Below are 68,957 nucleotides of genomic sequence, written 5' to 3' on the forward strand. Positions count from 1 at the left end.
GCCAGAGGGTAAGGGGGGTGGGGGGTGGGGGGTGGGAGATGAGGGTAAGGGGGATCGAATATATGGTGATGGAAGGAGAACCGACTCTGGGTGATGAACACACAATGGGATTTATAGATGATGTAATACAGAGTTGTACACCTGAAATCTATGTAATTTTACTAACAATTGTCACCCCAATAAATTTAATAAAATAAAATTAAATATATAAAAAAAAGTATTTTAAGTTTGGGGAGACATATACACATGCCTCCAGTTTACTTTTTAAACTTTAAGTCTATTCCTTATAACTTCAGGGAAGTTTTACTAGATCTGGAAGGAGCAGGGGTAGAAATCCAAGAGAAAGGTGACAGAGAATATTCAAGACCTCACTGACTTAATCTTGAGGGTTTGTAAATTGCATAAAACATTCCCTCCACACCCCACTCACCTGCTCAGTTCTTAGAGCAGCAAGACCGCGATCAGGGCTTCGTTTTGCCTCTGACCTTCACTAATTCACCTATGAGCTCGTAACGAGGCCAGCTCCCCTACTTCCCAGCTGGGGGACCTTGGACACGTTACCTAAACTCCCTGTGCCTCAGTTTCTTCACTTGTAAAGAAGAAATAATAGTACGTACTCATAGTGTTGTTGAGGGTATATGCTGCGATCGTAGGAAATCCTTGTGACTTTACAAGTAAAAGCTCATTTATTGCCCACATAAATTACAGTATAGGTCATCCCTGACACTATAATACAGTATTATAGTGATTTTATACTGTATAAAGTTATACTGTAAGATAGGATACTACAGCTAGCATTCTTGATGCCTATATTGACTAGTCCCAGACAGCTTTGAAAATAGGGCTTGAGCTTGAGTGTGGGCTTGATGGCATTGTTCAAATCCTTAAAAGCTCCCACTCGACAACCTCTTTCCTCAACACACATAATACCTCGACTCAGAGTTGGCACCTGCCATTCAAAATGCTTAGGATGGCATGTCAACTCAGCCCTTGTATACACAGAAATGGCTCTGATTATTGGTCCAAAGATACATTACAGGGGATGACCTGTTAGCTCAGTTGGTTAGAGTGTGGTGCTAATAACACCAAGGTCGCTGGTTTTATCCCCACATGTGAGCTGCACCCTCCTTAAACAAACAAAAAATGTACTGTGTCAAAGATACATTAGACAAACACTTCTGCAAAGACAAAGAGCAGGGATGTGTCATTTCCCTGGAAATCCTTAATTGAGTAACCTTAACTCTTGTTCCCATTGGTGATGGCAATAGAAGTTTAAAAATGCCAACATCACATCTTAGATGGCCCTGACATTCAGTCAAGAGTGAGCTTCACCATCTTACATCTCTGTTCTATAATAATTGAGACAGCAAAAGTAACACATGCTGGATTGACCAACCAAGGTCATTTGGGTGCAGTCCCCACTTCTGTAAAACCTAAACATATGACTCCAAGAAAGATTGTGCTAAGAACCAACACAGGCAGGGACTATCTGAGCATCACTCTCAGAGCACCAGTCCCTGAATTCCCTTTCTTGCTTGGATTTCAAGCATTGGGTCTCAGAGCCATCGCTCACTGCACTGAAATGTATAAGAATAGGTGTAAGTCAAGTCACTTATAGGTGGCCAAAATATCCATGAGCTGGGATTCATCTCTGATGTTGAGTTGGAATTTTTGCAGTAAAAATTTTCTTGTTTAAGATGAAATGTATAATCCAACCACTCCTCCTGTTTAAGTGATGGGGATTGCTATGTTTGTTTCTTACAAATCCACAAGAGAAAAAGTGAGCCTGGGGGGAGGAAGGGAGATGGTCACAGAATGTTTTGCGTTACATGGACTGCAAACGAAAGAAAGGTCTTAGCTGTAAGGGAGAGTCCTTGGATCAACCCAACACACCCCATGATGTCTTCTTCTCTTTGATCTGAAGCCAGTTCTCCCAAGGACCTTGACCAAAGCCACTCGAACTTCTCGGTTCCTCAGGCTATAAATGAGGGGATTGAGTGTGGGGGTGACGAGACTGTAAAAGAGGGAGACCACATTGTCCTGCTGTGGGCTGTGGTATGTTCCTGGCACCATGTACATGAACACAGCAGCCCCATAAAAGAGCCCCACTACAGTGATATGCGAGGAGCAGGTGGTGAAGGCCTTGTACCGGGCCTCAGCCGAGCGCATGCGGAGAACGGCCCCCAACACGTGGCTATAAGAGGTGACAATGAGGGACAGGGGCAGCAACAAGATCAGCACCCCCGAGATGGACAGCGCCAACTCATAGCCGGAGGTGTCCACACAAGACAGCTTCAGCAGAGCTGGCAGCTCACAGAAGAAGTGGTCCACAGTGTGTGAGGCACAGTAGGGGAAGTGCAGGGTGATGGAGGTCTGGATGGAGGCCACCAGCACACCTGACAACCAGGAAATACCCACCATGAACAGGCACACCTGGTGTCTCATGAGCACAGGATAATGCAGGGGGTGGCACACAGCAACGTAGCGGTCATAAGACATGAGGGATAGCAGGACACCCTCAGAGACACCCAACAGCATCAGGAAGAACATCTGAGCTGCACAACCTCCAAAGGAAATGGAACCTTCTCCCTGCAGGAAGTTGGCTGCCATCTTGGGGATGGTGACCAGTGGAAAGCCAACATCCAACAGGGAGAGTTGTCTGAGAAGAAAGTACATGGGTGTGTGGAGCCTGGAGTCTATGCAGATCAGGAAGAGCAGGATGGCATTGCCCAGAAGGCCTGTGGTGAATACGGCTGCCACAAGGGAGAATAGGACCAGATGTGGCCCTGAGTGGCTGAAGAGATCCATGAGAGTGAAGTCCAAGGTCATTGACTGATTTGAGTCCCCCATCCTCTGGGGGGTATCATTCATCTGCAGGAAGAAGATACTTGGCAAGGAGTCTCATTGGGGGTAGTTTCACCTTACATGACAACTGCAATTATTTGAGAGTGACTGCTGGAGTCTCCTGAGAAGCATGAAGAGCACATTCAGTCTCAGTAGGAAAAAAAAAAAATACCATGCTTGATTCAGTCTTCTCTGGCCAGAGGATGGGGAACAGCAATATAATGCCCTGATTTTGCTATTTCTGTGTAAAAGTCTTGCCTTCAGCCTCCAGGCAGGCACTACCCACCAACATTTGCAGTTAAATTGTCTGTCTCCAAGCTAGAGAGTGTAAGCCAGCCACAGTGGAATACACCCCATTCCAGGTGCCCTAGGGGACAAAGCAGAGGTGGCATTTTGAAGAGACTAGAAAATGAAGTAAGGCGAATTTGCCAAAGTTGATATATGGTGATGAGGATGGATCAAAAATTAAGTCCAAAACCATGAGGAAAGTCTTGTTTCTAAACTCACGGGGAAGAGTCAGAGGTGAGATAACATTTAGAATGTGAATCCAAAGCATCTATCTGTAAAGAGACATGTAAGTGACAGGGGTTGGAACCAAATGGTCTGGGGTTGTGGGTGATGAGTTGTTTGGAATATCACCCATCTTTTTGAGGTTTAATTCCATAGGGTGGGAGTGCAGAACATTGTGTTTAGTGTGTATTAAGTACTCAACAAAACTTTGCTGCATGAATGCGGTGGAGAAGGAAGATGAAGGATTAGGAGGGACCGCCTGCACCTAACTAAGAATACTCATACTTGACCTTCTTACCTTCAATATCACCTCTCAGGAAAACTCAGATTGTCCTGGGATACTGTTCATACACATCATCTCCAACATTGAGAACTTCTGGGCCAAAGTAGCATCTGTTGCCATCATCAAAGGGGAAATACAAAGACATATATAGCGACGTACAGAGAAGCCAGCATTTTAAGACCATGAGGGTTCAGCCTTGCATAGATCTTTGCAGAGGTTTGTTTTACCAGGTGTCATAAGGAGGTGGGCTGCTTAGCGACCAAGAAAGGTCAGTGTTGTGTGGGTGTCTACTGAAGACTGCCTGGTTCCCAAATCATTGATGACACTTACCTTAGACATCTTTCATCTTCTCTGACTTGATTCCCTCTAATCATGAAACATGGTCAAGGGTTTTCCCCTTGCCTAACTGCTGACTGTCCCTTTCTATCGTTATGTTTCTGTTTCACCCACATCAATGCCACACTAAGGCTGACATGTAAGCCCTTCTTAAATTACTGTCTATTCTGATTTTACATCATATTAAGGCCCTTCATTATCCTGCCCCCAACTATTCATTCATTCATTTAATGAAAATTAATTCAGCTCCTCCAAACTTCTAATCACTGAAGGAGTCATAAGTTACACAGTGGTGGAAAAGGTGGACAAGGTCCCTGCTCTCGTGAGAGACATAAGAAACAAAGAAACAAGCAAACCATATATTTTTAAGTAGAAATAAGTGTAAAATATATAAACAGAGTGATCTTGTAGGAACTTACTAGAGAAAACATCTTTGAATGATGTGGTTGAGGTGAGAGCTGCCCTCAAAATCTAACTTATAAGAAGCAAGACCTAACTACCTGATTCTACCTGTGGGTGGAAACCAAACAGGCCAGCTATGGTTCTGACTAACAAGAAATACCCCAAAATGGAATGGAGAGCTTCATGAGGTAGTGTCTGTCTAACTCAATCCATGATGTATGAGCTGGAAATAAAAAGACCTCTTAGCACTGTCCTCAAAGAACTTAGAGTTTGATAAGGGGTGCAAATAGGTAAGCAAATCACCTTGGGACAGTATGAAAAAGGATGCGATAAAGACATACGTATTGTGTTGGGGGCTCCCAGGGGTCTAGTGCCCAGCTCTGCCTAGGGAGAAGAAGAGACCGTTGAGCTGAATTTTGAAAGTTGGGTAGGGTTATTTTTTAGGCAGATCGAGAAAGGAAGATCATCCCAAAGAGAGGGAATATGGTGTGTGTGGCTTGTTTGGTGTATCACTAAGAGAATAAAGTCTGGGCTGAGAGCAAGATTTGAATGCTAGCTCAGCTTCATCATAATTTTTTGACTTTGTGACTTTGTAACCTTGGGCGTGTTATTTAACCTTGCTGGGACTCAGTATCCCCGTCTGTCTATGGGGATAAATCATACCTTCTTTGTGGGAGGAGCTATGAGCATTAAATGAAAAAAATGAATTAAAGAGCTTAACACAATGACAGGCATATGGTAATTTCTTGATTTAAGTTCACAACTATGACTCATATTGTAGAGGAAATGTAAACATCAAAAAAGATCAGCTGGGTGACTTCTAAAGCCTTCTTAGGGTAGGATAACATATCCCTGGTGCTTAGCTCAGGGTCTAGAATATAGTAAGACTGCTCAATACACATTAGCTTTTTTATTGACATTATTCAACACTGTAACACTTGTCCAGTCACATGGCAAAAACCCATCAATTCAAATTCATTCTCAGTCATGCTCTTTGGAAATGACAATTCCCCTGTTATTAGTCTTACTCAGTGATTCTCAACCAGAGGTGACTTTCTCCTCTTCCCTGCCCAGGGGACATTTGCAATGTCTGGAGACATTTTTGGTTGTCATGACTGGAAGTGTTACTGGTACCTAATGGGCAGAGGCCAGGGACACTGCTAAGCATCCTACAGTGCACAGGGCGGCCCCACCACAATCAATGATCTGGTACCAAATTTCAACAGGTGCCAAGGTTGAGAGACCCTTCAACTGAAATCCATCACCCTTCTCTGGCCTTGGATGGAGCCTCTGGGAAGTCTGCTGAGTCCATTGACTTAGTTTTTCAGCAGAGATGAGCTTCATGTCCCATGCATGCCTAGAGATTTTCAGATACACTTAAAAGGAAGTATTAATAAAACTAGTCCCAATCTAAATCCTTGGAGAATTGCATTGTTTCCACATCTCTGTATAGAGAAGTGTTTGTTCTTTAAGCATTATCTTTTGGGGCCAACTCATAGCCAAACAGTTCCACTGGACCTTGTCAAAGGATTTTCATGTGGACAATGTACTTGGTTCTTTTCTTTTTACCGATATCGAGGAATTGACTTTTATTAAGCATTTACTATGCACTGGGCACCAAGCTAAGGTCAGAGAATGGCTGATAGGTTTCTTAGCACTATTGACATTTTGGGTTGGATAATTTGAAGTATTTTATAGGCATATTTTTTCCACTTGATTCTTACCAGTAGGTGTTATTATCTGCCTTGTATGGGAGAGGGAACAAAAATGAAAGAAGTGCAGTAATTGACTATACTGGATTGAATGAATAATGTCATCTCCAATTTCAAATCTACCTTGTGCCTGTGACTGTGACCTTATTTGGAAAGAGGGTCTTTGCAGATGTAATTAGTTAAGGATCTCAAAATAAAATCATCCTGGATTTAGGGTGTACCCTAAATCCAATGACTAGTATCCTTATAGAAGAGGAAAGGACATACAGAAACACAGAGAAGATGGCCATGTGAAGATGAAGGCAGAGATTGAAGTGACCCAGCTACAAGGCAGGGAATACCAAGGATTGTCAGAGCCACCAGACTCTGAAAGAGAAGCATAAAACAGATTTTCCCTCAGAGACTCCAGAAGGAATTGATCCCATGAACACCTTGATTTTGGAGTTCTGTCCTCCAGAACCATAGGACAATAAATTTCTATTGTTTTAGGCTGCCCAGTTTGTGGTACTTTGTTACAACCACTACAGGAAACTCGCACATCAACCTAAGATCACCCAGCGGACAAGTGGCAAGATCAATTTTTAAACAACAGCTGGTGTAAGCTCAGAGTTCCTGTATTTCCCTTTATATCTTACTTTCCAACAAAAAGTAATGGATTGTTTGGATCCTGCTTCCACAAGTAAACCTTTGGCTTTTCTGCTCCCATCATGTTATGTGTACCTCATCGATTTGATGATTGTCCCACTGCCTGGCCTGGGACAGAAGCCACCTCACCAGCTGTAGGATCCAGGGTCCTCTTAGATGTACTTGCGCTGATGCTTCCCCAGGTCACTCACCCAGCTCTGAAATGGTGGTCATTTCAGCTGATTGGTCAATGGCCACTCAGTGTCTGCCTTGAGAAGATACCATGTAGCTCAACTCTGGTTTACATCCAAGAAGTGTCGATTGGCCTGAAACACGATGTGAACTTAATATCACTGGCCCTGGTACTTCAGATCCTCTACCTCTGAAGAATATATGGCAGCCCCCAATGTCTTACCCATGAGGGCCCCTTCCTTCTCACACACACTCAACACTGTGTTTCCCTGACCTCACCTTCCCTTCCAGAATTACCAGGGGGTCCCTTTGCTAATGAGGAATCCACTGAGCAGCATTTCCCCTCTCTGGTTTTTGGATCCCCTGCAAATAGCTTCTCTAATAGCACTGCGATCCCCTTGTCATGGTTTGCTCTGGGTTTTGGGCACATTCTTCCTTCAGGGCATTTTAGTGAAAAGACCAGTCCCTCCACTAACCCACCTTCCCCAGTCAGGCAGGCAGGGCTGTATAGAGACAAATCTTGGCTTGGGGTTTGTTGTGTCTTTGTCCTAAATCAGCTCTTCCACACTTTGGGTTGCAGAACACTTCCAGCCAGTTTTTTGAGATGACTTTTAAAATCCTTCCTTTTCACATTTTCCTCGTTGCTGCTTATACTTCAGATCTGATGCCCTTTGCTGAAAATGAGAGACAAGAGAAGAGGCACTGGGTTAGCTGACTCCCTGTTGCCAGTGAAACCTTCGCAGCATCTCTCACCTATGATGGAGAATGAATGAGACACAGGAAGTCCATGAAAATGGTTTCATTTCTTTTAAATTCAGAAGAAAAAAGATGACTCTATCCAACCTGAAGTGTAAGTGTCTTTGTACCAACAACAAGCTGTAAAATATAATTTTTAATTTTTTTTAAAATTTTTTTATGAAGGAAGAAGTTCACAGAAGCGAAAGTGCCTCTGGCCCATTCAAGGTACACTGCAGCCCCACCTTTCCCTCTCTTGGTTACTTTGGTAATCAAATAATGAGTGACTTGAGAGCCCAGTTCACAAAGCGCTTTTGCTTTTACTGTCTATTTGACCCTCACTCCCAACCATACAGCACACCAGGAGCATAGCAAGCACTCCATAAGCATTTTCTGAGTGAACATGTCTAAGGGGGTAAAGGGATTGACTGGCAGAGCTTGGAGCGGAACCCATTCTGACCAATTCCAAGTCATGTGTTCTCTCTCCTCTGATGGTTTGACAGAGGTTTGGCGTTTTCTGCTCTGGCTCTCCAAGCTAATCTGATTTCACCGCTGAAACTGCTTCAGCGTGTCAGTGTTTTAGACTGTCCTTGGAAGGAGCTGAAGGAGTCTCTGGGCTGTGCCAGGGAGAATGTCCTAAGTCCAACCTCTCAGCAAGGATCTAGAGCTCCAGGTCTTCCCAGCTCAGCAGCCTCTAAGCAAGTTCAAGTATGGACTTTAAAACACACGAGCTCGGGCCGGCCCGGTGGCTCAGGTGGTTGGAGCTCCATGCTCCTAACTCCGAAGGCTGCCAGTTCAATTCCCACATGGGCCAGTGGGCTCTCAACCACAAGGTTGCCGGTTCAATTCCTTGACTCCCGCAAGGGATGGTGGGCTGCGCTCCCTGCAACTAGCAACGGCAACTGGACATGGAGCTGAGCTGCACCCTCCACAACTAAGACTGAAAAGACAACAACTTGAAACTGAACAGCACCTTCCACAACTAAGATAGAAAGGACAACAACTTGACTTGGAAAAAAGTCCTGGAAGTACATACTGTTCCCCAATAAAGTCCTGATCCCCTTTCCCAATAAAATCTTAGAAAAAAAAAAAAAAGAAAAAAGAATTTTCCAAACATGTTTGAACACAAAGTCTTATAAAAAATAAAGAAAAGAAATAAAATAAAATCCATGAGCTCCCCTGAGGGTCTGGCATACTTGGACTCATGGCAATGCTGCTCAACGGAGAAAAAGACAAATGGTCAGATGCCTAGCTGCGAGCTGGGGAACATTAAGAGGCATATACAGTCTCTCTCCCTCCAAATGCCCGCATATACTCAAACTTGGCGTGATTATGAAAATGAATTATAAAACCATCAGTTCCTGGGGTGCTTTCTTGCTACAATAGCTCCTCTCTAATCATACCCAGAACCCAGAAAGTCCCATGAGCAGTGGGGTTCCAGACGCTCAGCTCTCCTTGCCATGTTTTGAGAGACTCTCCTCCCAGCCCCTACATACTCTTGAGTTCCTATCCTGGGACGCCCTCTTGACAAAACCTCCCTGGCATCCAGCACCTTCGGTTCCTGAATCTTGCCTTGGTCTGTGGAGTGACTGACAAAATTGTCTGAGGATAGAGGCTCTGGAGGACAGTGTTGCATCAGAAAGCTCCTTTTTATCTCCATTTTTTGTCAGAGAGAAAATTAGCAACCATGGGAACTTGAGCCCCTGAGACTGGAATTACCCCAGGAGATACATTTTCCAACTCTCAGTTCCAGGAAAGCCGGAAGCACGTGGCTCTGTTTAGGTCTTCAGTTGATTGGATGAGGCCGCTCACTCTAGGGAGGGCAATCTGCTTTGCTCAGGCTATCGAGTTAGATGCTAAACTCATCCAAAAACACCCTCACAGAAACACCCAGAGTAATGTTTGACCAAATATCTGTGCACCTTGTGGTCAAGTTGACACATAAAATTAACCACCACAATGTTTACCCATATTGTAGCACGTATCAGCACTTCCTTTTTATGCCTGAATAACCCATTGTATTACATACCATGTGGCATAGTCCATACGGCATATTACAATGTGGTACATTACATATACCAGTTTGTTTATCCACTTATCCATTGATGGACATTTGGGTCATTTCTACCCTTTGGCAAATGCGAATAGTGCTTCTTTGAACATGTGTGTGCCAAATATACATTTCAGGGAATATTTTAAAATGAACCCCAAGTAGCCCAGGTCAAGAATCAGAACACTAAAGACACACCAGAAGCCCATGTGTCTCTTTCCAATTCCATAATATGGAGAATGCTCATCAATGAACGTGGTTATCTCTCCAGTTATTTAGATTTAAAAATTTTTTTTATCAGGATTGTTTTGTAGTTTGCAGTGGAGACATCATGCATCACTTTCCTTAAATTTATTTCTTGTTTATTTTTTATTTTTAAATATTTTATTGGGGGAGGGGAACAGGACTTTATTGGGGAACAGTGTGTACTTCCAGGACTTTTTTCCAAGTCAAGTTGTTGTCCTTTCAGTCTTAGTTGTGGAGGGTGCAGCTCAGCTCCAGGTCCAGTTGCCGTTTCTAGTTGCAGGGGGCACAGCCCACCATCCCTTGTGGGATTCGAACCGGCAACCTTGTGGTTGAGAGGATGCGCTCCAACCAACTGAGCCATCCGGAAGGCAGCTCAGCTCAAGGTGCCGTGTTCAATCTTAGTTGCAGGGGACGCAGCCCACCATCCCTCGCGGGAGTCGAGGAATTGAACCAGCAACCTTGTGGTTGAGAGCCCACTGGCCGATGTGGGAATTGAACCGGCAGCCTTCAGAGTTAGGAGCATGGAGTTCTAACCGCCTGAGCCACCGGGTCAGCCCCTCTTGTTTATTTTTATGATGCCATTATAAATGATATTGACATCAAACATTTTTATTTTCTAATTATTTATTGCTAGTATATCCAAATGATCATGATTTTTGTATATTGGCCTTGCACCCTCTCACCCTGGTTAAATTCATTTATGATTTCATTTAGGTTTTGTCAATTCCTTAGGATTTTTCTATGTAGACAATTGTGTCATCTGTGAATAAATAATAGATTGACTCCTCTCCCAAACAATGTATGGACTTGACAATGCTTTAACTTTGTTACTGTTCCTTCTATACAATTGTTATCCAATATTTTAATTCTGTGTTTCATACACCCTATGATTAGACTCTATTTCTTGTATTTTTCTCTTCCATCGTATCTAACCTGTATTGCCAGTCTGTTTCTAGAACCATGGGAAACTGAGCAATTCTAAAAGTGTTACAGTGAATGGGTCACCTTGTCTAGTGTTTGGGGTGGAAGGCGCAGCAGTAGAGGGTGTTCATTCTGAGGATCAGACATCCACAGCTCCCCAGTATCCTTTCCTGACGTCTGCTGAGGGAAAGAACCACCCTAGAAGAAATGATCCTGGAATCCAGTCCCATTTCCCCAAAATACCTATACTTGGGGCAGCCCAGCCTGACTCACCCAGTTTGGGTAAGGAGTGGGAAGGATTGATGACCAGAGCTTCTGAGAGGAGGTGATGTCTAAATTGAGACCTGAAAGGAGAACAGTACTGAGCCAGGTGAGAGTGAATGGTGGGAAGAAGGGGTTCCAGGTAGAAGGAACAGTATGTGCAAAGGCCCAGAGGATGGGATCCTTGTGTGTCCAGGAGAAATCATAGATGTGGGGATGGAAGAAGGGAAGTGAGGGTGAAATGTGGGCTGGAGTCATATCCCAGGTGGGGAGCTCAGATTTTATTCTAATCTGAGAAGCCATTGGAGGGTTTGAGGCAGGTCAGGGACATGATCTATTTCATGATTTCTCTAACTGCTCTTCAGAGCATAGACTTGAAGGGGTGGGGTTGGAGGCTTGGAGACCAGGCTCGGAAGGTATCTACGCAAGAGATAGAAGTGTGATAGCCCAGATTAGGGTGGAGGTGGTGGAGGTGACAAAAGAGGCCAGAGTTGAGTCTTGATTAAGTGATGGAACCCACTGATGGTGGTGAAACAGCTGTGGAGAGGAAGAGGGTGTAGTGGAGGCTGAAGGCAAGATTTTGGCTGAGATGGGGGGATGGTATGACAGAGGGAAGGTTGGCATTCCCTAAGATGGAAATGATGCAGGCAAAGCAGGCAGGAGAGGGAGAGTCTAAGACACAGCCTGAGGAGAAAGTGCCCTCCCAGGCTCAGTTTCAGTATGCCCCCACCCTCTCCCAGGACGATGTCTCACTTTCCTTCACTGGTTCTCCTGCTGTTTAGTTCTGATCACAGGAGATGGGATGTTTGTACTCAGCTCTGCCTCTCCCAAGACTCAGGGCTCCTTTAATGCTGGGCGATGGCAGGATTTTCTTTGGGTCCTCAGATCCACACCAAGTTCTTTAGCTAGGGCTCAGTGAAGATGTGACAGATGGATGAAGGGACAAGGGAGGGAGGAAAGAAAAGAGGGAAGGAGGGAGGGGAGGATGGAAGGACGGAAGGACAGAAGGAAGGAGGGAGAGAGGAAAGAAAGAAGGGAGGGAGGGAGGGAAAGAAGGAAGGAAAGAAGGAAGGGAGGAAGGGGCATTCTCCTCCCCTTGAAGGACCACACATCCCACATCCCCAGGCTCCTGGGAGAGGCCTCTGGAAACCCACCACTGGGGAGGACGCCCTCGGAGATAAAGCCACCTCTCTACCACCACTGGCTCTGCTGGGGCGGCCCCAGGCCAGGCTGCAGGCTGGCGTCCCCAGAAGAACAAGGCAAGCAGAGCTTCTGTTTCCAGGGCCATTTTCCAGGAATAGGTGACAAGAGCTGCGAGACTAGAAGGGAGAGGACCAGCGGACCACAGAGAAACAGAGCAGAGCGAGGCCCTAGTGGGAAGGGCACGGGAGTAAGGTGAGGCGGAGAGGGGGTCTGCAACACCAATACCTGACCCCAGGCTAGGTCGACCAGTCTGGGCTTCTGGCCCCACACTGAGTCCATCTACTGCCCACAGCTGTCTCCTTCTCCCAGTGCCCAGACCCACAGCAGCCATAGTGGCCAGGGTCCATTCCCAGGCAGAGAGTGGTCTTTGTAACAGGTTGGGAGGAGGGCGATTTTGAGCCAGAAGGGTCACAGTGTGCTTATGTGTGTGTCACCCCTGTGTACTCCTGTGTGCACTGAGTATGTGTGTATGTGTAGTTATATGTGCCTGTATTTGGTTTTTGTGGCTTCTGTAGCAAAGTACCACAAACTGGGTGGCTTAAAATATTGGGAATGTATTCCTTCACAGTTCTGGAGGCCAGAAGTGCAAAACCAAGGTGTTGGCAGGGCCACGCTCCCTCAGGAGGCTCCAGGGAAGGATCCTTCCTTGTTTCTTCCAGCTTCTGGTGGCCCCAGGCGTTCCGTAGCTTATGGCTGCAGCACTCCAATCTCTGCCTCCACCATCACCTGGCCTTCTGTCCTCCGTGTGTCCCCTTCTATTCCTATGAGGACACCAGTCATTGGGTTTAGGGCCACCCTAATCCAGTACGACCTCATCTCTATCCTTTCCTTGATTATACTTTCAAGTACTCTATTTCCAAACAAGCTCACATTTTGAGGTCCCAGAGGACGTACATTCTGAGGGGATTCTATTCACCACACCACAGTACGCTTGCTGTTATGTCCCTGCCTTACCACAGTCCCAGCCCAGCTCCACCAGGCACCACATACCAGTGGAAGTAGGTATGTGCAGAATAAGTGACAGTGGCTCGGTTTCTGGCTGTTTCCTGGGTGTCACAGCCAGTGTGTGTTTCCGAACCTGTATACCTGTGTGTGGATGCTCAGCTTTGTCTGCTGCTGTGACACAGTCTCAGGTCTATGACACAGGCGCATGAGCAGAGCTGGCTGGGCTGAACAGTGTCCCTTGAGGAGGGAAGGTGCAGGGGTGGGATCTGGGAGCCAGCCTGAGCACGCCCGGGCTTGGGGCTCTGGCTGGGAGCCCAGAGCTGGGACGAGGGCCCCGGCCTTTCTCTTCCCTTAAGTCCAGATTTGTGCAGGTGACCTGAGAGCCTGCTTGAAGAGTCCTGCCGAGGTGTTGTCCTGGGAATGGGTGACATAGGTAAGTGCTAGAGGGAGACAGGGAGCTCAGCTTTTTTTGTTGTTGTAACATTTGTACATTTAGGAGCTGGTACCCTGGAGCCCATTTGTAGCCAGGAGAGAGGAAGACGTGGGCTGCCCCAGGGAGCGGGGCTGTGGGCCGAGGGGCATTCACAGTGTCAAAGGAAAGATTAGCCTGGAATTCGGGTTGAAACCCTGGACTGTCATGGAGCCAATATGTGTCACCTGGCTGAGAAGGATAAGTGACAACCAGCCCAGCAATGACGATAAAAGATGACAACAAGGCCAGCCAGCATTCCCTGAGAACTTTCTCTGTGCTGAGCATTTGGCACCAATCCCCATAGAGAATCTACAAGAACGGTTCTCTGGCTGTCCCAGCATGTGGTGAGGACCAGGATTTGAACCCTGGGTCTGCATGACTCCACGAACTATGTGTGTCTCAGAGAATAGACGCTGGCAGCTGGACAAGGGGTGGACAGAAGAGGGGAGATGGACAGGCACTGTGCTCCAGGAGACAGGGCATGAAGCCACCGGACAGGGGTGCAGGCAGTAGGGTCTGGAGATGGTGGCTGAGGGATGAGGAAGGAAAGGGAGCTGAGACTGGCACCCCAGGTACCCGCTGGGCTGCCCAGCTCCCCTCTAGACCGCACATGCTGTTCTCTTGTATGATACACCTCATCTTGACACTTGAGCCAAATTGTCCATTTTCCAATGGGGATTCCGGGTCCTCCAAGCAAAGGCTGACCATAGCTCTGAGGGAGCAATTAGTGACAATCTTCTAAGGAGAAATGGAAGGGATGTTGTAATATGGGAGTGAACCTTGTCTGAGGCAAGTATTTGAAAACTTGTTATCCAATGTATATATAGTATATATGATTGACATATATGTGTGTGTGTATCATTGTGTATGTATGTATGTATCACTGATATATATATAAGTATAAATATATATATAGTCACAAATTTTTGTTGGATGTAAGATTCAGAGACTTGAGTTAATCATGCTCCTTAGTTAATGACATTTCACCTACATTAATTTGCACAATGATTCTGTTTTACTTATTCCCATTTATCATCATGTCCCACTCCTGTTCCCCACCCCTAATAGGCAGATGGTCTAATGCGTTCCATGTGTACCCTTCTGTTTACATGAATTCTGTTTTTTAAATTAAAGTTTATTGGGGTGACAATGGTTAGTAAAGTTACATAGGTTTCAGGTGTACGATTCTGGAATACATCACCTATATATCACATTGTGTGTTCACCACCCAGAGTCAGTTCTCCTTCCATCACCATGTATTTGATACACGAATTCTTATAAAATGTATATTGTTGCACACACATGTTTTGACTATGTTGCATCGTACTGTGTGGAGATCTCCTTTTTTTTTTCTTCTAATTTTTCGCCCAGTATTATATTTTAAAGAGCCATGTTGCTATGTGGGTATTGGGATTTTTCTTTTCCTAAATGTTGTTTACAACTTCCTGGTGCATGACCACCACATTTTAATCCTCCACTCCCATGGGTAGCGGGGAGTCTCAGACTGTCCCCAACTCTCTGCCAACACAGATAATGCTGCAATGGATGTCCTTGCTGGCAGCACCTCACTGACATGTGTGAGAGTTTCGTTTGGATGGAGATCCAGGCGCCAGTGATGGCGAACCTTAGGGTAAGTGTCCTCTGAATTTGGCCATGAACCGTCAGGTACCTGCTGAAAATGACTAAAGTCCACCTACCTTCACATCTGGGCCAACATATAGCACCATCCAGCTGTCTAAGTTTTGCTCCTTTAACAGGTGTAAAGTGATACCATGTTGCTGTTTTAAATTGCATTCCTCTAGCTGCTCATGAGCTCAGCAGGTCTTCCTTTCCTGTTTGCCTATTGCATTCCTCTTCTGCACATCCCCTTGTCTACCCTTTGCCCGCTTCCTATCATGATTCTAGCTTTTATTTCTAATTGGTTTGTAGACATTCCTTGTAGATTTTAGTATTAGTCTCTTGTCAGTTTTTTCCAGCTTTGTTGAGGTTCGCATAATATCCCAAAATCTGCACATATTTAGTGTATACATTTGGATGAGTTTGGACATATGCTTACATCGGTGAGATACCACCACCACAATCAGGGTAATAAGTCTATCCATCACCTCCAAAGCATTTCTTGTTTCCCTTTACTTTTGTGTGTGTGTGGTAAGAGCACTGAGCGTGCCCGGGCTTGGGGCTCTGGCTGGGGGCCCAGAGCTGGGATGAGGGCCTTGGCCTTTCTCTTCCCTTAAGTCCAGATTTGTGCAGGTGACCTGAACAGCCCCCTTGGAGAGTCTTGCCGAGGTGTTGTCCTGGGGATGGGTGACACAGGTAAGTGCCAGAGGGAGACAAGGAGCTCAGCTTTTTTTGGGGTAACATTTGTACATTTAATAGGTGGTACTCTGGAGCCCATTTGTAGCCAGGAGAGAGGAAGAGATCTACCCTCTTAATTTTTTTTAATGGAAATATAATTGACATATAACACCTTGTAAATTTAAAGTGTACATGTTAATTTGGTACATTTCTATACGTAATGTGCTCGTCATTGTAGCGATAGCACCGCTATCACATCACATAATTATCATTTCTTTTATGTGGTGGCAATAATTAAGATCTCTTGGCAAATTTGATGGTTATAATACAATATCGTTGTCCATTTTCTTAGCAAGTTTTTAAGTGTACGTTATTGTATTGTTAACTACAGTCTCTGTGGTGTAGAGCAGATGTCTAGAACTGATTGAATATTGCAAACATCTTGCTTCTGTCATGGCTTAACTGTATCCATGATGCTCCTTATTAATATGATTCCTAATTTTGATGCAATGGAATTGATCTTTTTTATTTATGGTTTGCGCTTTCTTCTTTTTAAAGAACTCGCTTCCTGTTCTTAGATCACAAAGATCCTACGACCTTTCTTTTATTAACTATGTTTTTATCTTTCACAGTTAGGTTTAATCCATCTTGATCCTCTCTTCGTACTAATTAAGAGTCCATTTTTGTTTTTATCTATATAAAGAGATAATCTCCCCGACAGCATCCCCTGAACAATTTGTCCTTTTCTGATTTATTTGTGGTGTGACCCTAACCATATATGAATGGCTTCACATCTGCAGTCTCCCATTCTGAACCACTGGTCTATTTGTCCTTGCAATAATCCTACACTGCTTTGTTTCCAAATCTTGTGTAGAATTCTCAGAATCTTGGAAGACAGTCTCCTTCACTGCCTTTCACTCTTCATTTCAAGGTTAACTTAGTTATTCATAGATCATTATCCTTTCATAGAAATTTTAGAATAAGTTTATCATGTTTTTGAGAATATTACATTGAAGGTATAGATTAAATTTGGGGGAGAATTAACACCTTTATGATGTTGTCTTTCCATTTCATCCACTTATTTATATCATTTGCCATATTTTCTATTAATTAGAGGTTTAATTGTTTTCTGTGGAGGTCTTGTGTGTGCTCATTTAAATTTATTGCAGATACTCGATAGATTTTGTGCTGCTTTGGGTGGTATCTTGCTTTTTTAATTTTTAATTTTTAACTAATTTTAAACTTACATAAATGTTGCAAAAACAACACAGAAAAGTTTTGTGCTCCCCTGACTCAACTTCCTCAAATGTTAGCATCTTACAGAATTTCAGTACAGTGATCAGAACCAGGAAAATAACATTGGTATAATGCTCTATAGCAAACTGCAGGTCTTCCTACAATTTTTGCAGTTTTTCCATTAATATCCTTTTGTTCTACTCCAGGGCACAATCCATTTCATTTAGTCATTTCAACTTCTCATTATCATTCAGCTCTTAGTATTCCGTAATTTTCCTTTTAGCCAAAGATTAGTGAGTAACATGTTACCATGGAACTGTCAAATGGTCCGACCTAATATTTGTGTTCCAAATATGTGGGAACTTTCAGGTATCCTCTTCTTCTTAATTCTTAATTTTATTGCAGTGTGGTCAGATAACCTGGGTCTTTGCAATATTGGCACTTGGAAATTTCCCTAGACTTCCTCTATGGCCTCACACAAGGTCCTTTTTGGTGACAATTCCATGTTCTTATTGGTTTTGGGGGGAGGGGATTGGTGTGTGTTTTTGGTAGAGCTAATAGGAGTATGTGCACATTTTTGTGTTTTTATATGTTAAGTAAACATACGTATATAAGTATATGTAAATGTTAGCTATTTTTATTAATAAATATTTAATATGTAATAGCTCATCTATAATTGCTCATATTAATATATAATATATAATTAATAATAACTCATATTAATATATAATAGCTCAAATATTAAATGACAGAATTAAGTCCAAACCAACACGATTACCAAAAAGATAAATGCATTAAATGCACCAGTTAAAAGAAAGGTACAATCATAGGTTGCCACATTTTAAGAGAAGCTAATTCTGGTAATTTATGCTGGCCTCAGTCTTCTCAAGTGCGTATTCCAGGTGCTGTGGAAGGCCCCTTACGTCCTTATCTTATTTAATCCTCATAACGACCTTGTCGGCCAGGGGTTATTATGACCAACTTCCTTTTAGGGGATCAGAAAACTAAGGTTCAGAAAGATTAAGGAACTAACCCAATGCTGTTGTTGCTTTTGAAGCACTGTTTTGAAACAACTTCTCAAATTTATTTAACTCATGTGGCTAACATGGTAGAGTCTTGAATGAAAAGAAAAAATCCACCACTTACTACTTGCTAAGCCTCGCGGACAGCTCAGAGTTTAGGCTGCATATTTGAGCATAGTGATCACAGGATTTCCATTATCCTTTCAAAGACGGAACTCCAACCAGCATTAGATTTTTCCAATGCAAAAAATCTTATTAAAGATCCCAGCATAATCATTTTTTTAAAAAAACTGGATTGTTGCTTTTTTACATTTTCCTTGCCTATTTAGAAAAATGACTAGGGGCACTGACAAGGTCTGAAATGGAGACGCTATACCCTCAGAACCAGCTCAGACGGGTCCTATCCTGTGGTCTAACGAGACATGGAACCAAAGTTGAAATCACTTGCGAGTAACCCTTGTGAACCCTTAACTGCCCCCCCAACGGAACCAAAGGACGGGGATCTGACCATAAGCTGAACCTGACCCTTTCAGAAGCAAAGGGTCTGTTGTCCAGGAAGATCAGGGGCTAAAACCCCTTAAATCTGGCCCAGAACCCAGGGAGAGAGATTTGAGCCTTGTCTCCTGTCTCCTTGCCAGCCGAACTCACTAAAAAAAGTGAGTTCTTTTCTCAAAAACCAGTGCCATAGTGTTGACTTCTGTGCACATGAGGCAGCGAGCCCTTGCTAGGAACAACTCCACCCAGGTGTGGCTGAATAGAGAACCTGAGTTCCTACCACTGTGAGTTAAAAATAGTAGTAATAATGATTGTCATTTACTTACTGAATTCTTGGTGGCCAGGAACTGTGCTAAGCACGTTAGATGCACGGTTTTATTTAAACCTCAAGCAGCTCTGTGGGGCATAGATCGTTATTATGAACGCCATTTTGCAGGTGGACTAACCATGACTTGGAGAGGTGAGGGAGCCCCTCAGGGAAGTCCTCGCAGGAGGGCTCACTAGAGACCCCAAGTTTCTAGCCACTGAGTTCTTCCCTCTCTCCCCGACCAGGTGTGACCACCATGCTATGGCTCAACCACACCTCCACATCTGACTTCATCCTCATCGGCTTCTCCGACTTCCCCCACCTCCGGCTGCTGTTCTTCCTCTTGTTCCTGCTCATGTACCTGTTCACGTTGCTGGGGAACCTGCTCATCATGGCCACCATCCGGAGCGAGCGCAGCCTCCACACGCCCATGTACCTCTTCCTGTGCGCCCTCTCCATCTCCGAGATCCTCTACACCGTCGCCATCATCCCGCGCATGCTGGCCGACCTGCTCTCCGCCCACCGCTCCATCGCCTGGGCGGCCTGTGCCAGCCAGATGTTCTTCTCCTTCACATTTGGGTTCACCCACTCCTTCCTGCTCACCGTCATGGGCTATGACCGCTACGTGGCCATCTGCCACCCGCTGCGTTACAGCGTGCTCATGAGTCCTGGTGTCTGTGCCTGCCTGGTGGCCTGGTCTTGGGTGGGTGGCTCAGTCATGGGGCTGGTGGTGACAGCGGCCATTTTCCACCTCACCTTCTGCGGACCCAATGAGGTCCACCATTTTTTCTGCCATGTGCCACCTCTCGTGAAGCTGGCCTGTGGGGACAACGTCTCCACTGTGGCCCTGGGCGTGGGCCTGGTGTGCATCACGGCCCTGCTGGGCTGCTGTCTCCTCATCCTCCTCTCCTACGCCTCCATTGTGGCCACCGTCTTGAGGATCCCCTCAGCTGAAGGCCGGCACAAGGCCTTCTCCACATGCGTGTCCCACCTCACTGTGGTGGTCGTGCACTACGGCTTCGCCTCTGTCATCTACCTCAAGCCTAAGGGTCCCCAGTCCCTGGAAGGAGACACCCTGATGGGCGTCACCTATACAGTCATCACACCCTTCCTCAGTCCCATCATCTTCAGCCTCAGGAACAAGGAGCTGAAGAACGCCATGAAGAAGACCTTCCTCAGCAAGCTCTTTCTCCAGAGCTCTTGAAGTGGCTGGTTTTGTGGCAGGAGGTGTGGTGGGTGGAGACACTTCAGTCTTTGTCTGTAAAATGGGTATAATTATGCTTCACTGGTGATGATTCCTATATGGGAATTCCCCTTAGTAAGTGCTCTGTAAATTCTAGATGTTTGTTTTCTCTTCTTTCTCTCAGTCTGACTGACCTCATTCCTCCTGGATTCCTTGAGGTCACAACCACCCCAATATTGACCTTGTGTGTCAACTTCTTCCTGTTTCCCATACCTGAGAGTGGCATGGAGGAGGGGCTGCCCATATGGCTGTGTCAGGACACTTATGTGCACAGCTTATCTTGAATGAGTGAATGAAAGATATTTGCTCTGTGCTTCAGACACATCATCCCTCTCATTCTGACCAACGTCGTGAGGAAAGGAAAGCATTGTTTGATGGTGAAATGGTTTTTCATCTTTAGTTCGTCACAGTTTTGCAGGCGGGCTCCTCCTATGAGTGGCCTCTGCTGAGTGAGCTGAATGAGAGGTTTAAGGATGCGAATTGCAAAGAGAAAGAGGGATCTGAATTTCTCCTTGGGAGAGAAGATATGTGTAGGAAGATGAGGTGAAGGCATGGGAGAAGTATAAGGAGGTAATGGCTGGGTTGAGGGAAAGCGAAGAGACGGGAAGAAAAACCTGATTCCTGGTAATTGACCCAGACCCAGTGGCTGATGAAAAAATTTGAGAAAAAAGCAGGGACATAGATGGGCATTTTATAAGGTTTATAAGGGTGCCATAGAGTACCTAATATAAATCCCCTTCCCCAACTCTCTTGAAATTCTCAATAAAATTCCGTTTCTCTTTCATGTGTTGTGGAGTCAGATATATTGGGGGGATGCACCCGCAGACCTGGCCTTGTTTCAAGGGAGATGCTCAGGCAGAGGCAGGCAGCCCTTTTGGGTTACACCCCATTTAAAAGTGAGGAAATGGACACAGTGAGGTTTGGGACTTGCTCAGGGTCACAAAGCCAGCACCGTGCAAGGGTGCAGTACGAGGTCGGCCGAGGGAGTCTCCTTTGGCAATGGGTCTCCAACGTGGGGGCACATCAGCGTTACTGGAGGAGCTGGTGAAGTCATAGGCTGCTGGTCACTCTGAGTGTCTGATTCAGTGGGTCTGGGAGGGGTTCTGCAATCTGATGTTCTAGAATAGAAGCTGCTGCTGCTGGTCTGGGAATGACACTTTGGGGGCCACTGCTCTACAGAATCTTTAGCTCAAAATCAAGCCAGATGTTTGAATTGGAGACAATAAGTATGGCCTTAAATGCTTAACACACATCAGTTCTTTTATTTCACAAAGAAAATCAAACCATTAGTTTGACCCCTTACATTTTGTAGTCAAGGTGAGTGCCTCACGTGCCTCACCTTAGATTCTTTCATCACCACCTTCCAAAAGCCGTGCGCTTCTTTTCTCTCAAAAGATAAAAACTCAGAAGCCATCCTTAACTTATCTGGTGATGGCAATAGTAAGTGCCAAAAGGTCGATGAACACAACCAGGGTCCTGGGGTGATGACCTTCCACACCACAACCCAGCCCCTCTGCCCACAGTGTCATCCAGGCCACACACCCCCAGGGGCTCTATGCTCCCCTCCACTCCATTATTCAGCTTCTATTTTCTAAAGTTACACACACACACACACACACACACACACACACACACACACCACATTCCTAGATGTTTGCCGTTCCTGGCTAATGATCCCATCAGTGCCACATTCTTTGGTATCCCCAAGGCAGGGCCAGAGCCCAGAGAGGTGATTAAAGGGCCTGGAGCGCAGAGGAGAGCTGTTGAAGGGGAAATCTCCAGACTTTAGGGGACACCCTCTCCCTGTGCTAATTGGAGCCCCCAAGTGTTTCGATACTAATTGCTGGAGGCAAAGGCCAACCTGAGAGATGCAATTTGCTGCCTTCACTTCTCATGCTCTGCTCTTCTGAAATGTTGACCCCATGCCCGTGCTTATGGATGAAAGTCCAGTCCCCTCCTCAAGGATGTTTTCCTTCTCCTCCACCCCCAACCCCCAAGGCTGTCTCTGTCCAGCAGCCAGAGGGATCTTTGCAAAAGGAAAATCTGAAAGATCAACCCCCTGCTTATACCCTTAGGGTACAGGATAAACCCTAATGTGGTGGGTCCATATTTCATCTCCAACTCTATCCCCCGGTCTTCCCCAGATCTCCAGCCCAACTGGCTCCCTGGCTATTCCTACAATAAACCAAGCACTCTCAGACCTCAAGAAATTTGCATGTGCTGCTGCTTCTACCTGGAACACTCTTCTCCTTCTCTTACACATCCTTAGGCCCAAACTTAAATGTCACCTCCTCAGGAAAGCCTTCCCTGATTTCCTCCATACTGAGTCACCACCTCTATTGTAAGCCCTCATAGCAACTCCTTTCTTTTCCTCATAGCTGTTTTTCACAACTTATCATGTGTATTCATTAGTGTGATTATTTGTTTAATATCCAAATCTTCACCTTCTCAAGTGCAAGCATTGAGATCAGGGGTCACATCTAATCAGTTCAACATTATATCTCCAGTGACATCTAAAAAATTGCCTGGTAGGGGTGGCCAGTTAGCTCAGTTGGTTAGAGCGCGGTTCTCTTAACAACAAGGTTGCTGGTTCGATCCCCACATAGGCCACTGTGAGCTGTGCCCTCCTTAAAAACTAAATAAATAAAATAAAGAAATAAAAAAGTGCCTGGCATACAGTAGGTGCTCAATAAATGTTTCCTGGGTGGATACAGCAGGGTTAGTCATCCTTGACCTTGTTGACATCTGAGGCTGTCTCATTCTTTGTGGTTCACTGTCCTCTGTATTGTAGGAGCTGAGCAACACCCCTGGCCTTCACCCACTAGATAGTGTAGCACATTTTCCCTCCTGCAATTGGAACAACCAAGAATGTCTCCAGCAACTTCCAAGCTTCTTTTGAGAGGTGGGGGAGGCACTGGTGACAGCCTCTGGAGTAGTGGAATGAGGGGAAGACTGGCTGATGCAGCCCAAACTACAGCAGTCACACCCCTTTTGGTGGCCTTCAGCCCTTGGCCCATATGTTGGTGAGCGCCCTGATTTCTCTGTGTACCACGGAGCATTCCCCCCAGCACCACGGAAACTCTTCAAAAACAGGGAATAACAACAAGCCCGTCTCTGGACTCCCAAAACCAGCACAGGATTTGAGACACAGAAGGCCACAGATAACTATTAAATAGATCTTTAAAAGCGGGCATTTATTGAATGCTTATTGCCTGCCAGTCACTATCTATTGTCCTACATAGGTGATATTATTTAATTTTCAGAAATATCCTAAATGGCAACATTATTATTATACCCAGTTTAATGATGGGAAACTGAGGCTAAGAGATGGAGTGTGATTTAACAAAAGCATTTTGCTTCATCACTCAATCACTGCACAGCTCTATCTGCACTTTAGAGCATCTCTTTTTACCTCTTGAGAGAATAAGGTGTCACCTGTCTCCTTTGCCACCCACTGTTGCCATGGTGATGAGGCATGGGGACCACTCATGGAGGCTAGGAGCCATAGAGAGGAGGCGATTCCTGGAGAAGGAGATTCTGGGAGACGAGGAGCAGGTGAGGAAGCTCAGTTGGAGTAGCACTTCTCCCTGTGGCGCCCCTGCTGGACCACAACCCCCTTCACTGATGTCCCACTCCTTCTACACTGGCAACAAAGATGGATATGTCAAAGTTGATGCTCCAATTGGACATTTCTCCAACTCACACCTTCCCCTCTGATACCAAGCGCATCAAGCAAAACTTGCAATTTTAATGCCATCCTAGACCACCTATGGATTAGAAGGCTCTTAAGATGCTGGAGTGTTTGATTTGAAAATGGGCTAGTGCTCCTTGAACCGGAGACCCAAGAAAATCACTGTAGGAAGATGGTGTGTGAAGCATTAGGGGGAGAAGAGTGGGAATCAGAAAAGACCTGCTTTGGAAACTTAGCCCTATCCATTTGCATGATCTTGGATGAGCCGTGTAACTATTTTGAGCTCCGTCTGACGGAGTGGATATGAGTTTAACTGCCTTGATCCTCCATTGTAAGGCTGTAATGAGATAATGTACATGAGGGGTAACAGGAAACATGCAGTATATTCTACAAAGGAAGATGCTTTGAGTTCCTCAGTTTTGACTGAAATTGTTTCCCAAATCCTCCCACTTCATGTTAACACGGAATTTTTTATTGCTCAAGTTATAGAGAAAGACTGAATTCCACTTTAGGACAAATGACACACGGTTTGCTATTCAACTTTAAGAGGAATACACATGTTTTCCTTTCTTCTAACTTTGGCTAACTTGCTTAATTTATTGTTTGTGCATTTTAATCATATTAAGTTGTGTATAACAGTATCACCATAAACTTGTGTCCATTAAGTATTATAAATTGCTGTTTTAAAATAAATGTATAAATTCATATTCTGAAACAATATAAATTTATCAGGGAAACCTTTTTAAATTGAGATTATAGTTGACATAACATTGTGTAAATTTAAGATGTATAACGTGTTGATTTGATACATTAATATGTTGCAATATGATTACTACTGTAGTGTTAGCTCACCGCTATCTTGTCACATAATTATCATTTCGTTTTTGTGGTGAGAACAATTAAGACCTAATCTCTTAGCAACTTTAACATTTATAATACAGTATTGCTATAGTCACTCTGCTGTGCATTAGACCTCCAGGACTTATTTATCTACTGGTTAAAAATTTGTACCCTTAAACATCTCCCCATTTCCCCGATCCCTCAGCCTCTGGTAACCACCACTTTACTGTTTTTACAAGTAAAGCTGTTTTATGTTTCACATATAAGTGATATCATACTCTTGAATACATGTATTTACAACAAATTATAAATACTATGCAGTACGGTCAACCTGAAATCCCCTCTTGCCCATGGGGGAGCATTAAACTGGTGTAACCATAGTTACACCTTTATCCTGGGCTCTGCACTCATTATTGTGGTTCAACAAAGAGTCCCCCCATGGCCCATGTGCCACATCACTCTCTAACACAGCAGGCAACTTCTCATGGAGGGACTTCTTTCCTCAAACTAACTGTAGAGACTTCTCTGTCTCTCTGCAGCTGTTCATGCTTCACATTTGAAATGCAGAGGTTTAGTTTGCTTATCACTGTTTCTAACTGCTCCTGCACAGATCTGTGCAATGCTGAAATTTAAGGTGCTTTGTTCTCCTCCGCTGTAACCTGGCTTAGTCTTCTGTAGCCTTACAAAATCTATGTTGTAGCTACTTGTTGCTGCCTAGTTAGGGTCAGGGAGGTGGGGGCTGACATCTTCCATTTCTCTTTGCAATATGGGTTGATGGTGTTGGGAGTAATTAGACCACTCTGGTTCCTGGAAAGAGAAGAACCGATTGCAGGGTTAACACTACCTTACAAAGTGTCCTGCCAACAGATAGGAATCACTGAATCTGATTTTCTCATATATCCTTCCACCCTGAATATGTCCTTGATGCTGTTTTGTTAAACTATTGTGTGTGCATTTGAATGTTGCCTGCAAGGGTCTTTGCAAACCTTAAAGCACCAGACAAACATATTTACAGGGTGCCATTTCTAGTGGCAGCACCGGGTAACCCAATTTACCTGTTTCCAAGGAACTCTTCCCAGATTGTCATATTTTTTCTGGGTAGATTTTGCTGAGGAAGGTCTTCTTCATGGTGTTCTTCAGCTCCTTGTTCCTGAGGCTGAAGATGATGGGACTGAGGAAGGGTGTGACGACTGTATAGGTGATGCCCATCAGGGTGTCTCCTTCCAGGGACTGGGGACCCTTAGGCTTGAGGTAGATGACAGAGGCGAAGCCGTAGTGCACGACCACCACAGTGAGGTGGGACACGCATGTGGAGAAGGCCTTGTGCCGGCCTTCAGCTGAGGGGATCCTCAAGATGGTGGCCACAATGGAGGCGTAGGAGAGGAGGATGAGGAGACAGCAGCCCAGCAGGGCCGTGATGCACACCAGGCCCACGCCCAGGGCCACAGTGGAGACGTTGTCCCCACAGGCCAACTTCAACAATGGTGGCACGTGACAAGCAAAATGGTGGACCTCATTGGGTCCACAGAAGGTGAGGTGGAAAATGGCTGCTGTCACCACCAGCCCCATGACTGAGCCACCCGCCCAAGACCAGGCCACCAGGCAGGCACAGACACTGGGACTCATGAGCACGCTGTAACGCAGCGGGTGGCAGATGGCCACGTAGCGGTCATAGCCCATGACGGTGAGCAGGAAGGAGTGGGTGAACCCAAATGTGAAGGAGAAGAACATCTGGCTGGCACAGGCCGCCCGGGCAATGGAGCGGTGGGTGGAGAGCAGGTCGGCCAGCATGCGCGGGATGATGGCGACGGTGTAGAGGATCTCGGAGATGGAGAGGGCGCACAGGAAGAGGTACATGGGCGTGTGGAGGCTGCGCTCGCTCCGGATGGTGGCCATGATGAGCAGGTTCCCCAGCAACGTGAACAGGTACATGAGCAGGAACAAGAGGAAGAACAGCAGCCGGAGGTGGGGGAAGTTGGAGAAGCCGATGAGGATGAATTCAGTCACTGCTGAGAGGTTGGCTCGTTGCATGGAGCCTGTGCCTGAGAGGTGGGGGTGACAGGGAGAGCTCAGCTACTGGATGGAGAAAGGTCATTGTCTTCCACCTGGACCTGCCTAAGGGGCTTCTGATAAATGACAGCAAGCATTGATGGAATTCCCACTCCACCCTCTCATCAACCTAGCGAGAAAGGTGCTATTTTTATCACCCCCATTTTGAGTATCTTGAGCATACTCATTGAGAATATTGGGGTACAGAGAGGCTAAGTAACTTGTTCAATGTAAGACTGTCAAAATGGCAGAGCCAAGACTTGAACCCATAGCTGGCTGTCTCCCTTCTAATCCGCTAGATTGTCTTCAAAAATGAAAATGTCCCTTCACTGGAGCTTCCAGCCATTGCTGCTCTGCTACTCTACCACAGAATGTCCCTTCCCCATGGCTACACCTCCTTGAGCTAGGGTGCATATCTAGCTTAATATGAATCAATCAGATTCTTCCTCTGGCATTATTCTTGCCAGAAATCAGAGGCAGGTAAGTGTTTGGAAATAACATTCTTGTTTTTGCCAGCTCCCGTGAGGCACGTCAATATGTTCTGAGGCAATGCAACATAGCCATCAAAGGGACGTGGGAGTCAGCCAACATAAGTTAGAATCCACGCTCTGCCTGTCATATAAACTTGAGTGAGTTTCTTCACTATTCTGTACCTCCATTTCCTCTTACCCATTTCAAAGAGCTGTTGTGAGAAAGAAACGAGCTATATGGGGGTACCTTGGTTTTTGAACATAATCCATTCCGGAAGACCATTCGAGTTCTGAAACGTTCGAAAACCGAGGCACAGTTTCCTCATAGAATGCAATGCAAAATGGATTAATCCATTCCAGACCTTTAAAATCAACCCCTAAGACTGCAAATTTAGCATGAATTTTACTATCTAATGATACCATAGATTTATAAAATATACGCCATTCGTAAACCGAAATGTTCGTCAACGGAGACATTCGAAAACCGAGGTACCACTGTACTTAGAATGTGACCTGGCACACAGTAGGTGCTCCCTATGATAATTAAATCAATACACCAAGTGAGCAAAGGTACATAGCCTGTGATCACTAAATAACGTCAGTTTAATGAGATATCAATATTTCTTTATGAATAACTTAACTATTTTTAAATGATCTTATTTTATTAGGCAATGTAAAGTATAAAAGGCAGTAAACTTTTAATCTCCGTTCTGTCTCTATGGATTTGACTGTTCTGGACACTTCATATCAATGGGCTCACACACTCTGTGGCCTTTTGTGTCTGGCTTCTCTCTCTCAGCATCATGCTTTCCAACATGTTCATCCACGTTGTAGTGCTACATTCCTTTTCTTGGCCAGACAATATTCTGTTGTGTGGATGGCCCACGTTTTGTTTATCCATTCACCAGCTGATGGGCATTTGGGTTTTTTCCCCCACTATTGTAAACAGTGCTGTTGTGAGCATTCGTGTAGCACTTTAAAGCACATCAGTGATTGGCAGGGGCTTGGAGGATGGAAGAATGGAGAGTGACTGTTAAGGCATCTGGCACTTTCTTTAGGGGTGATAAGAAAGTTCTGGAACTAGACAGAGATGGCGGTTGCACAATATCATGAATGTACTTAATGCCACTGAACTGTATACTATGAAATGGCTAAAATGGTACATTTTATGTTATGTGTATGTCACCACAATTTTGAAAATAGAAATAAAGTAATACATGCCATCTTAAGTGGGCTGCGGTCCTTGGTCAAGCCCTGACAAGTTGACAACGAGACACAAAGAGGGAACCAGCCAATTTGGTGACTAAAGGCTGTGATATCACTGGTTTCCAGAATTTCTTGACTTCCCGCCCCTGGAATCATGTGCATGTTTCCTCCACTTCTGGGTCAGCACCTGCGCGTAGGTCCCCAGGGTGGTGGCCCCACAGCCTCCCTCAGTCCTGTCACTCTGCGATCTTACAGGGGCAAGGCAAAGTCAATGATTTGGAAACAAGAGCGTCCAAGAAGAGGCTGAATGGGTAGAGTCAGGGTCACACGGGTTGTGCTCACAAGCCTCCCTTGTTCCCCAATGTCTCGTGCAGGGTTTCTCAACTGTGGGACTCTTGACATTTGGAGCCAGATCATTGTTTGCCAAGGGGGATGTCCTGTGCATTGTAAGGTGTTTAAAAGCATCCATGACCTCCATCAGCTACATGCAAATAGCCCCTGCTCTGTTGTGACAACCAAAAATGTCTCCAGACATTGCCAATGTCTCCACGGGGGGGGGGGGGGGGGGCAAAGTCATCCTGAGTTGAGAACCGAGAATCTAGAGAATGCAGTTGCAATTCCTTGGCACTCTCCCTCTGCCTGGATCCTGGTTCTTTCTCTTCTCTACCTGCAAATGCATGTTTAACTTTAAGATTCAGCTTAAATGTCACCTCCTCTGTGCAGCCCTCCTGCATATTCTCTTCCCAAAGCAGAGGGACAAGTCCCTCATTCCAGGGTGCTTGCAAAACGATTCCTGAGTGAGTTTAAGAATCCTTGCTCCTAACTTTGTCATGACCCTCATCATCGTGTGTCCTGGATTTTGAGCTCTGGATGAGAACAGCTACCCTTTATTAGATGTGACTTATTGTAACTGCAGAACCAGCTCACACTGGTCCTATCCTGTTTCCAACAAGAACCGGAACCAAAGTTCAGGAGTAACAATAGTGAACACCACTCACGAGTAACACTTGTGAACCCTTAACTGCTCCCCCCATGAACCAAAGGACGGGGACGTGACCAGAACCTGAATGTGGAACCTTTTCAGAAACAAGGGGTCTGTTGTCCAGGAAGATCCGGTGCTGAAACCCCTTAAATCGGGCCCAGAAGCCTGGATCAGAGACAGATGTGAGCCTAGCCGCCTGTCTTCTTGCCGGCTGAACTCACAAATAAAAGCTCCTTTTTCTGAAAAGCTGGTGCCATAGTATTGGCTTCTGTGCACAGCAGGCAGGGAGCCTTGCTCGGTAACACTGTGAACCAGGCACCTATGGTCACATGTTTCTTATTAAATATGTACGGCAACATCATGAAGCACCTCTTATGATCCCCATTTTACAGATGTGGCAGCTGAATCCCACAGAAGATACAACACTTGTCCGAGGGATCACAGCTCCGGATCTGAATCTACATCTGCTTGACCCCAAAGCCTATCTTTTCCTAACCTTTCTGCTACACTCACCACTTGGCTGTTCATGAATGTCAGAGGCCACTTCCAGGACCAGAGAGATGTCGGCTTCACCATGCCATTCCATTCACACTCCTTCCCCATATCAATTAAGATCACAAAAACCCACAGCCATGAAGAATGAGAGGGAGGGGAACTATGAGAAAATACGAGCTTGCCAGGTCCTGGAGAGGTGGCCCAGGGGCTGCACATACCGTGTTTCCCCAAAAATAAGACCTAGCCGGACTATCAGCTCTAATCACCTTTTGGAGCAAAAATTAATACAAGACCCGGTCTTATTTTACTATAAGACCTGGTTTTTATGATATGATATGATATGATATGATATGATATGATATGATATGATACAATACCAGGTCTTATATTAATTTTTGTTCAAAAAGATGCATTAGAGCTGAATGTCCAGCTAGGTCTTATTTTCAGGGAAACACGGTGCTACCCTCTGAAATGGTGGGGATGCAGAATGCAGCTAAGAGGGCTGCCCATTAATTCTAGAAAAGGCAAAACTATGGAGACAGCAAAACGATCTGTGGTTGCCAGGGGCCCTGGGGAGAGAGGAAGAGGTGAATAGGTAGAACTTGGGATTTTTTAAGGTGGTGAAACTATTCTGTGTGATACTGTAATGGTGGACACATGACAATGTGCATTCATCAAAAGTCACAGGATGTTCACCAAGAGTGAAACCAAATGTGAACTGTGGGCTTTCGTTAATAGTGATGTGTCAATATTAGTTCATCAGCTGTAACGCAGGATGTTAATAACAGGGGAAGCTGTGTGCAGGGAGAGACGGGGTATATAGGAATTCTCTGTGCTATCAGCTCAATTTTCTGTAAATCTAAAACATAAAGTCTATTCATTTTTTTAAGTTAAAAGAAAAAAGCTGTAAAACCATGACGTGTGTGGGTTCAGAACAGCAGAGAGAGGGACTAAAACCTCCTGGCATTGAGCCTCCAGGAGAACACTCTGTGGGGTTCCTCTGTGAGTAAACTGAGGAGAAGTGAGAGCGAAGGGGAGGAGGGGAGAGAGAGGGAGAGAGAGAGAGAGAACCCAGCTATCTGGAACTTAGAGAAACCCACAGCGCGGTGAGGACAACTCCCCTCCTAGAGACTTGGGGGCCACACCTGTTGATGGACAAGTCTTGCCCACATATACCCCTAGGGCAGGGCTTCCCCCCTTCGGCATTAGGGACATGGGGTTGGATCATTCTTTCTGGTGGGGCTGTCCTGTGCATTGCAGGATGTTGAACAGCATCCCTGGCCATGGATGCCAGTGGCATCTCTCAATTGTGATCATCAAAAATATATTCACACATTTCACACATTGTCCAATATCCCCTGCGGGGGCAGAACTGCCCCTAGTTGAGAACCACGGGCTAGGGGGGCCTTGTCTCTCAGACCCCATCTTGCCTTACCTGCCTGCCCCCATTCTGACCGCCTCTTCTTAATGAGCTGTTTGGTTTCCTTCTGCATCCTCCCGCCCTTCTCTCTCCCTTTTCATCCTTAACTCCTTACCATCGTCCCACCTATCCCGCCCCCCCCACCATACTTCATAACCTGAGTAGTGGCCGAAGGCTCTCAATCCTGAGTCCTCTTGTCTCTTGCTTTTCTCTGCCTCTCCCCAACCCTTTTACCATTGGTTTCTGGCCAGAACAGAGAGGGGAGAGATAAAAAGTCAAACAGGCATTCTGGGTAACTTTAAGCGGAAGCTCTTTTGCACCTGAGTTTTCTCACCTGTCCAGTGAAATGTCCTCATAAGATAATAATTATCACATTGCCTTGAAGCTAGGAAGTAAAGCCTTGCCTGCTGCCCCCACCCCAGAGATTCAAATTTCACAAGGAGTTGTATAAACAGGGGGCTTCTCTGAGCCCAGGGCAGATGCTCATTCCCCAGGTGTTTCTAGTCAGGTGGAAGAGAGGAAAGGTGACTCACCTGGGGCTCCAGGCCCTGTGCCCACTTCTGCCTTACCCCAGTGGAAGAACCTGGCTTAGCATTTCCCTGCAGATAAGGGCTGTACAGGTGACAGCTCAGCTGCAAGGTGAAGAGCCTGCTGCCCTGAATGTGCCAGCAGGGCAGGGGGTTCACCGGATCCTGACCTTCATTATTTATGCCACCTCTGCTCCCCACCCGCTGCCTTCTTTTGCTGTAGTCCTACTACCTCTGCTTCTGTTACCGGGATGCTGGGGCCTCTGGGGACCCTGCGAGGGAGGGGACAACCTCGGGGAGGCTATCCGCACTTTCCTTCCCTCCCTGCCTGCCAGGGGTGAGTCAATTACCTTAGCTTCTCAGGGGCTCTAGCGAGCGTTGTCTAATATTCTGCAAATTGGGATTTGGGGCCCTGGCTGCTGGTGCTGGCAGGAAAGCAGTCCTGCCATTGCCCGTTGGGGCTGGGGAAGCTGCCAGACATGCCCTCCACCTTTATCCTTCCCCATCCAGGTCACTGACCCAATTAAATGTCTTTTTAAAGATTTTAAAAATCAAACAACACATAAATATTTACTTCTTCTTGCTAAATAATTGAAATGTCACAAATGAGGCTAAAAGTTATGCGATGGCCGTGTGATCGTGATGTTGCATTTGATGGGCATCCTTGCAGACATGCATGTGGCATGTGGACGAACACAAACGCATACAATAAGAGTGCTACTGGGTGGCTGGGTGGCTCAGTTGGTTAGAGCGAGAGCTATGAACAATAGGGTTGCCAGCTTCCCACATGGGCCAGTGAGCTGCGCCCGCCACAACTAGATTGAAGGACAACGATTTGACTTGGAGCTAATGGGCCCTGGAGAAATACACTGTTCCCCAACATAAAAAATATATGTATATGTAAAAGGGTACTATTGTGGGGTTTTGTTGTGCTTTTGGGGAGGTTGTTTTATTTTTGAGGTGACATTCACGTAACATAAAAATAACCACTTTAAAGTGAATAATCCAGTGGCATTTAGTACATTCACAATGTTGTGCAGCCACCACCTCTATCTAGTTCCAGAACATTTCCATCACCCCCAAAAGGAGATCCCATCTCATTAGCAGTTGTCCTTCCCCAGCCCCTGGCAACCATGCCTCTGTTCTCTGTCCCTGTGGATTTGCCTGTTCTGGACATTTCGTATAGATGGAATCATTTAGTATGTGGACTTTGTGGTCTGATTTTCTTCGCTCAGCATGTTTTCAAGATTCATCCATCTTGTAGCATGTATCAGTGCTTCAGTCTTTCTTTCATGGCCGCGGAATATTCCTTGGTGTGGACAGACCATGTTTTGTTTATCCATTCATCCACTGATGGTCATTTGGGTTATTTCTATCTTTGGGCTATAGTAAACTGTGCTGCTCTGAATATCTGTGTAACGATTTGCTTGAATTCTTTTCAGTTCTTCAGTACATACCTAGGAGTGAAATTGCTGGATCATATGGTAATTCTATGTTTAATTTTTGATGAACCACCAAACTGTTTTCCATACTGTGTGTTTTAATACAGATCTGATTGTCCTCTAAATACTTCTGTATAACTTGGCTTTTTCACTCAACATCTTAGAATGATATCCACGTTAATTTATATAGACCAAGGTTTCTCACCCTTAGCAGAGTTGACATTTAGGGCTGGAGTTTTTGTGGAGGAGGCTGTCCTGTCATGTACATTGCAGGATCCTTGGTCTCCACCCCCTAGATGATAGTAGCCTCTCAACCCCAGCCATGACAAAAACATCTCCAGACATTGCCAAATGTCCCCTCAGGGGAAAAATCACCCCTGGTAGGTGGGAACCACTGCTATAGCACTGCCTCACTTTTACAAAATCAGTTTGATATTCAATTTTATGAATATATGTGATGTATATTTAACTAAGAGACACCTCAGTTGCTTCCAGTTTTTCACCATTATTATATATCCTTTTGTGTCTTTTACTATACGTAGGCACAATCTGATTCAAATACAAATTAAGTAATGAGATGGTCAGGTTGTAGGAAATATGATTCTTAAATTTAAGAAGAATTACCAAATTAAACTCCCAAATGGCTGTGCTAATTTACACTTTCAGCACCTGTGTGTTGGAGGTTATATTTTCCATACTCTTATTCACACTTGATAGAGTGAAACTTAATGCTGGCAATATGGTTACCAAGTGGTCTCACCTTGTCACTGTACTTTGTATTTCCCTAATTACTAGTGGGGTTGGAAAATCTCCATTGTTTATGAGCCATATAGATTTTATCTATTTGCTATGTCTATTCAAAGCCTTTCCTCATTTTTCTATTATATTGTCTTGTTCTTATTGATTTGCAGGCATTTTTAAAGATTTCCAAAGAGATTCTAAATACTAATTTTGTCTACCAATCTTTATCCTTTGCCTTCTGTTCCTTGTGCTTTAATACTATTCCTGTCAGAAATATTTTCCTTAGTTTCTTCTAATAATATAGTTTAGGGGTGAAAAACTACAACATGTGGGTCTGCTGCCTATGTTTATACATAAAGTGCCCATTTGTTGACACCATGGTTATTTTTGTGCTACCAAACGGCAGAGTTATGTAGCTGTGATGGAGATATAGGGCCTACAGAGCCAAAACTATCTACCATCTGGTAATTTATACAAAAAGTTTGCCAATCTCTCAATCTTTAATCTACCAAAAAATATTGTGCAAATATTTCAGATTGGGTTTTAACTTTTTTTAAAAAGGCATTATTATTATTATTATTATTTTAGAGCAGTTTTAGGTCACAGCAAAACTGAAAGGCAAGTACAGAGATTCCCCACCCCCCTCCCCCCTCACATGCACAGCCTCTGTCCCATTATCAACAGCCCCTAGAAAGGGGCATTTGTTATAACCCATGAATCTACATTGACACGTCATCATCAGCCAAAGTCCACAGTTTACCGTACGATTCATTCTTGGTTTTTTATGATTCATTCTGTGGGTTTTGACAAGTATATAATGAGATGTGTCCATCATAACAGCTTCATACAGAATAGTTTCACTGCCTTAAAAATCCACCGTGCTCTGCGTACTCATCCCTCCCTCCCCCCAACCCCTGGCAAACACTGATCTTTTTACTGTCTCCATATTTTTGCCTTTTGTAGAATGTCATAGAGTTGGAATCACACAGCATGTACCTTTTCAGATGGGCTTCTTTTACATATTAATACGCATTTAAGGTTCCTCAATGTCTTTTTATGGCTTGATAGCTCATTTCTTTTTAGCACTGAATAATATCCCATTCTATGGATGTCCCACACTTTATTTATGCCTACTGAAAGGTATCTTGGTTACTTCCAGTTTTGGTAATTATGAATTAAGCTGCTATAAGCGTCCATGTGCAGGTTGTTGTGTGGGCCTAAGTTTTCAACCACTTAGGGTAAATACCAAGGAGCACGATTGCTGAATTGTTGTTTTATAAGACATCAACAAAATGTGTTCAAAAGTGGCTGTACCATTTCATGTTCCCACCAGCAATGAATCAAAGTTCCTGTCGCTCCACATCCTCACCAGCATCTGGTGTTGTGAGTGTCCTGGATTTTAGCCATTCTCATAGGTGAGTTGTGGTAAAACTTATTTTTTAATGGCTAACTAATTATTCCAACATGATTTAATAAATAAGCCACTGATTGAAAATCACCTTTTTTATATAATAAGTTTACTTATATATGGGTCTGAGAGAGACATGAGAATAGAGAGAAGGAATATCAATCCTCTGGAGAGAACCAGAAGGTAAGTGGGACAGAATTCCATTGCTGAAGTTCAGTTCTGGCAAACCATTGGTTTTCCAAAGTAAGATGATAAAAACAAAACTCCAGCAGATGAAATTGAATTTGTTGAAAGGACTACCTCAAAAATAAAAATAAATGAGGGTAAGGGGGATCAAATATATGGTGATGGAAGGAGAACTGACTCTGGGTGGTGAACACACAATGGGATTTATAGATGATGTAATACAGAATTGTACACCTCAAATCTATGTAATTTTACTAACAATTGTCACCTCAATAAATTTAAAAAATAAATTAAAAAAAATAAAAATAATAAAAATAAAGATTCTTGTAGCAACTATTATATTTAATGAGTTTGGGATTCCTTTGTTATTTTTTTCTCTAAGCCCTCTCTTTAAAAATAAACACTTTATGTCTCTGCTTTGCGCAAAGGCGGGCATTCATTCTCAGAAACACCATACAATCTTTGTTTTTGTAATCTTGATGTTTTCTTCTGTCCAAAATCTTACTTCTCATGAATTCACAAGACCTCAAATTCTGGGGCTATTTTCAGGGCCTTGATAAGTGGCAGCCTATTCACAGGCAAAAGGAGAATTTGAACCCAAGTCTCTCAGGATTCAAAGACAGTGCCCCCAAATCATCATAAAATACCACTCTTTTTGCTCTTGACTCAGCACAGGTCATCTCTTTGGCCCAGTACCCGCCCATTCCTCATGCCACATCTGAGTACCAACAATGCCATCATTTAGTCAGTAGCTTCCTTTCAACTGAGTGTCTTTAAACCGATAAAGTTTTTCATTATAAATGAATAGATCACTACCATAAATAGAAAACCAAAACCGCATGATAAGTGGGCCAGCCAAAGCACGTTTTCCATTTTCCCACCTGGACACAAACTGTTACAGACGATAAGAGTTCAAAGAGAATAGCATGTAAATGAAAGAAAGTTGTTTAAATTCTAGCCTGCTGAAGGCTCCAAGCCCAAGACCTTCCTTCTCATTTTCTAAAGGGATGTTTATGTGAAAAGTATTAAAGTGATAGTAGCACCAAACTGGAATGTTCTCAGAGAATAATCAGAAGAATGGAGAAAATTGAAAAGGGAATACCTTTTTGGAGGTATTTAATGTTGTGTCCTTGGGTCAAGAAAAACCACCCTGGAAAGCTTTCAATTTCAACTAATATTTGACAAGGGATCCAAGAACACCCAATGAGGAAAGGGGAGTCTCTGCAACAAATGGTGCTGGGAAAACTTGATAAACATACACAGAATGATGAAATTGGACCCCTATGTTACACCACTCACAGAAATGAACTCAAAATGGATCAAAGACTTAAACAAAAGACCTGATACGACAAAACTCCTAGGAGAAAACCAATCTGGGCAATGATTCTTGGATATGACACCAAAAGCACGGACAACAAAAGCAAAATCAACAGATGGGACTAAACCAAACTTAAAAGCTTCTGCACAGCAAAAGAAAGAATTAACAAAATGAAAAGGCAACCTACAGATGGGGATAAAAATTTTACAAACCATACATTGAATAAGGGGTTAATATCCAAATATATAAAGAACTCAGACAACTTAGTAACAAAATATTTTTTGATTAAAAAATGAGCAGAACTAAATAGAAAAATTTCCAAAGAGGACATAAAAGTAGCTAACAGGCACAGGAAAAGATGCTCAACATCACTAATCATCAGGGAAATGCAAATCAAAATCACAGTGAGATATCACCTCACACCCATTAGAAGAACCATTACCAATAAGACAAGAAATAACAACGCTAGAGATCCAAGATGGCGGAGTAAACACTGTGCCGGCTTCCTTCCGTGAACAAATTAAAATTATAACTAAATTATAGAAAAATCTACCTGGAGCATCATCTGAAGTCTGGCTGAACAGAAATTTTATAACTAAGGATAAAAAATTTTAAAAAAGCCACGTTGAGACTAGTAGGAGAAGCGGAGACAGGGAACTGGCTAACCCCAAATCTTGGTATGGCGCTTGAGAACCAGGAGGGATAACTCAGCTGTGGAGGTTCCCCCCAGAGAAGCAAGGGCCCCCAGCCCCACACTGCCCCCCATCCCAGCCCGGAGTACTGGTACCAAAAAGAGGAACCCCCACAACATCTGGCTGTGAAAAACAATGGGGATTCCAACCACCCAAATGGGATGGAAGGTGGTGGGAAATCCAAATGTCCTCTGAAAGGGCCCACACACAGACTCTCTCACTCTCAGGCACTTACCTTGGGCTCCGGCATTGAGACATAACTCGGGGATTATCAGGGACATGGGGGGGGCTTCAGGATGAGGGCTGGAGGACTGTCGGCATTTTCCCTGTGTGGGTCCTTTTCCCATGCAGCCTGCAGGCAGGCGCCATCTTGCCTGCATTGAGCCCTCCCCCACATGGCCAAATCTGAATCTGATTGGTCTGGTGAGCTCCACAGCTCCATCCTGCTGACTCACTGGGGCTCTACCCTACCCAGCTCCCCCAGCACAAGAGGCAATTTCTCCAAGAGAAGCCAGCTCTGAATTGCACTTTCTCTTGGGAAACTATCAGAGTCTGAAAGATCCCAGGCGGATGTCAACTGGCCTCAATGTGCTCTGAGACTTTTGCTGAGTAGCTTGAGTGTGAGGACAGAGCCAGGCCTCACGTGAAAAGGTGCTGGCTCGGGTAGTAAATGGTCATCAACTGTGATTGGATGGCCATCAGTTGTGGCTAGTTGGCTGTCAGCTGTAACCAGTGAGCCATTGGCCACTAATATAACTGCAGTGGCTACACTAGCAGCGGATGGTGGCTGAGCTAGCAAGCACTGATTGCAGTTAGCACGGCAGATTGCAGTTAGCAGGGTGGGTTGCAGCTAGCAAGTGTAGTTGGTTGGTTCGCAGAGAAGCAGACAGCAGGTTGCAGATCATGTAGATCCTGTTTCCTGTGTCTCCAACCCAGCTTCCAGTGAGATATAGCGGTATGAACCTCCCATCCATGGCTCCATGGGTGTTCCTTTTTGGCCTCACCATACCCTGCGTCCATATGTGGGGAGTGGGAGATGAGACCCCACATAACAGCCTGCATTACCCTGAGGCTCAGCACTGGCACCAAATCAGAATTTACATTAACCTGGTGACCATAACTCTTCCCACTTTAGTGACTCTCTGAGACTCTGCCTCACCCAACTTGCATACCACATGAGGCTTTATCAGTAGCTGAACCTTAAGGGAGCTGGCAGGTGGCAGCAGGTCTCAGTGTGTCCTGGCATTTTGCAAAGCTACCCCAGGCCTGCTATTGATGGCAGACATTCTTGGTTCACAGTGTGGCCTCTCCCATGCACCTTCAGTGTTAACATAGGCAGTGAACAACTATGGATCATTTTGTAGCTCTTATCAGGTAGTCCCCAGCCAGTCACAGGCAGTGGGTGACCTGGACCTATATCAGAGCTTTTTGCAAGAGGTCCCAGAACAAACATACTTGGAGGCCAGCTTCAGACTAGAACAGAGCACTGCCCAATTATCCCCACAAGCAGCACACCCAACGGGTGGTCTCAACAGGCACCAGAGCCCACAAGGACAAATCCCACTCAGTGGTGTAACCCTCCATCCCCACCCCACAGCACCATGTAAGCTGTGAATGTGGCCAAATCGCACAGACAATCAGCCTCAGGGTCAATTCCACCCACTGATGTGCCAATAGCAACCAAGGCTCAACACAAGGCACACACAACCCACACAAGGGACACTCCTGGAGCATCTGGGGCTGGTGACCAGGGAGACTGTGCCACTGGGTCCCACAGGACACCAACACATTTCCCCAAAAATAAGACTGGGTCTTATATTAATTTTTGCTCAAAAAGGCACATTAGGGCTTTTGTTCAGGGGATGTCATCCTGAAAAATCATGCTAGGGCTTATTTTCCAGTTAGGTTTTATTTTGGGGGAAACATGGTACTACATTAGTCCACCCGGCCAAGACTGGGGGACATAGCAGATCTACCTAATACATAGAAACACAGAGAGGAAGCCAAAATGAGGAATCACAAAAGAAATGAATCCCAAATTAAAGAACAGGAGAAAACTCCAGAAAAAGAACGAAACAAAATGGAGGCAAGCAGCCTACTAGATAGAGTTCAAGACAATGGTTATAAGGATGCTCAAGGAACTGAGTGAGAACTTCAACAAAAAGATAGCAAACATTAAAAAGGGCATAGAGACCATAAAAAAGAAACAGTCAGAAGTGAAATACAACAACTGAAATGAAGAATACACTAGAAGGAATCACCAGCAGACTAGATGAAGAGGATCAAATCAGTGATTTGGAAGACAAAGTAGCAGAAAACACCAATCAGAACAGCGAAAAGAAAAAAGAATGCAAAAAAAATGAGGATAGATTAAGAGATCTCTGGAACAACATCAAATGTAATAACATTTGCACCATAGGGGTACCAGAAGGAGAGAGAGAAAGCAAAAGATTGAGAACCTATTGAAGAAATAATCACTGAAATCTTTCCTGGCAAAGGAAATAGACACACAAGTCCAGGAAGTGCAGAGAGTCCCAAACAAGATGAACCCAAACAGGCCCACACCAAGACACATTATAATTAGAACGGCAAAGGTTAAAGACAAAGAGAGAATCCTAAAAGGAGCAAGAGAAAGTCAACAAGTAACTTACAAGGGAGCTCCCATAAGATTGTCAGCTGATTTCTCAACAGAAACTTTACAAGCTAGAAGGGATTGGTACAAAATATTCAACGTGATGAAAAGCAAGGACTTACAACCAAGAACTTACTCTACCAAGCAAAGCTATCATTTAGAATTGAAGGACAGATAAAAATCTTCCCAGACAAGAGAAAGCTAAAGGAGTTCATCATCACCAAGCCAGTATTACAAGGAATGTTAAAGGGATTTCTTTAAGATGGAAAAAAGAAGATCAAAATTATGAGTAATAAAATGGCTATAGCTACATATCTATCAACAATTGCTTTCAACGTAAATGGATTAAATGCTCCCCTCAAAAGACATAGGAGGGCTGAATGGGTAAGAAAACAAAACCCATTCATAGGCTGCCTACAAGAGACTCACTTTAGATTGAAAAACACACGGAGATGAAAAGTAAAAGGATGGAAAAGGTATTTTATTAAAATGGAAATAAAAAATTTAAAAAAGCTGGAATAACAATATTTATGTTAGATAAAATAGACTTTAAAACAAAGGCTATAATAAGAGACAAAGAAGGACTCAGTAATCTTACTTCAGAATATTTATCTGAAGAAACTGAGATGCTACTTCAAGAGGAGACATGTGCATCCATATGTAGCATTGTTTACAACGGCCAAGATGTGGAGGCAGCCTGGGTGTCTGTCGATAGAAGAATGTATAAAGAGGAGGTTTTATATATATATATAAATGTTAATATATATTAATATTGCTTGACCATGGAAGGTAACGGGTTCTTGCCATCTGTGGCAGCATGGATGGACATGGAGGGTATTGTCCTGAGTGGAGTGTCAGACAGAGATAGACGGATGCAATGAGATTTCACTTATGTGTGGAATCTAAAGAACAAAAGAAACAAACAAACCAGAAACAAACTCATAGATACAGAGAACATATTGATGGTTGCCAGATGGGAGGGGTGTTGGGGTCGAGTGAAAAAGGAGAAGGGATTATTAAGAAGTATAAATTGGTTATTACACAGTAATCACGGGGATGTAGAATATAGCATAAGGAATATAGTCAATAATATTGTAATAACTTTGTGTGGTGTCATACTGGTACTAATTTTGTTGGGGTGATAGATGAAAGGGGTTGAGGGTATAGTGGAAAAGGTGAAGGGATTGAGAAGTACAAGCTGATAGTTACAAAACAGTCATGTGGATGTAAAGTAAAACAGGGAGCATAGTCAGTAATATGGTAATAACTTTACACAGTGCCAGGTGGGTACTGGACTAGTCAGGGCTATCATTTCTTAAATGATACAAATGTCTAACCACTATGCTGTACACCTGAAATTAATATAAAATAATATTGAATGTCAACTGTAATTGAAAAGGGGGGGAAGGTGAGGGAGAATAAGAGGTTTAAATCTCCATGTATAAAACAAATAAGTTATGAGGTGTAATGTACAGCATAGGAGATACAGTCACTAATATTGTGATTACATGATACGATATCTATCAGATGGTTGCTGAATTTGTGGTGCTCACTTCTTTAGGGATGTAAATGTTGAATAACTATGGTGTACACCTGAAACTAATATCATATTGTATGTTAGCTATATTTTAATAGAAATCTTTTTTAAAAGAAATAAGTATTGGTGAGATGTGAGAAAAGGGAATCCTCATACACTGTAAGTGGGAATGTAAATTGATATAGCTACAGAAAACGGTATGGAAGTTTTTCTCAAAAAATTAAAAATAGACCTATATGATCTAGTGGTTCCACTTCTGGGTATATATCCAAAGGAAATAAAAACTGGATTTGGGAGAGATATATGCACTCCTATGTTTATTGCAGCATTATTCACAATCGCCAAGATATGGAAACAACCTAAATGCCCATCAATAGACGAATGAAGACACTATGACGTATGTATACATGGAATATTGCTCAGCCGTGAGAAAGGAGATTATCCTTCCACTTCCAACAACATGAGGGACCTAGAGCACATTGTGTTACGTGAGATAAGTCGGGCAGAGAAAGACAAGCACTGTATCATATCACTTATATGTGGAATCTAAAAAGTCAAACTTGTAAAAAGCAGAATGGTGGTTATCAGGGGATGGAGGTTGAGGGAATAAGATTGATGTAGTTTAGGCTAGAAACTTGCAACAGGTAGTAAATAACCTATGGAGTCTAATGCACAGCATAAAAAATATGGACAATAGTATTGTATCACAATCATCAAACTTGCTTAGAGGCTACAACTTAATTAACTCAATCACTAAAATGAAAGGCTAATTATGTAAGGTGACAGAGGTGCTAAATATCACTACAATGGCAATCATATTACAATATGTAAATGTATCAGATTAACACATTATACACCTTAAGTTTACACAATGTTATATGTCAAATATATTCAATTAAAAATAAAGTACTTACATGAATAATAAGTTTGTATCCACCTTTAAAAAAGAGAAAGAAAAAAGATGAACAACCCTGACTTCTAGTGTTGGAAAGAATTAGTTTTATTTCAAAAGCAGTTGGGTCTAAAAAGAGTCTTCAAAGAGGTTTGGCAAAGTGGTTCTCGCTGAGAAGTTTCCTGAGGGCGCTCTTCAGATCCCGGTTCCGCAGGCTGTAGATGAAGGGGTTCAGCATGGGAGCCACCATGGTGTACATCACGGTGGCTGCCGTGTCTCTCTGGGTGGTGTGTAGGGATGTGGGTTTGAAGTAGACCCCAATGATAGTCCCGTAGAAGAGAAAGACGACGCAAAGGTGAGAGACACAGGTAGAGAATGCTTTCCCCTTCCCCCGGGTTGAGGGCACCTTCCACACAGCCACAGCAATAAGTGTGTAAGAGGCCATGATGCATACAAAAGGGACCAGAACCACTGAGCTCCCAAAGACCAACACCAGCATCTTGTTGACTTGTGTGTCAGAGCAGGAGAGCTTGATCAAGGCATTGAGTTCGCAGAAGAAATGTGGGATCCTATTGGTGCAAAAGGACAAGTGGGTCATCAGAATAGTGTGGACTATGGAGATGAGGTTGGACAAGACCCAGGGTACCACCACCAGCAAGGCACATCGAAGGACGTTCATGGTTGTCATGTACTGCAGAGGGCAGCAGATGGCCACGTAGCGGTCATAAGCCATGGCTGAGAGAAGGATGCTGTCGGCTGCCCCAAAGGCGATGAAGAAATACATCTGGGCCAGGCAGGCGGAGAAGGAGATGGTGGTGTGCCCACTCAGGTGGTTCAGCAGCATCTTGGGGATGGTCGTGGAGGTAAAGCAGATGTCAAGAAGGGACAAGTTGCAGAGGAAGAAGTACATGGGGCTGTGGAGGTGAGGGTCTGAGACGATGGCCAGGAGAGTGAGCATGTTGCCCAGACACCCCGTCAGGTACAGGCCGCAGGACAGCCCACAGAGCACTTCCTGCTGCTGCGGCTGCTCAGAGAGGCCAAGCAGGATGAACTCAGAGACTCGGGTCCAATTGTCCATGTCTGGGCCGTCCTAAAACCAGAAGCAAGGGTGTCAACAGTGGCTGGATTCCCAGGGAGGAAACGGGTCACCTCATTGCTGTCCCTCCCACCCAGCTTTCCAGGTGCATCTCACTTAACCTCTCTGAGCCTGTTTCCTCATCTGTTACATAGGATTAATGATTCTAACCTCTCAGGATCATTATAAGGATTAAGTGAAAAAAAATAAGAATTAAGTGGGAAAAGGGGGGGCTGAAATTCATACTTGACATGTAATATAGATGATTATTATTTTTTTAAATAAATTTTACTGGGGAACAGTGCATTTCTCCAGGGCCCATCAGCTCCAAGTAGTTGTCCTTCAATCTAGTTGTGGAGGGTGCAGCTCAGCTCCAAGTCCAGTCGTCGTTTTCAATCTTAGTTGCAGGGGGCGCAGCCCACCATCCCATGCGGGAATTGAACTGGCAACCTTGTTGTTGAGAGCTTGCGCTCTAACCGAGTCATCCAGCCGCCCCAGATGATTATTTTTACTAGTGGGATTTCTCAGTGGTGCTATCAAAATAGTAGCGTGTTAACTAGCTTGATTGTGGTGATGATTTCACAGTCTATGAAAACATCGAGTTGTACACCTAATTATATACTATTTTTATCAGTCCATTATACCTCAGTAAAGATGGGGAAAAGAAATAAAACTATAATAAACTGCCTACATATTTCCAGGATTTGGTTAAGAAAAATGAGAATAAATAATAGAGTGATTAAAGACATCAACTCTGAAACCAGACAGCCTGGGTTTAAATCCCAGCTCTGCCACTTCCCAGCTGTGTGACACGAGGCGCACTGGGCCTTAGTTCTCCCATCTGTAAAATGCGCTATAGAGTTGCTGTGAAGCTGTGATGGGTTAGGTAAAAGGCTGAACATTAAGGATTTTTCTGACAGTTAAATCTCTTAGAATAGATTGACGGTTACCAGAGGTGAGGATTGGGCAGGGAGGACAAAATGGATGAAGGGACTCAAAAGGTCCAAAGTCCAGTTATAAAATAATTAAGTCATGGGGGTGTAATGTACTGTATTGCATATTTAAAAGTGGCTAAGAGAGCAAATCTTAAAAGTTCTCATCACAAGAAAAAAATTTGTAACTATGTATAGTGACATCTTAACTAGACTTGTCGTGGTGATTATTTTGCAATATATACAAATATTGAATCATTATGCTGTACACCTGAAACTAGTATAATATTGTATGTCAATTACACCTCAATTAAAAAAATCTCTTAGTGGTTGACAGCAAGGGGATCTGGATCCAGAATGATCCTCTGTGAACACCATCCCTGACACTTATTAGCTGTGTGAGCCAGGGACACACACGCCCAAAGCCTCAGTTCCCTGGGAGGATTCTATGGGACAATGAGTGTGGAGCACTACAAAAGCATGCTTTTGTTAAAAGGCACCAATCTGAAATGTTACCATGACGTATCTTGTACACCAGTGTCCTCTTTGGGCCATGAGAGCATGTACAGATTCATTATATCTTGGGGTAGATTATTTCCAAAGTGAGTTAATGTCACTCATTTTATGCTTCTTAACATCAATGTTAGAGACAAACCATCTTAATTTGCCCACGAACCCCAGCCCTACTTGCTAAGTGGGCCTTGCATTCCCCTGAGCCTGGCCTCTACTGGGCAGCCCACTGACTGCAGTACGTTATATGTGCAAATCTCAGCGGCTGACAGCAATAGGCTTATTTCTCACTCAGGCTACATGTCCATCACAGGTTGCTATGGCTGTGCTCTGTGAGGAATTCACTCCAGGACTCAGGCCAGTGGCTAAAGCGTTGTCTGGGACATTGCCAGTTATCACAGAAGCGGGAAAAGTGAATTGTGTGCTGGCTTCTAAGAAACCAGGAAACACCCTCCTCTCACCTCCACTCACATTTCAGGGGCCAAGCCTGGTGTCAAGGGGGTGACGAGATAGAAATCTCCCCCAGGAAGCAGCTGCAAATATGTGTGAAAAATAAGACTCTCCAAAGCTGTGTGGTCACCATCTTCTTCTGAAAGTTGGAGAGAGGAGGGCATGCATTTCTCTGTGAGGCAACTTGTCCTTTTTTTGTATCTGCAGAGTCCTATGCTCAGAGCCCCGGCAGGCTGTTTACCCTGCAATCCACACACTGGATGCCACATTATGCTCAGGGCACATCTCAGGTGTGAAAATATAATACCGGTGGCAGGTGTCTCGATGCAGAGGGCCCGTCATCTTCCACAGTCCCTTACACGTTTCAGGCAATGACTGAATTTCTGGCTCCAGCACCCACTTCTCTCCAAACTCCTACTTAATTCTTGCTTCCTGGACAGCACTCCCAGATACCTCCTACCTTAGGCACTCCAGCCTCCCGAGGCCCAAAATGGGACCTCCCCGGCCAGAGCTGCCGAGGTTGCCCCGGGATTGCGCACTGCACAATTCCACGGGGTGCACAACCCTAGCCAGCACAACCAACTCCTCTTTCACCTCTCACATCCCATCGATTCCTAACTTGTGGATTTTAAATGTCATCGTCATCACTTAGGCAGAAGTAGAAAATATATTCCCAGAGTGAGCACCCCATTCCAGGCCACTTATTGTCTCCCACCTGGATGACCCACCATGCGCTCGTCTTCCTGTGGCCTCTCTCGCCCCCTGCAGTCCATTTTCCATACTGCAGCCACGGTGACTGAAAATGTAGATGGGATCTTACCCAACTTCACCCTGCCATGGCTCACTACTGCTCCTCTCCCTCCGGACGTCTTCAGCTTCCATCTTCCTGGTTTTGGCTCCTGCCTAGACCCTTTGCACCTGCTTTGCCTCCTGTTGGAAGCCTCTAGCCCCCAACTTCATCTCACCTCCATTACCTTCACTTCTGCAGCAATGCCCTTCCTGATCCCCTTCTATTGGGTGGAGCCCAGGGGTTCTCAACCTGGGCACTACTGGCATTTGGGGCTGGATCAGTTTTTTGAGGTGGGGACAGCCCCGTTATTGTAGGATATTGAGCAGCATCCCTGGCCTCGACCCACTGGATCCCACTAGAACCCCTCCCACCCCAGGTGCAACAAGCAAAAACACCTTGAGGTCCCTTATGGAGGGGTCAGAATCTCCCTCCCTTGAGGACCACTAATCTAAGTTAACCCCTCACCCCCAAACTCTCTCTTCCCACAGCACCTGCTCAAATCAACTAACTGAGCAGGACAGTGGCATTTATTCAATGTAACCCACATTTGAGCGAAGCACTTGACACATACATTCCACTGAACACTTACTTCCATGAGGCAGGCAGCTGAGGCTCCAAACTTAACCCCTGCTTGGAACTGGGATCGAGCCAGGCTCTGGTTCTGGTGTCTGCTCTCTTGACCAGCTCCCAGTAACACTGTCCCCCATGAGGCTCTGCTGCAGAGCACCTTAAGTCCTCGTGGGTGGAACTAAGCAGAGAGCCCCAACCTCTGAGGGGTACTTCCAAGGGGCTCATCCCCTGATACCACTCCCCTGCAGCTTGGCTTGCTGATACACTTACTTGACCAATGGCTACTGTACCTCCATCAGATCCCAGGACCGCTCAGCCCCTGTGTCATGTGTCCAGGGGTGAGGGGCTGCTGCCGCCTCAAGTTTGCTTTCTGGTTGTGGAGAAGGAACATGGTCTCTCAGGGAGCACACAACAGAATCACCACCATTAGATTTATACCAGATTCTCTGACCCCAGAGGCATGGTGCCCAATGAACCTTGTTAGAGCAAATACAATTAGCTCACTTCCCCTAGTGAGGCCTTTGAGCCTAGCAACCCCATGGGAAAGAATTTTGTCCCAAGAGCATTGTCTTTCTTCAGAACTGTCTCTCTCTTGGTTGACAGAGGTGTAGCATGGTACCCATTTTTTCCCACGCAGAAGCTTTTAAATATATTATTGCTAATAACAGTTCTAGTGCATTAAATATTTGTTACGTGGTTGGAGCTGTGCTGAGCATGCAATGTCCTATAGTTCTCACAAAAGCCTGATGAGGAGAGACACGGACCATCTCACTTGTCCATCATCATGCCCCTTAACGTGACAGATCTAGGATTCAACCTAGGTAGTCCAGCTCCAGGGAAAAAACTAATGGATATAACTGGCCCTGAGCATACACATAAAAGATTTTACTACCTCGTATGGCTGAATTGTATGTATACAATACAATGGTTTCTAGTATATTCACATAGTTGTGCAATTACCACCATAATCAATTTTAGAATATTTTTACCAAAAAGAAACCCTGTATATTTTGGCACTCAACTGCACCCCCTCGCACACACACACACACTTTCCACTTCTCCTCCAGGTCGAAGCAATCACTAATTTTCCTTCTGTCTCTATAGATTTGTCTATTATGGACATTTCGTACAGATGGAATTATACAAACTTTTGTGTCTGGTTTCTTTCACTCAGCACGTTTTCAGATTCATCCATGTTGTAGCATGTATGAATAATTCATTTTTTAAATTGCTAAATAATATTCCATTAGCACATAATACCACATTTTGTTTGTCCAGTCATCCACTGGTGGACACTTGGGTTGTTACCACCTTTTGGCTATTATGAATAGTGCTGCTGGGAACATTCATATACGTTTTGTTTGAGGATCTGTTTTCAATTCTTTTGGGTATACATCTGGGAGAATTGCTGGGTCGTATAGCAATCCTATTTTTACCTTTGAGGAACTGCCAAACTGTTTTTCATAATGAATGCACCATTTTACATTCCTACCAGCAGTGGAGGATGGTTCCAATTCCTCCACACACTTCCTGTTTTCTCTTTGGCTCTTTTTAAAAATTATAGTCATTCTAATGGGTGTGAAGTGGCATCTCATTGTGGTTTTGATTTGCATTTCAATAATGATGTCGAGCATTTTTATTTTAAAGAAAAGGTATAGATTCCTTAATATCACAAGTGAAAGTCTAATGACTACATTTTTTTCAGCATGTTTTCGCGTGCTACAATGTGGCTGAATCCCCAAAACATCATGGTAAGCGAAAAAGCCAAACACCAAGCGTAACATGTCATACAATTCCATGTATATGAAATGTCTGGAGCAGGCAAATTCATAGAGACAAACAGTAGATTAGTGGTTGCCAGGGGCTGGGAGAGGGGAGAATGGGGAGTGCCTGTTTAATGAAGATGGGGTCTCCTCTGAGGGTGAGGAAAATGTTCTGGAACTAGGTAGAGGAGACAGTTGTACAACATTGTGAATGCATTAAATACCATTCATTGTTCACTTTCATGATTCATTTTCTGTTATGTGAATTTTACTCAATACTAAAAAAGAAGTTTAATCTCCCTCATGGTTTAAGAAATTCCAGTAAGAACAATGAAATACGACTTTTGGCCTGGCAGACGGCTAGAAATGCGCAGCACGGATGACTCTCGGTATTTGCACGGATATGGGGATTGGGGCGTGAGCATGTTCATGAAATGCTGGTGGGAATGCAAATTAGTACAACCCTTTGGGGAGAGCAATTGGTGGGTGGAGTTTGCCTTGTTGAAGAACCATTTCTTGGGGTCCTGGATGCCTTAATTATAGATTCTTCTAGAGTCCAGTTAAGCATATATGCCTCAAATAGTGTTTGGTGAAGAGACCAAGGCAATGGTTATTTATGAGAAAGGGAAAGGGAACAATTACATCCATAGAAGGCAGGTATTTCTGGGGGTGCAGAAAACATACTATGGTGACAATATAGGGACACTAATTCTTAAAAAAAAAAAAAAATTAAAGTTTTTAGTCTGGTGGTCATAGTGCTTCAGTCACCATAACTGCCTCTTGTTATCCTTGAAAATAGTGGTGTGGGTCACAATGTTGCTGTAAATCCAATCCCAAGGTGATTTTGCCCTGTTCAGCCTTCCAAAGGTTTGAGGCCTAAGTCATGCTGGGCGTTTTCTCTGGGATGACAGCTCTGGCTCCATTTTAAAGTGGCTTTATTTTTTTATTTATTCAGAGGTTTTCCCCATTTGATCAAGAGTTTCCCTTGAAAGCATTACTGATTAGTTATTAAAAGCCTCCTTGGTCCTCCATTGGCAGGTGGCTCACTTGGGGTATGTCATGCCATTATCAGTCCCTCATCTCCAGGAAGGCTCATTCCTAGGAAGGAAAGTAGTTTTCTTTTTCCCCAGGATCTTTAGGCAACTGGCTATGAAATACCAACAATAATCCACCGAGAGTAGGGCAGGCTGGAGTGGAATACGGAGTTCACAGAGAAGGAGGCATTTCAGGTAAGACATTCTGCTCCAGGGGCACAGGGAGAGGGAGGGGTACACCAGGCAGAAGAGACAGCATGTGCAAAGGATCTGAGGTAGGAAGACGATTGCCCATCCAAGGAACAGAAGAAGGCCAGTGTGACAAGGGTCTTGGGCACCAAGGAGGGGGATGGCTCAAAATGGCCTAAAATGACTGATAGGGGTCAGATTACAGAGGCCATTACTCCATAATCCCAACAGGCATGAGTGACACTCATTTACACTGGGGATCCTGGCTGTGATGCACTCACAAGGGTCGGTGGCATCCTGTGACATCAATCACACTGAAAACTGAATTTCAGATCATGAGGGGATGGCCATTCACATTTCAGAAGGATTTTGCAGTGCACCGACTTGCCAGAAAGCTGCCATGAGTCATTTATTTATTGAGCACCTATTAGGTGCCAGCCGAGGGGAACACGATGGTGAGCAAGTCCAGGGGGTCCTACTCTCTCAGGCCTCCAGTCTAGTGGGGGAGGAGGGCGAGTGTTGATCAAGTAACTTATATAATACCACCCAGTGAGATGGAAGTAGAGGTCTCAGCCGCCCTCAGAGCTCTGGAGACTTCCCTCTGTGCACAGCCAGCAACATGAGGCGCTCAGAGTAGCCACACTCAGTACCAGGTGCTTTGCCTGCTTTGGGTTCTGCAGCCAGGGCGCCACAGTGCATGCTGTAGCGTTTGGCTATTTGGAACTCTGGGCATCCTGTGGCTTGGGGGAAGAGAACGCCTCCTCCAATTCCCATTTGTGTCTCTTGGTACTAATCAAATGCCCAAGTTTGGGCTTGAATCTCAGCAGGAAAACTATCTGGGGACCATTGCTCCGGAGTGAGGTGAAACTGTGGCTCTGTCTCCACCTTGGCCCTGAGCTAAGCATCAGACCTCATTTGCCTGCAGCGCTGCTGCTGCTCCTTCGGGATTCTTTAATTTGCCCAAATGGGGTGGGGGTGAGGGTGGGGAATTGAGAATCAAACTTTTAATGAGCTCCCAGGTGTCAGTGAAAAGCCCATGGCTTGTTCACTCACAAAACTTGAAATTGGCTTCTCAGGGTTGTTATGCCAGTGGAGTTTGCCAGAGTGTGCGGGATGCATGTCCCATTGGGCTCTTTAATACCAGTCAAGTCAATAATATTTGTAATCTATTTGTGATCTCAAGGAAGAATGCCCAGAAGTCTTGACTGATGAGCACGGAGGGCATTGGGGTGGGGCTAGCGGTGGTGGGTTGGGATGAATTCTAATTGACTGCCGCGGAGAACCCATGACATCACTTTAATTGAATTCTCTAGGGACTTCTTTTCTTTTTTTCCTTTTTCCTTAATTTATTGTTCTCATTTATTAAGCAGAAACCAGCTGGCCATGAGTGTGAATTAATTGTTTCTCTTCAGGTTCTCAAACACAGATTAAATAGCCAAGGGGAGACTCGTGCAGTTGTGTGGATAGCTTCCTGCTTTAGGCCACTGACTCACATCAGATAAATATGGGTTCAAAGCCTGACCCTGCCACTTCCTGGCTGTGTAACCCTGGGGCAGTAAATTGACCTCTCTGAGTCCCTGTCTGCAAATGAGGAAGCTGATAGTAATAGCATCTGCCTCATGGTGTGGTGCAAATAAACTTATTGGCACTTAGTAAATGCTTGATAGATGCTAGGTAATATTGTTTCACCACTCAGCGTCCTGTAGGTGTTTGAGCCAAGCAACTACTTCATTTACGTGACCCCATGTTTTAAGAACTCACCCAGTCATTCATGCAAACAACACTTATTGTGCACTTTCTGTGTTCCGGGCTCTGGGAATTCACGCACAGGGCAAGCAAGAAAAGGTCCTCCACCATCCTGGTGTTTATCTCACGGTGGAGTGAAAATAATTCACAAGAATATGAGGGAATGAGTCACAGGGTTACACATTTGTATTGGTGTCTTAAAGGAAATAAAAAGCATGCTATGGTTTTAAAATAGTATGTCCTAGGCATTGAACTAGAGACTGGGATTGTCATGCAGGGTCTCTGGTCCTGCTCCCCACATAAGAACGCAGGACATGGTGAGGCCAAAAAGGAACACCCACGGAGCCATAGATGGGGAGTCACACCACTATAGTCTCGCTGGCGGCTGGGTTGGAGACACAGGAAGCAGGAGCCACACGATCCACAATCCACCGCCCACTTCTCTGCCAACCAACCCACCCCTTGCTAACTGCAATCTGCGCTTCTCTCCTCTCCCAACCAACCAACCAACCAACCAACCCTCTAGTGCAGCCACAGTAGTTGTATTAGTGGCTAACGGCTAACCAGTAACAGATGATGGCCACCCAGCCACAGCTGATGGCCATCTGATTACAGCTGATGGCCATCTAATAACCGGCCAGCACTTTCCATGTGAGGCCAAGAGCCCAGAAACTGCTCTCTGGGTCTCTGTCACCACAGGGATGCTCCAGAAGAAGCATTTTCTCATGATTAAAGGCATCCAAAGAGGAAATGACCCACCCAGGGAGGAAGGGAGTCTTCAAACAGAGGTTCACCCCTTCCCCTATTGGATGTGGAAGGGGTGACTGCCCCCTAAGTTCCTTTCCATTTGGTGGGGACTGTTTCAGTTGTCAGGGACAGAAATGCAAATTTTAGGCAACACACACACACACACACACACAAAGAGGAATCTATTGACTCCTGTACTAGGACACGGAGGTATTGGGGGAGGTGATCTCGGAACTCAAGTCATGTCCTCAAGGCTCTCTTGCTTTGAAATTTCCAATTTTCATGTGTGATTTTATTCAATTCTCTCTTTGTGCAGGTAAAACTCATTTCAATTACTCTAGATGGGAGACCCCACAGAGGAAAAAGAGGGCTTCTTTCTCCCACCATCACGTGCTTTTGTTTCTGGTGAAAATCAGTCATCACTGTTCCTGCTCATAGAGGAATAGCCATACCTAAATTTAGTGAGTTGTGTAGTTTTTGTGAAGCAGTTTGTACTCTTTGACCAACGTCTCATTTCCCTCACCCCCCAGCCCCTGGCAATGACAAATCTACTGTTTTTGTGCTTTTGGCTTTTTTTGAGTCTACAAGTGAGATCATACAATATTTGGTTTTCTCTTTCTAACTTATTTCACTTAGCATACCTTCAAGGTCATCTGTGTTGTCACAAAAGGCAGGGTTTCCTCCTTTTTTTATGATTGAAAAATATACCTCTGTGTCTGGGGGTGGTGGTGGTGGATGTGTGTGTATACCCCAAATTTTCTTTATTCATTCATTCATTGATCATTGATGGACATCTATGTTATTTCTATATCTTGGCTATTGTGTATAATGCTGCAGTGGACATAGGGGTACATATATCACTATGAGATAGTGAATTCAATTCCTTTGGATAAATACCCAGAAGTGGAATTGCTGGATCATAGGTGTCGTGCGGGAGACCCTGCAGGGTCTCTGCTCCCGCTCCCCACACAAGAACGCAGGATATGGTGAGGCCAAAAAGGAACACCCACGGAGCCATAGGTAGGGGAGTCATACCACTATATTCTCTCTGGCGGCACTATACTCTCACTGGAGGCTGGATCCACACTGTCCGCAAACCGCCATCCACGCTTGCCAGCCCAGCCGCCATCTTCTTGCTAGCCCCCATTCTTCTTCTCTTCTCTCTCCCTCTCTCTGCTAGCATAGCCACAGCAGTTATATTGTGGCCAATGGCTCACTGGTTACAGCTGACGGCCAACTAGCCACAGCTGATGGCCATGCAATCACAGTTGGCCATTTACTACCTGAGCCAGCACCTGTCTATGTGAGGCTGAGAGCCTGGAAACTACTTTCTGGGGCTCTGCCCCCACAATAGGGTAGTTCTATTTTTACTATTTTGAGGAACCGCCATACTGTTTTCCACAATGGCTACACCAATTTACATTCCCACCAACAGTGGGTGAGGGGTCCCTTTTCTCCACAGCCTCACCATTGGGTCATTTGTCCAATTCTATGCTTTGGGCCAACTCATCATCAAAGGACCTTGCAGTTTCTCATTGATGTAACTAATGGATATTTTAACCTTAATAAATAGTCCACACGATTAACAAATAAACAAGATTATTCCAGATGACAGTAAGACCTACAAGGGAAATAAATGGAGTAATGAGATGGAAATTAACTGGGATGGGATGGTACTTCCATAGTGAAGGAAAAGCCTCTATGAGGAGGTGACATTTCAGTGGAGTCCTGAATGATGAGACACAATCACAAAAGATCTGGGAGAAGAGCATCCCCACAGAGGGAACAGCACAGGCAAAGACCCTGAGGAGAGATAAGACTAGGTATAGTAGCAGATCCAAATGGAGGCCAGGGTGAGTGAGTGAAGTGAGGGAGGGAGATGAGTTGGATAGAAGGTCCAAGGGGTCAGCAGGGGCTTGGTGGCGCAGTCCCTTTGGCTGTGAAAGGAGAACTACATTTGTAGCAGGATATTGCCTTGAGATATGACCTGAGGTTCTGCTCCTTCTCACACTTTCAGGCCTCACCACTAAGCAATTATTTCTGACATGCATGGCCGCAAGGGGGGGAGAGAGCTCGTGCAAGGAGCACAGATACTAGAAGGCTTGCCTTTTAGTTCCAAGATATACTCTTAAAACACATTGCAGAAATAACAGGCATCAAAGACAGCAGGCATGAAAAGCCAGGAATTCTGAGAGAAAAAGCAATAATGGCAACATTTATTGAGCATTCACAAGTCCTTGAGACAACCCTGAGCTGCATACTGCTGTTGTCTCTATTGCATAGTTGAGGTAACCAGGGCACAGGGAAGGGAACTGACTTGCCTAAGTCATTGAAACTTAAACCCAAGCAGCCTGACTCAAAAGCCGATACTCTTGGGGCCGATTTTTGTTTCCAATGGTCTCGCTTTGAATTTCAGGAGTTATGGGATGGCCCTGTCCCCACCCCACCCCAAGATGGGCCAAGGGTGGCCTTTGGGGGGAATGAAGAAGGAACCTGGAGGTGAATGGCAGGGACGAGCCCTGCCTGCCCCACACTCTTATGAGAGCGCGTAGAACACAGTGGGGGCTCAGGCTGCCTGGGCAGTATCAAGGGGCTCCGAAAAGGGAAGTGAGGGGCTTTCCTGAAGGCCGGGCAAGAGAGTCACCAGAGGGATGGAGCGACTGGGCAGGGCACACACAGTGATGGAATGTTGACACGAGTGGGGAGGAGAACTTAAGAATCCTGGAAAGGATGCCAGGGTGTGTGGACTGCTGGCTTCTCCCCTGTGTTCTGGGCTGGCCAGGGACCTCTGTTTGGGGAGGCACCTGCAGCTCAGAGAAATGAATCTGCCTCTATGGGTTCTCCTGCGTGACTCAGAGCCTCAACCGTGCCCCTTAAGTCCTGTCTTTAACCCTTGTCCCTCTCCTGCTCAAACACCTCCCATAGCTCCCTCTGGCCTACAGGATAAAATCCATGCTTGGGCACTGAACCCACGATGGGGTGAGGCCCCGTGGTCATCTGGAGAGGCAGTGGAGGTCTGGGCTCAGAAACACCAGATCCCCCAAGCGCCCCCTGCTGGCTCTCGGGGAAGCTGGGACAGAGGTGATAGCACATGTTTGTTTTTGGTTTTTTTTCTGAGAAGCTGCAACTGGAGGTACGTAGGGTCAGGTGGATCGCAGGTCAGGCAGCCGAGGGTCACTGGGGGCCGGCGCTCAGCGGCTCCACCCGCAGCCAAAGCCCGCCCTCCGCTCGCAGGATGAGCTCCGGCTTCCTGCGCGGCTCCACCTCATCTGGCAGGACGCGGAAGCGCAGCAGGGTGAGTGCCAGGACCACCTTCATCTCGGTCATGGCGAAGGTCTGCCCGATGCAGTTCCTGCGGGCGTGAGGGAGGAGGGACTCAGATTGCGGGTGGGACCTGACCCGGAGCCCATCCCAGCCCGCAGGGGTAGAGAAGGGGGGTAATTGTGCCTGGGACCCCCATGTAGGCCGACATATCCCCTGGTTCCAGCCCCCAACTCAGACCAGCAGACGGGAGAGAGGGTTCTGAGCACACTGGGGGACCCCTCCTTGAACCTACCCAACCCCCATTCCCCAGACCCTTACCCACAATCTCTGGGGGAGGGGAGGAAAGGAGAGCCCGAACTCTGACCCTCTTCAATTCCCTTCTTCCTCCGTGTGTCCCCCTGCCTGACTCAGATGCCCACAGTTCTCACCTGGGTCCCGCTGAGAAGGGAATAAAAGCCAGAGGTGACCGCTTCTTGACGTTTTCTGGTTCGAAGCGAAAGGGGTCATAGACCTAGGGGCGAGAGGCCAACAAAGGGCTGTTGGGTGGGGTCTCCCAGGTCAGCCCGCCTTGGACAGGCAGAAGTGTGTAGGATGGGGGGGCGTCAGAACCCTGTGCCCTCCCTGAGGTCCCCCAAGGGGAGTGGACAAGGAGGAGGAGGGGAGGAGGAAGCAGCACCTCAGGGTCTGGCCACACGAGTGGGTTGTGGTGGGTCCCAAAAATACTGATAAGGCAGATAACACCTGTGAAAGAGGAGGGCTCAGTCAGGAACAGGTCCCCCTGCCTGATGGGCCCCTTTTCCTGCCTGGGTGACTCCTGCCCCTGTCATTGCCAGCACCTTTGGGGATGACACGGCCATCAGGGAGCTTAATGTCCTCGGTACAGCGGCGGGAGATGACCGTCACCGGGGGGTGCAAGCGCAGACTCTCCTTGATGCACATGGTCATGAAAGGCAACTGGGTCAGGTCGTCCCTAAGGAACACCCCCCAACAGTTATTCAGGGAGCAAAACCAGACACCCCCGCCCCCAGCCCTCCTGCTGCCCCATGAGATGCTCTCTATATATAACAATAAATTCCAGGTGGATCAAATATCTCCAAACTCATTAAGTTGTATACGTCAAACATGTACAACTTTTGTATGTCAGTCAAACCTCAATGAAGTGTTTTAAAGAAGAAAGAAAAGCAGCGTTGCAGAAGTACCAGGAAAAAATTTAGCCAGGTATTTTTAGAAGATTTTCTGAGCAAAACAATACACAAAAGCCCACCATAAAGAAAAAAGTAAACATGTGAGACTAAATCAAACTAAAAAGTTTTTTCACACAAAGGAAGCCATCAATAAAACAAAAAGGCAGCCTACTGCGTGGGAGAAGATCTTCACCAATGATACATCTGAAAAGGGGGTAATCTCCAAAATTTATTAAAAACTCATACAACTCAATACAAAAAAAACAACACTATTAAAAAATGGGCAGAGGACATGAAGAGACATTTCTCTAAAGAGGAAGTACAGATGGCCAACAGACATGAAAAAATGCTCAATGTCACTAATCATTAGAGAAATGCAAATAAAAACCACAATGAGATACCACCTCACTCCTGTCAGAATGGCTATCATCAATAAATCAACAAACAACAAGTGCTGGCGAGGATGTGGAGAAAAGGAACCCTTGTGCACTGTTGGTGGGATGCAGATTGGTGCAGCCACTATGGAAAACAGTACGGAAGTACCTCAAAAAGTAGAAAATGGAACTACCTTATGACCCGGCAATTCCACTCCTGGGTAGCTATACAAAGAAGTCCAAAACACTAATTCAAAAAAATACATGCACCCCTATGTTCACAATAGCCAAGATACGGAAACAACTGAAATGCCCATAGATAGACAATTAGATAAAGAAACTGTGGTACATTTATACAATGGAGTATTACTCAGCTATAAAAAAGAATGAAATCTTAACCATTTGCAACATGGATGAACCTTGAGAATATTATGCTAACTGAAATAAGTCAGACTGAGAAGGACAAATACCATATGATTGCACTTATATATGGAATCTAAAGAACAGAATAAATGAGCAAACAGAAATAGACTCAGAGATACAGAAAAAAAATTGGTTGCTAGATGGGAAGGAGGAGGGGATGGGGGAGAAGGTGAAGGGAGTAGAATGAGCAAATTAGTAGTCACAATATAGTCATGGGGATATGAAATACAGAAAGGTGAATATAATCAACAATGTTATAAAGATTATGTAAGGTGCCAGATGGGCACTGGACTTATCGGGGGATCACGTCATAGACTGTGTAGATGCCTGACTAGTGCTATACACCTGAAGAGCTGAAGTAGAATAATATTGTATGTCAATATAAGGAGGAAAAAAAAAAAAAAAAAAATATATATATATATATATATATATATATATATATATATATATATATATATGTCACGGGAGGTGGAGTACAGCACAAGGAAGAGAGTCAATGGTATTTAAGTTATATACGATGTCAGACGGGTAGCAGCTTGTGGGGAGGGGGATTATCACTTTGTGAGGGGTGTAAATGTCTAACTATTATGTTGCTTTGTACACCTGAAACTAATAAAATTTTAAAAAGCGCACCATAAAAAGGTTTACAAATTTGCATAAAAAATATAATACTTTTTATGGCAGGAGAGCAAAGTCAAAAGGCAAATGAGTAAGAAAGAAAAGAAACAGATCCAATGGTTTACTCGTATTTATCACGATACTAGAGATACTAACTAATGCAATTAGACAAGGGGGGGGAATAGTAATGCAATTTGAAATGTGGGGGTAAATGTGCCATTTTTGGCAAATAGCGATTTTATCCTTAGAAAAAGCAAGAGAATTCACTGGAAAACTTGTATAAAAGCTTGTATAAATATCCAGTAAGGGGGCTGAATTCTTTTTCTTTAATCCCCTTCTTTTTGTGTGATTTACATTCTTAATAGCTGATATAGTTAACTAGTTCAAAATTGGAAAACTACAAAACACCAACCCTGAAAGGACACAGAGGAAATCACTGATGGAAGTTACTCCTAGGGTGGGAATTAAGAAGGAAGTTAATTTCTATCATAAACCATTTTGTACTCATTTCTTTTTAACTAAATGTACAATTCTGTTTGAAGACTTCCTTGAAAACATGTAACAATGTTTCTCCACCTCACAAGACTGCTGTGCTGAGCAAATGCTTTGAGTGGAGAACATTACCTCCAAAATGCCTGTCCAGCCTAATGCCTCCTCACCATCCCCAGCCCCTGGAATGGCTCAGGCCTCAGAAACCCCTCCCTGGGTCCCCATTCTCCAGGGTGTCCCCGACACTAGCCCTAGAACTCTGGTACCCAGAGCTCATCTGTCCTCCTGCTCAAATACTTCCAGTGGTTCTTCATTGTCCTTGGGTTAAAATTGAAGCCATTAGCGTTGCTTGCAGTCTTCCCCCGCCCCGCGGGGGGCCCCCCCCCCGTCTCCCCCTCCTCCTCCCCCTCCCCCTCCCCTTCCCCCTCCCCCTCCCTCGCTCCCTCCTTCCCCCTTCTTCCCTCTCCTTTTTCTCTCCTTCCCCCACCTCCTTTCTCTCTTTCTCTCCCTCTCATTCTCTCTCTTCCTCTCTCCCTCCCACTCTCTCTCCCTCTCCCTTCTCCCTCTCCCTCTGCCCTTCTACATTCACTTTACCCAGGTGTCTTCTTGACCTAACTGCACCCCAAATACATGCAAATATCTACTGATCAGCATTCAGAGTCTCAGCTGAGACACTCTCTCCACCCTCAGCTTTGCCTGTCTTACTGTCAACCCCAGCCCTGCCCATGGGGACTGGAGCGCCCTGACCTGCTGGGAGCTGCTAGAAGGCAAAGGCTGGGGCTGGATTGTTCCCAGGTCTCCAGGACACAGAGTGGGGCTGGGAAGAATGGGAGACAGCACAGAACTGGGGTGAGAAGGTCACGTGGCGGTGTTTGCTGAACAGGGACTGAATAGATGAAGATGCAGGTGTTCCTGGACAAGAGTTGAGTGACTTCAATCCCTAAGTGTCCTCTGTGAATCCTGGACTGAACAATGTGGAAGGAATTAGGAGGCAGGAGCTGAGTAAACGTGCAAGGAATGAAGATGTTTGAAAACTGATTTCACAAGGAAAAGGAAGGGAATGGAGGGAAAGTCCACTTACTGAATATGTGCTAAGTGGCATCATCTGCCCTCACACATTGTCACTGATTCTCACAGCAGCCCAGATCTTTCTATCCCCAAAGCCTGTAACATTTCCCCTGCTATCCAGGCTGTATGGCAGACCCTGCCTCTGGGTTCTGCTCTCATTGCCACTAAATGGTATGACAGGATGACAGAATCAACAAAAAAAGATCTTCCCTCTTCTCCACATTGGGAGCAGAGCCAATGAGAGGGGTTCAAGGAGAGGCCATGAGAACCTGCACTCACCATTCAATCTCTTTAGGCTCACGGTCCCTCAGGAGCTCTTGCACCTCCTGCCGGCAGCGCTCTTGGTATTCTGGGTGTTTCGCGAGGTTGTACAGGACCCAGGAGAGGCCGCTGGCTGTGGTGTCATGGCCTGAAAGGCAGCCAGACAGGCCGGGGTTTCTGGGCTGCTTCAGCACCAGGGGTTGGACAGCGCCCTTACATTGAGCCCCTCAACCGTGGGGAGGAGGAGGCAGGATGGGTTGGTGCAGGGGTCACCCACCAAGTCCCTGGGATGGAGAGACCCCTGCCTCCTCTGTAGTCTCACGCTGGGAGCCTCACCCTCAAACATGAAGGTGTCAGCTTCAGCTCGAATGTCCTCGTCTGATAATGCCTTCCCATCTTCATCCTGGAGATAAAGCATGACTCTTAATCATACCAGCTCTGAGTGCCCCTGAGACAGTCTCCATCATCCATCCGGACACCCAAGTCCACCCTGCACTCCCAGACCTCCCTTACTCACTATCGCCGGAGGCCTCAACCCACAAGCCTCCCCCTTGGCCTCCCTGCCTCCTGGTGGGAGGAATCAATGACCCGTGAGTATTTTCATGTTTCTATGTGATGAGGGCTTTCTGAGAAAAAAGTTAATGGCAACTTGGGTTCCAGGATGATTGAATGGCAACCTGCCTTGGGAGTTAGAAATTGAGCTTTGCTCCAGAGCAAGTTGTTCACATTCTAGGACAGTAAATCTAGAGATTCTTTATCTTCCTGGAGATAAGGAATGGGTTTTAAACCTATAGACTTTGCCTTCTCACTGAAGAGAATTTGTTTATGCTCCAGAACAATAACAATCTCTCTCGCTCTCTCCCTCTCCCTCTTCCTCTCCCCCTCCCATAGGGAAGAAGGGGCAGATGTGTCAGCTGTCTCATATAAGTTCCAAGATTCAAACTGTGGAGGTACCACCCCTGTGATGCAAGCATGGCTGCATGTACAGGTAAAAGCACCATGTAGCCCTTGGAAGAATTTGGGAATGGGGAACCAGAGCTACAGTTCTATTCTAGCTGCTGTTGCTGCTGTGAGTAATAAATGGGCTGCTCTGATCCATAGTTCTGGTGTGTGTGTGTGTGTGTGTGTGTGTGTGTGTGTGTGTGTGTTAAACTAACTTATTAACTTGGAGGTAGAGTAAAACCTTAGACTTAGCAGTCCCCTACAGACTGCAAGGCACACAGTCGTCTCTAAAACTTATCCCTGACCCTTCTCTCCCTCCCTCAAGCACCCTCCATGGCTCCCCAGTGCCCTCGGCATCAAGCCCAAGTTCTTCGATCTGACATTTGAAATCAAGATCCTTTTTACTATGTGCATTCAGATCCCAGAGAAGCCCACCTTGGACAGCAGGAGCACATCAATGAAGTCTAAAGTCTTGGTCTTAGCCTTGGCCTTGAGGAAGTCATCAATACCCTGATCAGAGAGGGTGCGGCGCCGCTCCTGGATGACGGCATCTGTGAAGTCATGCACCAGGCGGCAGGCCTGGCGGAAGCGCTGTCCATCAGGGCTGAGGTGGTACAGGAAGTCCACATGTAGGAAGAGCTGATTATGCCGTTTTGTCACAAGGGTACTGAGCTCCAAGATGGCGGCAATATATTCACTGGGCTTCCTGAAGGATGAGGGCAAGAAGGGAGGCAACAACTTTGCTCACTGGAAGACCAAAGAGCACCTACCCCCAGAAGCCAGCAGCTGCCTCCCCTTAGGAAACTGAGTATCCAGGAACAAATGACCCCACAGATACATGTTGGGTTTGATGCAGGAGACATGACTCTCCAGACTTTCTTCTCTCCCTCCCTCCTATCTCTGTGCATCCGTGCCCCAGGCACCCCGAGCATAGCTTAAATATCATGCTTCTCACCTCTCTCCAACCTAGTGTCTGCCCCTTCTTCCCAAAACTGTCCTCACAGCGCAGACTTCATCCTCTCCCAGCTGGTGAATGGGCCCAGCCCCCTCCCTAGTCTCCTTGCATCCAATGTCAACACTGTCCAGGATCCACACAATAGTTGGTCTTCTCTAGAGTCAGACGTCCAAGCTCAGCTTTGACCACCACCCTCATCTGCTCAAACACCTTCCGTAGCTCTCTGGAAACCTCAGGATAAAGTTCATACCCCTTTTCCTGGCCTTTGAATGGCCTCAAGATCTAACCCCTGCCAAGCCCTCCAACCTCATTTCCAAGATGTCTCCTCACTGTTGCACACACTCTGCTCCTCCTAGACTCCTGGCGTTTACCAAACATTTCTACCCACCTGAAAAGATGACTCTTTCTCCTTCCTCTTTCTTGTCCTTTAATGTCCATCTCTGACCCACCTCCTCTAGGAAGGCACTTCTGGTTGCCCTGGTCAGTCCTCCCTCCATCTACTCCCTTAGGTCTATGGCTCATGTTCCCGGGCTCTGGGCAGAGACTCACTCCTGGCAATTGCTGTCAAAACTGAAGACGCATTTCTGCAGACTGTCCAGGGTCATGAGGCTGATGTGTTCAAACATGTCCAGACGGGCACTGCCCTCTGAGGTCAGGCGTTGCCACTTGGCCTGGACAGAAAAGGGGACAAAGCTTGGGCTTCCCTGAGTCCTTCCCCAGCCCCAGCTGAACAGACTCCCCAAGACCCAGCCTCTTAGTCCTCTGCCCCAGGCACCCATCCCCAAGGAGAACCAGGCTTAAGTGGGAGTGGAAGCTGTTACTCTAAGGATATGAAGACCCCATGCCTGGCAGTAGGGAGACCTGGGTTCAAGGTCCAGCTCTGTCTCTTATGACCTTGGTCAACTCATTGCCCTCCCATGGGCTCCACCTGTCAAATCTTCAGTAACAGTGAAGATAACCTGCTTTGGTGTCCAACAAACCAGATTGGAATTCCAGATCCATGTATTAGCTCACTTGCCAGCTGGGTGAACATGGGCAGGCCTCTAAAGTCTATGCACCTCAATTTCATCATATGTAACGGGGAAAAATAATCTCTACTTCATAGAGTTATGAAAATTAGACAACATATGTCATGGAATTGGCACATTATTTCTGGCATATAGTAAGTGCTCAATAAATGTTAGCTTTTACCACTTTCATTGTTATGAATTGATTAGGAAAATGTCCCATGTTGGGAGAAGTAGCCCTCTATGGGCCCTGAGCACCCCTGAACAACCTTGATAAGTATGCCAAAAATGTAAGGTCCTGATGTTCTTCACCTGAGTCATCTCTCCGAGTTGTATTTGCAGCAAACAACCTTGAGGGATGGGGTAATGTCTCTCCTTAGACAAATATTAGGCTTGCTTTCAATTGCTATAAAAGTCATACGAGGTCTGACAATTAAGTTAGAGAACTTATCCTAGAAAAAATGCTACATACCTCATTGCTGAATATCACTATGGTCACCTTCAAAGTACTCCCCTTGGAAGCTATGCACTGATGCCAGCACCTAGTCCACCCTTCAAAGCAATTTTGGAACTCTTTTTCTGGAATGGCCATCAGAGCGGTCATCATATTACCCCTGATGTCCTGAATGGCATCAAAATGTCTTCCTTTCAATATTTCCTTTATCTTCGGGTAAAGAAAGAAGTCATTGGGGACCAGATCAGGTGAGTAGGGAGGGTGTTCCAATACAGTTATTTGTTTACTAGCTAAAAACTCCCTCACAGACAGTGCCGTGTGAGCTGGTGCGTTGTCGTGATGCAAGAGCCATGAATTGTTGGCAAAAAGTTCAGGTCGTTTTCCTCCAACTTTTTCACGCAGCCTTTTCAGCACTTCCGAATAGTAAACTTCGTTAACTGTTTGTCCAGTTGGTACAAATTCATAATGAATAATCCCTCTGATATCAAAAAAGGTTAGCAACATCGTTTTGTCTCTTGATTTGGACTGACAGAACTTTTTTGGTCATGGAGAATTGGCTGACTTCTTTTGTGCACTTTGACTCTTTGTTTCAGGGTCATATTGGTACAGCCATGTTTCATCACCAGTGATAACATGGCCCAAACATCGTCTTGCCTCTCCAAAAGGTCTTGGCAAACTTTGACTCTCCTTTCCTTTTGTTCATCAGTGAGCTCCTTTGGGACCATTTTTGTACACAGCTTTCTCATGCCAAGATTTTCAGTTAAGATTTTCCTAATGGTGTCTCTATCGATGTTTACTTGGTCTGCTATGCTTCTCACAGTCAGCCAACAATTTTGACACACAATTTGATGAACTTTTGCAATGTTTTCATCAGTTCTGCTCATTACCGGCCGCCCTGACCTCTCTTCATCAATGACGTGTTCTCTCCCCTCAGAAAAACATTTAATCCATTTGTACACTGCCATTTTCTTCATGGCATTATCCACATAAACTTAGACTAACATGTCCCTGATTTCACTTCCCTTTACACAAGTTTAGCAAGAAATTTAATGTTTGTTCATTGCTGTAATTCAAGCTCAGACATTCGCATGACAGCACACAAAAACATGCAACAATAATGAATGCCACTCAGCAAGACACTGTCACACATCAACACGAACACAGCTGTGAGACACTGATATACCAAGGTTATGAAACCTTACCGAGCTGTTTGTACAGTGCTGCCAATGGAAGCGCACGGTGGCAAGTTCGCGAACTTAATTGTCAGACCTTGTCGAGTCCCTAAACTTAGTGTTCACCTCCCTTATTGCAACCTACTACACGAGTAGACATCCACTGAAATCCACCTGTGTCACCCTATGGGATTTGGTGACTTGGAGAAAGAATGCAAACCAATAAGAAGCACGTGCCATTTGATGTTCCATGAGTAATAAACTGTCCTTTGTCTCTGACCCAGGAGTCTCACATCTTCTGGCAGACTCCATGAAATAGTAACACATTCACTTGTCAGCTTACAAGTATGGAAAAATCCCAGGCACTTCATAAAACTCTTACTTCCAGTCCTTCGCTTCCCTGTATGTATCCACACCTTTTACAATGTGATTTTTCACCATCTTCCATTAGGAGGTGGAGCCTATTGCACCACCTTTGATCCTATGCTGGCCTTTTGACTTGCTTTGGCCAATAGACCATGTGGAGAATGATGAGGTGATGATCCTCTGCCTAGATCTCAAGAGACATTGCAGCTTCCTCTCAATCTCTTGGAAACCTGCTTCTGCCATGTGAAGAGCCTGCGATACCCATGCACGAGATAGATAGCTAGCTAGCTAGCTAGCTAGATAGATAGATAGATAGATAGATAGATAGATAGATAGATAGATGGTGGAGAAGCCCATGAAACAAAGCCCAGTTGTCCCAGCTGAGACCATCCTCGGTCACCATGCAGCCAAACCCCAATCAGGTGAGAGGACTGAGCTCAGGGCAGCAAAGCTGCCTGCCTGACCCACAGCTGATCACATGAGTGACCCTGTCCACATCCAGAAGACCCAGCCAACTGTCTCACAGACTTGTTGGCAATAATAAACCTTATTGTTTTGAAGTTGTTTATTACTCATCAATAACTACTGTGCAATATTCATCATTACCATCAACTGTGCCTCAGGAGTCCAAGGCTTCTGTGAGGGCAGCATAGAAACTAATGCCTTTGAGCATCCACTATGTGCCAAAGACATGACTCCATTAGGTCATCTTGACCACCTGACAAAATTGAGACTGTTTTTCCAATTTACAGCTGAGGAAACTGAGGCTCAGAAAGGAAGAGCAACGATCATAAAGCCACCCAGAAGAGCCAGAATTCAAGATGTCTCTGAGCCCCCATCACCCTGAGGCTCCAGCTGGGCCCCTGGGTCCAAGAGACTCACGTGCATGACATTCACACTGTCATTGAAAATCTTCAAATAGGGCTTCAGGATGTTAAAGTGGAAGGCAGGTGTGAGCATTCGACGATGGCTGCTCCACTTGTCACCAGCACTCAGCAGAAGCCCATCCCCTAGTAGAGGCAGCCACAGGGAGTGGGTAAGGGCAGCACCTTCCCCTAGCCCCTCAGTGGTGTTCCCAACCCCCTTCACCCACAGTTACTCACCCAGCCAAGGCTTCAGGAAGCTGTAGAAGATACTGTCCTTGGGCGCAATGGTGGCTGAGATGAATGAGGACCATCAGAGGCCGTGAAGAGGGGGAGGGGAGGAACTTTTGGTGGGGGAGGAGGCTCCCAGCCAGGGGTCTGCATTCCCCCTCCAAGCCCAGCATAGCAGGAATGGGACAAGGGCAGAAGAAACAGGGAGGAGGAGGGAAGCAAGGAGGGACTAGACCAGGCTGCAGCAGAGAAGAGCAAAAGCAGAGCCCACAGACATACCCCCATGTACTTAGACACACCCCAACATGCAACAACATGCCCAGCACACCTTGACATGGCTCCTACATGGTCCAACATGCTGTACACACCCAAGCACAGCCCAGCGCTCTACAAAACACCGTTATAGGGATTTACAAGACACTGTCTACCCCAGCACTCTGGGACATCTGACATGGCCCCAACATGTGTTAACATGTCCTGACATGATACAACATGCATGATACACCCTGACATGACACAACATACTCTGACATAGATGCAAACAATCTGACATGACCTCAGTGTGTCCCACCGATGGGCCCAGACAGGATTTAAATATGGTTCCATTAATATCACAGACATGGACCTGGTGTGACCCAGACATACCCTATTACCTGCCTTGGACAAGACGCACATAAGGTATCAGACATTTCTTAGACCCTGGGTCCCAGATGTCAGACAAATCGCAAACATGGCCCAGACATGACGGGCGGGAGAACCAGACAATCTCAGACAAGCAGCAGATGGTCCTCAACATGTCTCGAATATCCTTGGCCACAGCTCAACCCCAGACATGACTGAGGCCATCTCTATTTGATCCCAGGTGTGAACATACACCAGCTGTAACTAGGACACAGGTGGAAACATAAATGTGACCAGCCATGGCCATACAGAAGATGTCACACAGACACACCCTAGGAAGAAGCAAACGTGACTGGAGGGAGGGCAGGTGGGGGTGCAGATGAGACAGAGACAGCCCCTCTTGTCTGCACCTGGGTCAACCCCACCAGCTGGAGGCAGCACAGAGACCTCAGCAACACGCAAGTTGTGGCCAGGGGCATGTGTACCTGGAGCAAAGAGCACAGGTTTGATGCAGGTGGGGTGGAAGATGCGAACGACCGCATACCAGGGCCCCACCCACCAGCAGCACACATCCCCATAGGTGCTCGCCAGGCCCTGTGTATACAGGAGACCTTCCTCTGAGCTGCGAATCTGGAGAAGAACAAAAAGGACCCAATTCACACTCTTCTAGGTCTGCAAAGAGAAGGACCTGCTGCAGGACAGAGGCCCAGACCTGAGCCCCACGAATCTTACCCAGCAGGTCATCCTCCTCGTGGGGTCCCCCCAACACCCTTGCTACACGACACTCAGAGTGTTTCCTCATTCGGATCCTAAGCACCACATTCACCTGACCTCTCTTCTGTCTCCATTTTCCAGAGAAGGAAACTGAGGCTCCAGACAATGAAGTCACTTGCCCCTGGTGTCCCGGATCGTAAGTGGCATGCCTGAGACCAGAGCACAGGTCTGTCTAAATCCAGAGCCTGAGTTCTTAACCATCAAACTGCTTTGAACTCCAGACCAAAAACTCTGAGAACCCTATGTCTGCCAAGACAGGGGCAATCAGAGTGGCAGTGATGGAACAAGGGGCGAAGACAGGCAAATTAAAGTGAGTCCTGTAAGTTCCTGGAACGTTGGGAATAAGCTTACTTTTCCATGGGGGCTGAGCTTCTGGGATTCATCTTTACCAGAATGAGAGTGAAGAGATCACAGAGGAAAACAGAACTAAGAAACGAAGACAGAGTTCTGAGAACATTGTTTGACACCTGGATCCAGCTGTGCCTGAAGGCAAGCTCTGTGGAACTGACAGTTGAGCAATTCCCTCTTTTTGCTTAGACCACACAAGATTGAGTTTCTACTCCTCAGAAATGAAAGAGACCTCGGCAGCCAATGAAAGCAGGGGACCTGGCCACAGTCACCCAGAATGTTTGTGTCTGAGCCAAGCTCTCTGTCAAATGCTGCCCGTTACCTGCTCAGCCTGATCTGTACGGGGATGAGTAAGGTAGAGAGGAAGGGAAGGGATCCAGGCAGGGGTGGAGTCTCCTTGGGGAAATTCCTGGGGCCTGTAGCAACAGAGCAATGAATGTGAAGTGGACGAGCCACAGGATCGAGCAGAAGGAACCGATCCACCAGAGACAGACATCACAGAAACAGCAAGCACAGGCCTCCACCAGCTGCAAGCCACCATTGCTCTGGGCCTGAAGGGGGTGGGTAAGTCTGAGGCCAGGCCTGGTAGGGTGCCTGGGATGCTAGCAATGCCTACTGTATCATTCTACCCTCTGCTTTAAAAACATTTCTGCTCATTGTTCCAGATCCATTTCCAGCATCTCCTCCTCCAGGAAGCTTTCCTGCCCACCCCAGCAGAGAACTTGCTTCTCCTCTGGGCTGCCACAGCCTCCTCTGGACAATTCCTGACCACACCAGGTTGGGGATCTCTCTATCCAGATCTGTCTCCTCAAGATTGGGGCTTCCTCCAGAAGAGGACCTTGAATGGAAACCTCTTGGGGCCCCAGTGGTGCCCA

At 45.5% G+C, this 68,957-nt stretch overlaps 5 protein-coding genes across 8 annotated transcripts in view; 1 reads left to right on the forward strand and 4 right to left on the reverse strand.

The window, feature by feature from the left end:
• Positions 1-1,854: 1,854 nt before the first annotated feature.
• On the reverse strand, positions 1,855-2,850 carry LOC109449967 (olfactory receptor 2Z1). Its single transcript, XM_019736734.2, has one exon. It carries the CDS (start codon positions 2,848-2,850, stop codon positions 1,855-1,857), a length of 996 nt encoding a protein of 331 aa, XP_019592293.2.
• A 16,494-nt stretch (positions 2,851-19,344) lies between these two features.
• Positions 19,345-20,295, forward strand: LOC109449966 (olfactory receptor 10H1). Its single transcript, XM_074338679.1, has one exon. It carries the CDS (start codon positions 19,348-19,350, stop codon positions 20,293-20,295), a length of 948 nt encoding a protein of 315 aa, XP_074194780.1. The 5' UTR covers positions 19,345-19,347.
• Positions 20,296-25,948: 5,653 nt separating this feature from the next.
• LOC109449980 (olfactory receptor 10H1) lies at positions 25,949-26,896 on the reverse strand. The gene has a single exon (XM_019736748.2). The coding sequence runs from the start codon at positions 26,894-26,896 to the stop codon at positions 25,949-25,951; it is 948 nt and encodes a 315-aa protein (XP_019592307.2).
• Positions 26,897-43,004: 16,108 nt separating this feature from the next.
• LOC109449965 (olfactory receptor 1f45) lies at positions 43,005-43,940 on the reverse strand. The gene has a single exon (XM_019736731.2). The coding sequence runs from the start codon at positions 43,938-43,940 to the stop codon at positions 43,005-43,007; it is 936 nt and encodes a 311-aa protein (XP_019592290.2).
• Positions 43,941-54,854: 10,914 nt separating this feature from the next.
• Positions 54,855-68,957, reverse strand: part of LOC109450017 (cytochrome P450 4F3) — a 17,019-nt gene continuing 2,916 nt past the window's right edge. For 3 of the 4 annotated variants that reach the window (XM_019736841.2, XM_074337997.1, XM_074337999.1), the window contains 10 exons: positions 66,349-66,402; positions 66,128-66,255; positions 62,796-62,917; positions 61,727-61,997; positions 60,686-60,752; positions 60,368-60,497; positions 56,769-56,902; positions 56,609-56,673; positions 56,361-56,443; positions 54,855-56,020 (listed from right to left, as the gene is read on the reverse strand). In XM_019736841.2, the coding sequence (XP_019592400.2) occupies positions 55,843-56,020; positions 56,361-56,443; positions 56,609-56,673; positions 56,769-56,902; positions 60,368-60,497; positions 60,686-60,752; positions 61,727-61,997; positions 62,796-62,917; positions 66,128-66,255; positions 66,349-66,402 (1,232 nt within the window). In that variant the 3' untranslated portion in view covers positions 54,855-55,842. Of the gene's footprint in view, positions 56,021-56,360; positions 56,444-56,608; positions 56,674-56,768; positions 56,903-60,367; positions 60,498-60,685; positions 60,753-61,726; positions 61,998-62,795; positions 62,918-66,127; positions 66,256-66,348; positions 66,403-67,445; positions 67,591-68,957 lie in introns of all 4 variants that reach the window. The other variant, XM_074337998.1, reaches the window with a different exon arrangement.

This window comes from Rhinolophus sinicus, linkage group LG07 (genome assembly GCF_036562045.2).
Source record: "Rhinolophus sinicus isolate RSC01 linkage group LG07, ASM3656204v1, whole genome shotgun sequence".
Classification (NCBI taxonomy): domain Eukaryota; kingdom Metazoa; phylum Chordata; class Mammalia; order Chiroptera; family Rhinolophidae; genus Rhinolophus; species Rhinolophus sinicus.

Excerpts from the sequence above, each read along its gene's own strand:
- LOC109449966 (XM_074338679.1), top strand. The coding sequence starts at position 19,348 with ATGCTATGGCTCAACCACACCTCCACATCTGACTTCATCCTCATCGGC.
- LOC109449967 (XM_019736734.2), bottom strand. The coding sequence starts at position 2,850 with ATGGGGGACTCAAATCAGTCAATGACCTTGGACTTCACTCTCATGGAT.
- LOC109449980 (XM_019736748.2), bottom strand. The coding sequence starts at position 26,896 with ATGCAACGAGCCAACCTCTCAGCAGTGACTGAATTCATCCTCATCGGC.
- LOC109449965 (XM_019736731.2), bottom strand. The coding sequence starts at position 43,940 with ATGGACAATTGGACCCGAGTCTCTGAGTTCATCCTGCTTGGCCTCTCT.